At 43.6% G+C, this 72,089-nt stretch overlaps 1 protein-coding gene across 1 annotated transcript; it reads left to right on the forward strand.

The window, feature by feature from the left end:
• The first annotated feature begins 19,497 nt into the window (after positions 1-19,497).
• LOC105695926 (putative glycerol kinase 5) lies at positions 19,498-55,351 on the forward strand. Its single transcript, XM_023432617.1, has 11 exons — positions 19,498-19,590; positions 39,730-39,829; positions 39,914-40,073; positions 43,645-43,759; positions 43,841-44,034; positions 44,194-44,320; positions 44,433-44,537; positions 54,425-54,519; positions 54,622-54,785; positions 54,930-55,063; positions 55,142-55,351. The coding sequence occupies exons 2-11, from the start codon at positions 39,747-39,749 to the stop codon at positions 55,282-55,284; spliced, it is 1,320 nt and encodes a 439-aa protein (XP_023288385.1). The 5' UTR covers positions 19,498-19,590; positions 39,730-39,746; the 3' UTR covers positions 55,285-55,351.
• The last annotated feature ends 16,738 nt before the right edge of the window (positions 55,352-72,089 follow it).

Genomic DNA, 72,089 nt, shown 5'->3' on the forward strand with positions numbered 1-72,089 from the left:
ATTATTTGAAAAGTGTAAAAAACGGGAGACTTGCGCAAATCTCCGCAATGGCATTGTTTTCTGAAAAATGGGAGTCTCGATAATGCTTCTTCTTGACCAATAGGAGTAGACATTCGGCTTTTTTACTTGTGCCATGAAGATGCATAACGCAAAATAAGCATGAATCTCATCTATATTCGTATCCCTCCAATATTTTTCAAATTGTTTTAATTTTCGGGTTACATCTTCTACTGTTTAACTCGTGTAACGATTGCTTTCTGTAACAATGATATTCCAAAAGTCTTTTCATAAAAATTGGTTTAGCATTTGCAAAGCTGTGATGCGTTTTCCCATTTCTATATTCATTCCAGGAACCCGTGAGTACTGCCAAATTTTGTTTTCATTTTCCTTGTTTTTCCATGACCATTCATCAGATGTAAAATTAATTTCACGATCTGCACTGTCACTTTCTTCTTCACTATCAGATATTATAATTCTACGCCGATTCCGAGCAGGACAAACAATTTCCTCGCAGTCGCTATCTGTATCGCTATCAGACGTAATAACTATTCGCTTTCTCTTTGTACTTGTCGAAGCAATATTACTAAGATTCTTGTTATTATTCATTTTATAATATGGGTTGATAAGACTAAAATAAAAAAATCCATTATTCAATTTTTCAGCATTATAATAAGATGTATCGCAAACTACAAGAATTTTTGTGTAAAAAAATCCGTACAACATACCCTATCGATTCTGAGATATTTCCAAGATATCGATGACGCTACGCGATGTCGTGCACTCTGGAACTGTAGCTCGAATAATGAACGATCCAACTGTTAGCCGACGTGCCGGGTATGTCGATTTTGTTTCTGCGACAAATGCCTGTTGACGTGGTATACATGTTGCTGGCAGTTTTGGAACAAAAGCATCTCGACGTGCGTGGCACGTCTTTATAGCGCAAGTGGTTAACTAGGTATACGCAAGATGACAGGGCCCGTCTCGCGGCGCGCTAAGTACAGTCCGACTCCCGAAGACCACCAAATTCGCGATAGACAAACGCCCCACCTTGAAAATCCTCCTCGACGCGGCCTTACGTAACATTACTTATAATTAGTGTTACATAATCTAAACGCTACTTACAATTAGTGATGGTTCCTGGACACCCCGAGCGTCGCCATCCGATACTGAAAGTAATTTAATAATGGTCTCGGTACTTACCGTTCGCGCTCCGCACCGACTTGTGACGGCCTCGTTACACTGCATATATTCTTTCATCGGCCAACAAATTTGGAAATATATTTACAATTTCTTAGAATTAATTTTTCCAACGCGCTGCTCTGCACAGTCGATGTCAGAGAATGCGAGCCGGGCGAATCGATTTCTGAAAAAATTAATGAAAAATAGAGTTCATCAGGATCCCATCGTGGAAAAAATGGTAAAAGTTACAGAATTGCAGGAACAATTTAATGCAGTTTGAAAAAACAATTAAAAATATCAAAATTTGCAAAAAAAAACTGTTTAAATTTTCAATTGTTTATAACAAGAGTAGTTTGCTATTTCACAACTATTAAAATAATATGAAAGCGTGTTCTTTTAGCTTCAAAAACGCACTCTGGTTTATCGCTGTACGACAGATTGAATCAGAGATATTCATTTCTGAACGTGAATTCGTGTCTATTTTCCGAAAAATTTTCCCATAATTTTTTAAACAAAAAAATGTCGCCGGACAAAAAATACGGGTCTCCTCTTTTCATGTATAGATAACGTAACAAATGTTTCATCCGATTAAGAAAATACGCGGTCAAAAAACATCCAAATCTAGCCTATTTGAAGAAGAATGTCCCATATTTAACGAGAGGATACGCATTTATAATCATTATTCTACCACGATAGAAATTCGGCGTAGAAACCCCCAACAGTTGATTTCCATTTTTTATAACGAAAAAATAATTTGAACTATTATTATAATTGAGAAGAGAAACAAAGACTTATTTAGTAAACTTTTCTACACTTTAAGTATATTTGAGCAGATTTCTTTTCCTATTGTATAAATCTGTGTACTAATTTCTTTATACTTTATAATAAATTTGTTAAACGTATCAAAACTTTCCTTATTTTCTTAGTAAGTTATTAATTTCTTCTAAAGCAAAAGGTAAAAATTTGCTTCGATATTATTAATTCTTCATAAAAAGTATATTTGTTACACATGAAACATAAATTCAAAGTACCATATCAAACAACGATGGAACTGAAAAATTGGAAGATTACGGACGCAACAATACTCCAATACATCCAAACTAATAGTTTATGGTTTACGGTATATACTGTACATTTGCGCGTGCAAAACTTGCAAGTAACGATAATATATTTGGATTATCATCATGCAGAGAATATTTGAAACAATATAATTGGTGAGGAAACGTTGAATATAACATTAAATTTGTCCGTTTTATGATCTAGTCATTCCCTGCATCGTATTATATTGCCATTTATACAAAATGTAGCTAAAAAAGATATTCTTAACCCGTTAACCGTGTTTGACGAGTATACTCGTCATGAAAACACACGTTTCAAATAGGTCGACACGGTTAACAGGTTAATACGTAGCAATCGATGGCATTTTAATTATATGTATTCAGAAACTTTTTATTTAAGTTGACATTTGAAGCAAAAAGGTTCATTACAAAAATTTCTACTGATATATATACCTTTCAGAACATGTAGCATCATACCATTAGATTTGTACCTCTTGTATCATATTGTAAGTGCTCGTAATTTAAATGTAACGAACACCGAAAGGTGGGACAAGGTGCTATGTATGGGGAGCCGCGATATTCTTCGATTGCCGAAAGAGAGGATAGACAGTTCGTATAGAACCCAAACAGGGGAGAGATCATTTGTACCGACAGATTGGGAATAAAGTGTTGAAATTCCCTTCGCACAATTGTGTCACGTTCCTAAATGCATTCCCATATGTATGCGTCCGGGTTTAGATCGGACAACTTACAATTTGCATTGTACATTGTGACGATGCACACTGTGTACAATCGTCACCGGGCTCCCAATATTAACACTTTGCCGTCCACACGTCTCGTAATAATTTCTTCGCTTGGCGCCGGCAGCACTAATTCAGATTACTTCGCTTGTCGCTGGCCGTTCTTGAGGTTTTCGGGAGATTATAAATTGTCAAGTTTTATTAATCTCATCGTTAGTTCTCATGAGTTTTCAATCCTGTCCCCCTATTTTCATGAAATTTCGAAGATATACATGTGTAAATAAATGTAAGATTTGTTTGTTTTATATATTTCTTTATTTACATTTTCTTTGGTGCTTACTTAGTATTTCTCTTTTAGATGATATGAAGCAAAACAATCTCCAAGATGTAACGCAACTCCACAAGACTTGCACATTAAATTTGTTGTCCTTCTTTTTTGTTTTTGGAACATACATGGCAGTTTCTTCGTTTTCGTTTGTTAGTTTCAGGAATGAATATTAGCTGGTGATGCGTTAGCTGACCGGAAAGTCTGTCGATCGCATCATAATGGGACGCACGCGATGTAGTAGCGACCTCTGAGTTTTGCTCAGGAGCAGGTACATGATCTTTTATCCACGATTCAGACACTTTCAATAAAAAATCATGAAATCGGAGACTCTTGTGTTCTGTATTGAAATGTTTACATGTCCTGAATGCATTAAATAATGCGCAATTAAAAAGGTATATGGAAACCTTTTTGACCATTTTATAGTTTTCCTGTATATAGGGTAGTAACTCAGAAATTGGTCTGCCCGATCCACTCCCTTCATGTATTTATTATAGTCCAATACACTTTCAGGTTTTTTGATTGTGCAATTGGTTTTTCTGCATTTTTTTAGTGTCAATCAAAGTGGCATTATGTATCGTAGAGATCATTCGTATCATTTTGGTTTTCGAAGCTCTCCATAATTGTGCGAGCACTTCATCTTTTTGTTGATGGCAAGCTTCAAACACATTGAGTTTTGCGCGCTTGAATTTTTCTGGAAATCCTCTACATTGCCTTATCGTTCCACAAACTCGAATTTTCGTTGTAAGTAAATTCTCCGCAAGTTCTACACTGTTGTAGTAATTGTCCATGTATAGGTGATGCCACTTTCCATTAGAATGTGTTAATAGTTCCATCACTTTTTTTGCTAAAGGCTGTCCAGCGCCGGAATATATTTTGAATGAGGAAATATATCCCGTATTGGAATCACATAGTATCCGAATGAGTATGCCATATTTTGTAATTTTCGACGGATTGTAGACTTTAAATTTCAATCGTTCACGCCATGGTATCATTCCTTCATCGATTGAGATGTTTTGACCAAGATACAAATTTTCTTCAAACTTTTTGGAAAAATAATCAATTATGGGTTGCACTTTAAAAAGTCGATCGGCAATATCCGGTTTATTATTGTTGTCGGAAAAATGTAAAAATGATAATATTTGTCTGAATCTGTTACGGGACATCGATTTGCGAAATATTGAAGTTTCTATCAATGTATTCGTTGACCAATAATCATCCATCCTTGCTTTTTTTACAATTGCCATAAGGATAACAAGCCCAAACCATTTTCTAAGTTCGGCTGCTGTAATGCCGACAAATTTGGCCCTTTTTTTATCTAGTTTCCTTCTATTGCAATTTTGATTGTAGTACTTGTTCGTTTCGCTGCTAATATATTCAAATAAATCGTTCCCAATAAATAATTCTACGATATCCTCGACGCCCTGTGTATCTTCGGGAAATACCTTTGGACCCGGAGACCCTTCAAATTCATTATTGGTCCTCGGTAAATCAAAGTGTGACCACGGTACACTGTCTTCTTCGTCTGATTCATCCGAATCAGTTGGCAGCCGTCGCATTCGCCAAATTCCTCTTGTAAGTATTTCACTATCGTCCGAAGATTCTGCTTCACTTTCAGTTTTTGGATATGCAAAGTCTTCTTCCCAATCGGCAAAGTCTAGTGGAATGTCAGAAAAGTTGTCCGCGCATTTATCGTGAATAATCGTATCTTCTGTTTCGTCTGCCACGATGAAAAGGCACAACTACTTATAAAAACAAAAAACTTGCTGACGTGTGTAACTTATTGTTACTTAAACAAAACACCAACAGAACACCACAGATCACCAATAGAATGCAAACGATACTAAAGTTCTGTCGCCGGCCGTTGAATGATACTTTACGCACGACACCAATGTGGTGTTGCCGACCGTTGAGCGACACTTTGCGCACGACACCAATGTGGTGTCGCCAGACGGCATGTCAGTGTTAATCTTTAATCCTGGAAATCATTAAATCCTTTCCAAAGGCAGAGGAATTACATTTCCTTTAAATTCCTCTCATGAATATTTCGTTTCAGCACGCTCGACGCTCGACGCTTGAGGCCGAGGAGCCGAGGAGGCTGAATATCCGTTACGCTACCTTTAATTTTTCTTATCACATAAGTTGCGTATAGTTTTGACGTTAGGACGTCCTTGCGGTGAGGCGAATGCGAACCACACGAAGACGGCAACATTCATCGCGGGACAAGGGCGCCTTCGAGAGACTCCGGAAGACGACGAGCAACGGTGGCAACGGAGCCTCGCCCCGCCGCCGTCCATGGATGCCGGAGCCGCGCGGGGTAAGGTCGAGCCGAGCCACCTGCAACCCCTCGGTAGACGGCAAGGGCCGACCCATGGCGGCGTCGCTGGGTCACCGCGTCCGCACCCGGATTTCCGGCCCCTCACCGATGGCGGAAAGAGGGCGCATTGCCGGAGACTGTGAACCCCACCGTTGTGACCTTTGGTTCTAGTGAGTCCCTAGAAGGGCGATGAGGGTGGTCCCATTTACGTCACCCTCCTGCGCCGACCCCAGGGCGGAAAGGCCCACTGGTCCCCTCACCCGGGTGCCGTCGCATGAGAGGATGCCGGCACCCCCGGGCTACACCTCGAGGAACTTTGACTCAAGAGAACCCAGGATTGGCGACACCGTGTCTCGAGAAATTACGCCCCTGGATAGTACCCGCCGCCAGTCCGATGACGTCACGCTCTAGTCGCCCGCCCGATTGGACCGCGGGCGCGACTTCAAATCCAGCGTGCAGATACGCACACCGGGCTGACTCACATCGTAGCTGACAGTGTTCGGAATGTAGGAAAATTCCGAGCTTGACCGCTGTCAATAGGCCGGCGTAACTTGCTAGCCGACGGCGACCAATCATCAGGAACTTTGAGCCGCTACCGAGAAGCCGCCGAACATATTCGGAGGACCACGGCAAGGATTCGGCCTTCTTGCTCTCCGAGCGTCAAGCGGTACAGACAGGTCCGAATCTCTCACCGCTGCCTTCGAGCCCTCGCCGATTCCATCACGGCCCTCCTGATCACCCACAGCTACTTGGGAAGGATCGCCTCATCCAGTGACCTTAGCACCGAGGGAGCGTCGCCGCACTCACCGAACCCGAGGTTTAAGCGTATCCGCCTTTTTGTAGGGTTTTTTGAGTAGGGTTTTAGTAGATTTGTCATTTCGCGATTCCCCCGGGTAACCCATCGCTGGGTCACACGCCACGCGGTCGGCCTTTCCGGGTTCTAGTCGGCCATTATCCCGCGTGATCGGCCTATTCTGTTTCTCTCGGCCTAGTCTCGTGTGAGCGGCCATTTTCCAACTTTTGCGGCCTAGTCTCGTGTGAGCGGCCATTTTCCAATTGTTGCGGCCGTGTCTCGTGTGTGCGGCCCTTTTGTTTTAAAGAATCGCGTTGCTGTCTCTCTCCTCGGTCGGACCAAGAAGCCGTGTCGACCCGAAATCAAGAATGTTGTCTTGAAAGATCGGCACATAAAGTTCCGTTTTCGCAAAGTGCGAATTTCATGCAAATTAATTCATTTTTCGCAAAGTGCGAACCCCTTTTGTATCTCACTATTTTCGGGCTGTGTCGAGCGCGTATCGAGTACGGAATTGCGCTGTAGAAAGGCTGCCTTAAGCGGCACTATCTAAAAATCTTTTTTTTTGGTGATACTTAACCTGTCTACTTGCTGTAAAAATTCTTATGGAATCGTGCCTGCCTTCGATTTGACAGTTCCAATTATATGAATCGTAGAAACTGAATATTCTCGATTCAACCGCTTGTCGAGTTTGAGCTGTCTCAATCCGACCACAATAATCGGATTCTAGTTATTTCCGAGCGAATATAAAGTATGGAAAGTTAATGTGTCTGAAATCTTGCATATTTCGCGGAACTTAATTGAGCCGATCCTTTAGGAATTGCTGCCTTTTCTTGCGTTTTCCATTCTTTTTTTTTGCTGTCTCGACTGAGCCGAATCCTTACTTCGTTTTGCATGCGTATTTAATAGACTCCTCGTCCATTCACCCTTGAATATTTTCTCCGCGAATTTAGTTCGTCTTTCCTGATCTGATTGAGTTCCGCGTCGAGATTTGTGTGCGTGCGATCCTTACTTTTCGCATTATCTTTAATTTAATTAATATTCTTGTCCCTTAATTGAGTCCAACCTTCTAGATGAAAATATAGTCTCGTTTAGAGTTTTTGGACTTTGGGCTGCCAAAGGGTTTCTCCTCCTTGCGCCTCTCCGCACGCACCGTCCCTTCGAGCGCGAACGCGCGCTTCGTCGCCCGGGCCGGCACCGAACTATGGGCCCACCCGTGGCCATTTTTAAACTCTTGATAGAATCCTTTGAATTTTTAACAAATAGGTTATTAATTTAGTTCCGCCACTGGTTTTCTTTCTCGAAAGGGCCCCGCCCTCTCCGCGGTCTCTTGGGCGTACTGATTTGGCCCGGTTAATTTTCGTCGTCCACGAAGGGTAGCTACCTTTTTCATACGTTCCACCCACGTTTCAGGTAGATGAGGTAGTAGTTCGCGATCACCAGGTGCATCGTCACAATGTATTATGTGGAACAAACTGTACAATAATTTGGCAATAATATATGATTCCACTAATATACTGACGAGAAGTCCAATGAGTATACTTCGAGAGCTCCCCAAATAAAATATGTTTTTCAAATTGAGTTTCTAATTTATTTTTATTTGGTCAGATTTAGTTTTACGTTTTATTTGGTTAGATGAAAATAAAAAACTATAGATTTTCACAAACGTATTATTTTGAGTGATAATATAATTTTTGGAACAAATATACTTGTATTATGTGGAACAAAGTATTCTTCATTTTGCAATAATATCTGGCTTGAGTATTTCATAAAACAAAAGTATTAACTTATTTGACCAAAATAGTTAATTTGTATTTTCTATTAAAACAAACGTTTTGACTTATTTTTGCAATTCAAGAAAGAAACTAGAATGTATTTGGCAACATTTTTTTTACACGTAAGGTGTTTTTTGAGGGGATTTCCGATTTCCTTTAATTTATTTCGTTTTGCTACTCTACTACATAAAACATAACTTTTACACTTCTTTATGTTAGAAGTGCCCTGTTGTATCTCATTCACTATTTATTTGTCCACAGTTCGCACTGTTGTTTACTCGCTACTCCAAAAGTGACACCTAAATTTCAGCTAATCAGGATTTTGGATGACTAATATGGCTATTTTCCTATTGTTCCTATGTATTCCCCCTTACTTACTCTGGCACTCACGCCTCTGGCTTGGGCTCCGGCCATATATTCTTACGTCCATGGTCGTTATGTACAGATAACACCCCACCAAACACACTATGTTACAATTACATAACACTGGAATAACATGATATATAACAAATGTTATCCAAAAGATCTGTTACGTCAAGACGTCCCAACCTGTTATGTGAGTCAGTCAGGTAGACTCGACTCTAATTTTCCCTCCCTTTTAAGCCACGAACTGAATCGTATAACCAGGGACTGGAGGTGCACGCGGGAACGTACTGAGTAGGGAATGAAACGAAAGGAGTCAAAGAAATCTCTCTGTTTTCATAGGGATAACTCGTTTATTTATTCTACAAGATAAATTTGGGCTTAACTTGAACAAACTCCCGAATAAAACTATTTCCAGTCAGAACTCTAAAATAAAGGGGAATCTTAGATAAAAATCTCTATGTTACATTTAGGTTTGTTTATTTAGCGACATACATCGAATCTATTTCCTTTGGTATTTATTCACAGGCGGGTAATACATTTTAGGTTAGGACGGGAAGGGAGAACGCATGAAGAGTATTAAACATGGAGAATTTCAGAAAGCGTAATCTGACCAATAATACAATTTCTTAACCTAAATAAATCGAGTTTCAGAATTAAATCTTAAACTCTAAACGTAGAAATATTGAAAGTATTAAAAATTAAGAATTGATAAATCATACAGGTTCTTATCTTTGGTAGCTCAATTTTCGGATCTTAATATTAAGTTCAAAAAATGAAAACATTCAAAATGTTTGAAATGAAGTTTGGAAAATGACAATAAAAAAATCTTATAAGTTCTTATAGTTCAAATTTCAGATCTTGATATTAAATTCTAAAATGAAAACATTGAAAATATTTAAATTGAAGAAGTTTAGGGAATGTGAGGACAAATAATTTGTATAACTTCTAATCTCTAATACAATCGAACTTCAAAACTTAAATTTGGGGTCTAGACGTAGAAACCATATGAAAGTGTTGAAGTCAGGTGTTTCGGAAACGACCACAAACAATTAACGTAAATATAACCTTTACAAAACAGATTCACGCAGAGATATAATAAAACTTCAAAATCGGAATTCGGAAACATGAAGCAAAATTGTAATTAAAAGTCTAACCTTCGATGTTCGACACTGCCGAACCGCAACGCCCTTTCGTCGTTCGAACAGGTCGAAACCCAGTAGTCCCCTTTGAATATCTTCTGGGACTGTCTTTGGAACGCTTCTAAATCCTAAGGCACTGTCTTTGGAACACTTCTAAATCCTAAGGCACTGTCTTTGGAACACTTCTAAATCTCACGCTCTTAGACCTTTCCTTCGCTCTGGTCCGTATGGTTCGGAGATCGACTTCGAAGTGTCCGATTGTTTTCAACTTAATTTTTGCGCTTTCGTTAGGTAAGGAAGGGAGCAATATGACTCCCAGGGAGGAGCATTGATTTTTCTGATTTTCATGGTCAATTTATTGTGAACCATCCACACGTGGTGCTGACCCGTGGTCCTGAATCCGACATCTTGCTCCGCGGCTCGAACTTGGCGCGTGATTTTCCGCGGTATATTAAGTTACCTGGACGCTTATTCGCGTCCAGGTGTTCGCTTCTCCCGTTTCGTTTCAATTTCCTATGGATGAAATTTTCTAGGATGTAACAAATCCATTAATATTATATAACGTCGAATTATTACCGTTCGGTAACATTGTTACAAACTTGTAAGCATTGCAGTTATATAATATTAACATAACATGTTATTGATATGTTATATATACGTTACATTATTCGTTTTGTAACACTGTTATATAGTTGCGGAGGAAATAGTAATACAAATCATACTTATATGTTATATGTATATATGTTACATTATATGTTATGAATGTTATGTAACGGTTACATTATTGTTACGTAACTGTGGTTTGTGGGACTTAATTGGTTTTAATATCTGCCGTTGAAAACCTAATGCGTAACATCTATAAAGTATTCAACAGGTTACGAATAAATGCGTTAGTAGCATGGACATATGAATAGACAGGACTGGGCATAAAACGGTAACTTAAACGTGGGGGATAATTCCACGAGACGAGGGGGGAGCTATATCACCATATCAAAACGTGGCGTCAGATTTGAATAGGTCTTTCTACTTTTTATATTGAGAAAAAAATGAAACAAGAATCAACGAAATTTAAACCCAAAGCTATAGTTTAGGTTAGTTGTATAATCGTTTTCTCTATAATTAATAGTAATAGATAAATGCTCATAGATATTCTAACATTGATCATCGTTCTTTTATCATTAATTTTTCATAATAAAAAATAACGTTACTAAATTTAAAAAGAACCAATTTTTTAAGTTACACAAAGCGAAACGACGGGTTCATCTAGTTTCCGTTTATTCACCTTCCTAGGTTTTTCCTTACAACTACAAACCACACAGAACATTAATCGTTTTAAGAGGACAACAAAATTGAAAATTTTTAATTAATCACTTTTAAATTAGTACCTTGTTTGACCTTGTGGTGTTTGGCACTTGAATATGTCAATATGGCTGACTACTCCCTCTTCGGCTTTAACCCCGCGAACAAATGCCCAGTCTCTCTATTCCTATGTTTATGGTTGGAAGTATTACAATTTTTTCAATATCAAAAGGAACAATATGTATTCGAAAGTTCACGAACAATTCCCAATTTATTTATTATTTGTCGAATGCCTAATAAGTGTTCAGCTATTTGATGATTTCATATTCAACGCCGTTACAAACTAAATAATGGTGCGTTCTGAAATAAAACTATTAATTTTTAAGCTTAGTGCAACTATTACTTTTCAGAATACACCTGTTACGTCAGAGTGGTAACAAATTTTGATCCGAACGCAGATCAACTATTTGTAGTACGGATCAAACCTCTTTTTTGGCCACGTATTCAACCGTAGAGCCAGGGACTAGAGTGCACTGAGGGTCAAAGACGGAAATAAAGAAGACTAGTGGTATTAACAATTAATAAAATTGTATTATTAAGCAACAATTTTGAAATTAACTTTTGGAATACAATTCAGGGTGTTTCCCAAAATATACGGGGTCAATATATCAACAATTTCAATCGGAGCAATGCGCGAACATGAGAATCACAATTACAAGGATACGCTATACAATGAAAGTTGCAAGTACCGGAGTTTCGAGATCACGAATCTACCTTCAAAATTATAAATTAAAATTAATCAGGAAATAGACCATTCGAATTAAACCTCAATAAAGTATTACAAGGAACAATTTCGGGATCGCTTAAAATTAGGAGGGAACCACTTACACAGTAACATTCAGCGAAATATTCAAAATTCAATGGTTGACATCAAATACAAATTCGGGCGACATTCAATTTGCACTATCAAATTTCATCATAAATCGCAGGGACAAATATAATACTTCAGAAATTTCAATTACTTTACATAACTGAATGTATCAAAACTAAAACTAGATCCAAAATTATAAATTCAACATTATACGAGACTCGATTAAGTCGGATATAACAATCTAATTCTACAAAAATCCACAAATGAAAATCGTACAAATCTTAATTAATCCGAATTGATATTTAGTATAAATCTCAAAATTTAAAACCTAGACCATGGATTCAGCATCGAAAGTACTACCGATAATTCAGAGAGAATAAATTTTAATCACAAAATAATACTCGAAAACTGAAGGACCAAATATAAGAAACAGAGGTGATTTTCCTTTAATTCGGGGTGACTCAATAATAATCGCAAAGGGAAAATTTACACAACGGCCGACACAATAATATTTGCAATTAGGAAAATCAAACAACGGGTGACACAATAAATTTCCAAATAGGATAATTAAACCATAGGTGACACAATAATAATTGTCAATAGAAAATTTTAAACAGATGACACAATAATAATTGCAAATAGAAAACCTTAAACAGATGACACAATAAGATAATTGGGGCAATACATGATTAGGTGAAATTTACCAAACGGATTCACATATATAATGGTAATTCAACCAACGCACTGATTTAATAGACTTCACTTTACTCGAGAACTGAGAAACAATTTTTAATTTATTATGCTATTACATTCACGTAGAGTAATATTGCGAAGATTCGCAATTAGAAAAGGTTAATAAACAAAGAACCTGAATCACATCGACTGAAAATGGAATCTAATAGAGTTGATAGTAAATAAAATTTTATCTCAATCAATCAAGAATAAAATTTACTTATTTAAAAGAATGTAATTTTACTCAAGATGTAAAATTCATAGATAAAGTTCGATAAACAAGATATCATCAGAAGGGTTCACACACTCCAAACGTCGTTCGGTAAGATTCACAGACAATATAATCAAACTATACAATTTCGATAACGAATAACAGAAATTAATAATTAAATAGGCGCCGTTCACATGAAATAAAATATCATAGAATAAAAGTTATGACCGATTAAATTTCAAACTTTCTTTAGTGTTTCACAAGTAACTAACTATGGCAGACAACTAAGTATTGAATATTATTCATATATTCCAACCGCCGGTTAAAGACAATTATCGGTAATTTGTAACTTCGATTTCAAACTTGAACTTCAACAAACTTGACTCCAGAAAAATAAATCAACCCGTGAAGCTACGATTTAAGAAAGGGAAATGTGACAGTTAAGAAATCAGAAGATTTAAATTGAGGAATATACCAATGCTAACCTTGGATCACTAACAGGGATATCTGGCTGGGGCGAGTCAGTCCTTTCGTCTCAACTTTCCTAGATCCTCAACAGCTAGGCTGGATGGTACTCGTACAACTGCTGCTTCCTTAATATTCCTCGTCACCTTCTTAACCTCCCGATACTACTTGTTCAAATTTTCAAAACGGAGTGCGCCCCCGGCCGAGCTCCAGGTTTTCCGCAGCCTCCTGGACTAGGAGTAGGGGCTAGAGGCCCTCCAAGGTGGGGCCCACCTTTTGCTGCGTCTTCGGAGTCCTAGAGCTCGGCAGCGCCACCAGGATTTTGAATCTGGTGCTGACGCGGGGTTTTGTGCGCAGGGACTTTCCGACGTTGCGGGGACTTCGACCTCCGCGAGCCCGTGCGCACCTCTGGAATGCCAGCTCTGCACCATACTTCCTCCCGGTGCAGGGCTCGCTTACTCTGAACACGATTTTATTTTATTTAAATTTAAAATTTCTAATTAAACTACGTCGGGACGTAACACACCTCTCTCTGCCGTTTTCTCTCCTAGATTAGCCATACGATGAAAACGCGGCAGGTGAGATATACAGGCTTTAAATGTGCACATGCATAGGTGATGGGTTTGCTCCTGTGTAGGTTCTTACGCGAAGAAAACACAGTAATCTGACGTTTCTGAAAATTTAAAATCGACATATGTCTTGTTACGTAGGTACCTTCCGTACCCTAAAATAGGGAAAAATCCACTTTTTTTTATTAACCGGAGTCAGCCATGGAAATCCGAGTACAGAAATCTTGCGAAAGAATTCAACGAGTTCACCGGCCAAACGGCTCCAAAAGTCACCAACCAACCCGGGGCAAACAACCTGATGACTCCGCAACGCATCAGCACGACTCCGAAGTCCACCCTCACCTGCGCCCTAGGAAACCCCCACCAATTGGAATATCCTGCTAATAAAACCAGCAGTCAGATCAGAAGTCGAGCTAGTCAGTCTTTTAGTCAATTTGTGATAAGTCAACGTCAGTCGTCATCGAAACCTCGAGTGGAGCTCCTGGCCCCGGTACTCCGTTCCTAGCGAGTCAGAGACCGAGACCGCCGGACTCCCTGCCAAGGACCACTATCCTGCGAGCTGCAGTAGCGCCATCCGGTACTCCAGCGATCCAGCCACCGAGTCAGGACTAGACGGCGGCACTGCGACTTCCATTGGACGGGAGGCTTCTAGGAGACCTCCAACCCTAGGGCACGCCACGGGACGAAGGTGTTCACGCACTGTCATCCGACCGGGTCGATCAAAAGAGACTGTCACCGATTACGGCCGCTAAACAAGCCAGGTAGAGGATCCTTCGCAAGCTCGATTCATCCTCATTTTCATTCTAGTTTACTTATTAACCCTTCATCGTCGACCAAAACCAAATACTAACCATTATCGCGATTTCCATGCCTTGCTCCGGTTAACCGGATAGATTAAGAACCCATCAATTTTCCTTTGACAGCTGAGCTCGAATCTCAGCATCGCGAGATAGAATCACGCGCAGACCACCATTAAAATATCAAGAATTCCCGCGTCAGCACCCCGGCGTCCAGTAACCTGCCACCGCTAAAGCGCGCTATCGCGACACCCGAACCTCCGCGACGCGGAAGTATACTAATCCAGAGAAATTAGGTCAAGACACCTCGTGTGCTCCTCACAGCTGACTGTAGTTCAAACCTCGCGTACGAATAAATATAGCTCTTATCGCCACATAGCCTTTTGTTCGCACCCCTTTTTATCCCTCACTCTCCTAGATCCCACCAGAGGAATTGATCTAGCCGCTCGGATCAATCTCCTCACAAACTCAAAATAAACGTTACGCGCAAGATTTGGGTAATCTCCATCCGAATTACCCCGGCCTCGCATCCGCTCGGCCGCCCCGTAACACTCTTGAATACCTTCATGGATTACAAGTATTTAGGTCTCTAATGAAAGAGAAGAAATGAACAACGAGATCCATGTATGCTAAGAACTTCGTAAAGTATGATGAAGGGCGCACTAGGTGTTTGAAGAAAAATGAAGGGGATGTGAAAGTCAATTAAAGGGCATCTGAAAAGTTAATCGTTCATGAAACTTTTTTCCGAGTTAGGTGTGCTGAATCGTTTCAAACTTTACAACCTGAACGTGGAGGCTATAAAAAAGGTCCTAACACTAATGAAATTTTATTTTTATAACAAATTTAAAAAGTATCTAAATAAATTTTTAAAATTGAAATTTCATGAGTTTCAGGACCTTCCTTATACCCTTCATATCTGTATTATAAAGTTTGAATCGATTCAGTACACCCAGTTTGGAGAAAAGTTTCATGAACGAGAACTCCTTGACACGATTCTCTTAAATACCCGATTAAACGATGTTTAGAGGAAAAGAGAGTCAGTCAACGTCCATGTACAGTCGGCGTCTTGTATAATTGATGCCAATAAACTTGTCTGACGCTACTACGTCTCTTGATAAAAGAGAGTAGCGCTCAGTTAACGTCCATATATAGTCGGAGCCAATAAACTTGTCTGAGACACTACCGCGTTTGTTGATGACAATTTCTATTTAATTTTGAAAAAGAGTACCCAACACAAATTTCAATCCGGATTATAGTTTAAAAACTGTAGTGTTTTAAAATTGACTGATCACGAAGTACGATTATTTGTCGAATTTGTTTAATTTGTCCAGTTCAAACATCCCATTATCTGTGCCACTGTTCAGATTCAGTACTCGTGGTTAACAAAAGTCGGGCATTATCTGTTTGCGAGATTCTTGAATTTTAGTATGTTAGAGACAATCTGAATGCGAACTCACTGAATCGGTAAAGTAACAAGGACAAAAAGTGTCTTCCTTTCAGGTACCTTAAAAAAGAAAAAAAATTATTTAAAATTGATATTTAACTCCCCCTTCGAGAGGTATCGGGATGTTTCTACTGGCACTGTTTAGTAATTAATCCTGCTTCGTGAATGGTCAATTTTAAGCCACTGAAGTTCTGAAACTGTATTCAGGACTGTTGTTTGCGTTAGTTCTTTTGCAGAATTAGATAGAGATTATCATTATATATTTCTTGTTCGCGAGGTTTGGGATACCCCGTTACCCAGTGAACACTGTATAGCTGTTGGATAAATTTTACGTTTTCGAAATTAACATGTTATGGAGCATAAAAGTAACATGGTAGTTAGATGTTAGTTATTATTTCCTACTGAGTAAGGTAACATGTTATGTAACATGTTATATTAATGTTATATTAATGTTATATTTTCAGTTACCTTAAAATTTTTCATACATTTAAAAAAAAGATCACGCAATTTTATCCAAAATTAGATAATTTTTTATTTTTAGTTATTGTTTGGTACTTGACAATAGTTAGATATTAAATGACAAATCAGACTTTCAATAAAATTATGTAATGATAAACTATCTGATTTTACTTAAAGACTATTATGATTTCATTCGACTAGCAAACAATGACTGATAATGTATATGCGCGTACAAATTAAAATCACATTTTTTCATACGAATAGTAAACAAAATATGACATATATTAATCTTATGACATTTGACGATGAATTATGACAATGACGATGACGATGATGTAATAAAATAAATGACAGCATCAATGTGGTTCTGTTTTGTTACAAATATGTGTTGCATATACACAGTAATATAAGGATAGTAACATAATCTAGAATGAGAGTAACAGTTATGTTACATTTATATAGAGATGATAGTAACAAATATTATGTAACCTGTTAGCTCCATGTTACATAACTGTTAAGTTACTGCACTGTAGCAAATGTCATGTAACTAGTTAGCTCTATGTTACGTAAGGTTATTACATTGTAACAAACGTTATGTTATTTGTTAGTTTTAAGTTACGTAACTGTTAGGTTTGGTGTTCAGTGGGTATATATTGTATTATTACCAGTGTAATTTTTCAATATCTCATTATATAATGTTATTTTAGTATTTTGACATAATGTCCTTAATGGGAATAATTCAGGTGTTACCTGAATGAGTTTAAGGTGACATGAAAGGATCAACCTATATTAGATTTTAGATTTTATATTAGCTATTTAGGACCCATAGGAATTTGATCTTTAAACGGTGGTTGAAGAGTTGCAATAAGGACTCAGGAGTTCTTAAGGATTCTCGAGAATTAAATCGCTATATTATATTTAATTTGAACAGTCACATTTATAATGAAATTAGAAGGGGTACAGTGTCAATACAGGGTGAAGTGCACCTAGAATATTCCGTGAGAAGGGAATGTCGCGAGACGAGACAAGGACGTTGAAGGCCGCGCGTTACCGGCCTGCGGAATATTCGTCCGAGTATCAATTGCAGAATATTAACTCGGGATTCTTTACTTGCAAGGTGCCATTTACTTTACTCAGAAAGAGCAGGTAAAGAGTTAAAATTTTGGTATTCTGTTGCGAGTTATTCATTTGGAATAGATTTCAAAAGAGTGATGAAGAATGAAGGAGTGGATGAGTGGAGCTCTGTGAAGGGGAGCTGTACCTTGGCTTCGCAAAGGTCTTTACTTCCGGTGGCGTCTTTCCTACGTCCAGCCGGTTGCGATGAACTGCACGTGAACGCCTTCAAATCGGGGCGTGCCCTAGGACTGGAGCATTCTATAATCCTCCCGGTAGTCTGGAATTCGCTGCGCCGTCATTCTTCTCACTGTTGGTTCGTGGATGTCGGAGTACCGAAACACACAACTGTTACGAACGATACGGTCGTCTCTTCACAGAACCCTTGCCACACAGAGTGTGGACTATCTGACTGAGAGGAGCTTCGACCAGAAGAGTAGTTGACAAACAGCCTCAGAAAAATGCTGTGCTATTTTTCGGATCAGTATTTATATGGGATCTTATCCTTGAGATGTCCGTGGGGAGAGGATCCAAGTTCCTTGTTTTTGGATTTTTGTTGCTAGGGACTTCATCGGACGTGATTAGGAAGTCACTATGTTGACGGATGAGTAGGCCCATGTTTTGGTTTAGAGTGCAGTTCGATGCGGAAGGCGCTGGGTAAAGCCAAAACGTTCCTCGATGATCGCTCCACCCATTGTTATTTTTCCCAGTTAGTCAGATGACATTATCGTTGCTTTAAATTCGATATTCATCTTCCGGTACCTGACTCATACTTAATGTAATGCGTGCATCTATATTTTGAGGAAATAAAGGTAACCTCGGAACAATATTGAGAGATCCAGTTGTCCGTGAAAGTATTCTCCGAAATGGATGTACCGATTCGTACCAAATCTTACCACGTAAATATGGAGGCCCTAAGGCAGGTCCTGACACTCATGAAATTTCATTTTTAATACAAAAATTATTTACTTATCATGGACTAGAAGCAATTAGACGTTAAGCTTGCATGTTTTTGATGTTTTATGCTTTTCGAAGGCTTAGAATCGAAAATAAAGAGTTTCAGGGCTTAGTTCGAATAATTTAGAATACTAGAGAAATGGAATATTACAAAGTCAGATGGGAAAATATGGAAATTACATTCACAAACGATTTCGAAAGAATGTTGGCATGTCCTGTGGATTACACGTATTTTTGAGCAAAAAATTAATTGCAGCTAGCGGCACAGATGGTGCCATTAGTCCATTAGAGTATCAGAAATCATGAATCCATGGAATTTCGGTAGTTTTATTTCGATCTTTTTATAATATTTCTACCGAAATAACATAAGGAACACTTCATTTCGACTAATTCGTAACGTAGAGTGTAACAAGCGTCAACATAAAGGCAAATATCGGTGACGTTGCGTGTCAGCTTATGTTACCATTTGAGTATTAAAAATACCGTTACCACCAAAAAGGGTACAGATAAGTTTTAGTTTATCGACATCAATTAAATTTCTCAGCGCCTTTCATATCATCCTAATAGAATGAAAGTAAAGTGAATCATTAATGGAATCTGCAAAATCAAACCACCGATATTTTTGTTTTCTTTAGTATTACGGCTTGGTGTAAATGCGAAAGAAAGAAGCTAAAATGCAGTTTTGGACTTTTATAACAGCTTTTTTCAGATGCTATGCGTATAAATACATGAAATCGCTCGGAATTGTAAATACTTTATTTTCTCCCAAAAAGAAAAAGGATATTTATTTCAGTTTCAAAAGTATCACTGTTCAAAAACCGATAATGCACCGTTGCCTCCTGACTGCTGGGCAGAAGTTTCACCGACATTCTTTTCTCTGATTACAACAGGTAGAACTTCTCTATCCTAAGCCTGGGTACGTGGAAATCGATCCGGATCAACTATGGTCTGCTATAATCACTGTCATCAAAAATGCAATCCAAGGTAAGAAAGTTAGAAGCTTAAGTACCCTAGCGGATATGAATGTCATTCCCGAAGAGCTATTCAATTGGAAATCGATAAAAATTATTTCATTTCATAAGAAGTGATTGCATTTGACCATGCGGTAGACGCTAATGTTATATAGTAGTAAGTGATTTCCAGCATTAAAATTTTCGGTATTAAAGTTTCGGCGATTTCCAGTAATTTCCAACAATGTTTTAGAGATTTTAAACGATTTTCTATGATTTTCAATAATTTCTGAAATATCTATTACGCACTTTCATGTTTCTCTCTGGTTTTTAAACATTCTAAACATGACCTTTATTACTGATTTTTAATAATATCTGCCCAATTTCTTTAAATTATGTTAGCCGTGTATATAATCAATTTCTTTAACGGTTTGCCGATTTATGTACGTAAGTTAACTGAATATTTTAAGCTGTCTCCAGTACATTACTAAAATACACAACTTTATATGTACTGTGCCGTGGCAAAATATCTGTCAGTTACAAGGGGGGTTTGAAACCGGAGCGGGGAGGAGTCCCTCCGGCAATCATTAGGGTTAAGATATGTTTGTTATTTAATAATTGTGTAAAAATAGGGATAAACCTAGAGGTGCTAAGTTGCGGCATGCATCGCCGCATATCGACGCGCGCATTCTAAGTTTACAGGATCGCGCAAAACACGCGGGGCTCAAAAATCGGAGGTTCTGCTACCATCGGCCGGCGGTCGCCCTAATTAGACGGCCTAGTGACCTACTTTGATTAGACGAAGATGGCAGATCGGAGCCCAGAAAGGAGTTTTGCGGAGCCCACCAGGGGGGCAATGCCGCTGGAACGGAAGATTTTCCGGCGGAACCGGCATTGCATAAAAGGCCAGGAGGAGGCAAACCGGTGTGGTAGTCCCTCCGACTACCACACCGGTTGTATTACATCTGATTACCGTCCCGTTCAGCGACAGCGTTTCCCGTCGAGATCAGAGTACCGAAGGGCGCCGTGCCGTTCCACTTCCTAAAGGGTGCTGTACCGTCCCGTATTCCGAGGGATGTCTCAGTGCTGTCGCCTCCCAAAAGGAGTTTCCGTCCCCACCATGCGAGCGCCGTACCGATGAGCTCGAGCTTACCCAGGGGGTCTCTCTACCGCCTTGTTCGTTTTCCGTTTGCTGCTTCTGTAGATGCCGTTTTCCGATTCCCGCCTGTGCCACCGTAGAGTGCGGGAAGATTCCTACGCCGTTCGGAGGATGCCGGCCTGTCGTAACTCTCGTGTGTCAGTCGGTCCGGGGGCCGCATATCGTTTTGGCGGATAGTCGCCATTTTTTTTTTTTTTCGTGCTTAGGCGGCACCTTCCGACCCGCATATGCCGTAGTGAATTTCCGTCTAGTGGCGTCCCCCTTTGAACCTAATATTGTCGGGTGGAAACTCTCGCTCGCCTCCTTACATAGTGCCCCTTACTGTTACCGTATTATTGTGTCTCAGAAATTATCGTGGCTGCGTGCGCGCAGGTCTGGGTGAGCGAGAGGAGTAGTACCATACCGCGGGCCGGCGCCATTATCGTTATACGCGCTAATTGGGCTCCGGGCCTTTATCGAGGCACCTAGGGGCCCTAAAAGGTCCTCCCGACAGGGCGTTGTGCCCCGTTTGGACCCCTACCGAGGGGTATCAAGTTTGATCGCGACACGTAATATTTTGCACTGTTAATCCCCACCAAGCGTCCATCCCGTTCGACGAGCGCCCTTCTGTCTTCGTTATATTTTGTACCGCGGGCGCAACCATTATTGAAGAAAGCGAAGCAGGAATAAAGATCCCGTCAGGATGGTTCATCGCAAGGCACCCTTTTATTTTCATTTGCGAACCTTTCAATTTCGAAGGTTTCGAGGACGACTCCTCTTTACTCGTTTCGTACCGTACTGAACCACCAAACTCTACCGTGCCGGGAAGGGCATAAGGTCCTCCCGGGGCTAAGTGGCCGGTGGTATACGCTCGACCGGTCCCGGCTACCGGACGCAGGGTCGTAGTACTTTGGCTACCTGAAACCGGAATTCCGAGGTGTGCGCGTGCGCACCTGGCGCTCTGATATAAATCGGTTTTCCGGAAGGCCAAAAGATCGGGCTTGACCCGATTCATTACGTAAGGTTCGAATGAATAAGGGGATAGGTTTTCCCGTCGCAGTACATGAACAAATAGTTACACACATAACACCAGGTGTATAAGCTGAAATCCGCTGGTTGCTCATAGATTGCGTTAGTGAGCATATTAACTTACTATGGACACGCCATACTTTTGTTTTGCATGAGTTTGATATCTGTCAACAATAATCAGTGCACATTATCCGCAATTTCATACAACAACATGCATTTTTCCTTTAGTAATCATGTCTAGTTTTTGCCAGAAAAAGAATATATACGAGAAGCTCTGCGTTTCTGCTTCAATTTGAAGAAATCGGCTGCCGAATCGCATCGAATGCTTGTGGAGACCTATGGTGACAGTGCTTTATTGGAAACAACGTGCAGAGATTGGTTTCGTCGGTTCAAAAACGGCAATTTTGACCTGAGCGACAAGAAGCCTGAAAATCGGCCTAGGAAGGTTGATGACCATCAATTGCAGGCTCTCTTGGACGAGGACGATACCCAATTGCAAAAAATTCTTGCCGAGCAATTGGATGTTACTCAACCAGCCATTTCCATGCGCCTACGTGCTATGAGGGAGGTTCACAATATCGGAAAATGGGTGCCGCATGAATTGACCGATAGGCAGATGGAGAAACGCCAAAACACATGCGAAATCTTGCTTGCCAAACAAAAAAGAAAGTCATTCCTGCGTCGGATTGTGTCTGGCGATGAAAAGTGGATATTTTTCGAGAATTCTAAACGCAAGAAATCATGGGTTGATCCCGGCCAACCATCAAAATCGTTCGCATGACCAAATCGCTTCGGACGAAAGACGATGCTGTGCGTTTGATGGGATCAGCAGGGTATGGTCTACTATGAGCTGTTGAAAACTGGTGAAACTGTCAATGCCCACCGCTACCACCAACAACTGATCAAATTGCCCCATGCTCTGCGTGAAAAAAGGCCCGATTATCCTCAAAAACATGACAAATTGATTTTCCTCCACGACAACGCACCATCGCACACGTCAAAAATGGTCCGACTCTACTTGGAGGCACTCAACTGGGAAGTGCTACCCCATGCTGCTTGTTCACTAGACTTGGTCCCTTCCGACTACAACCTGTTTTCGTCGATGGGCCACGCGCTCACTGAGCAACACTTCGATTCTTACGAAGACGTCCGACAGTGGCTTGATGAGTGGTTTGCCTCGAAAGAGAAGGAAGTTTTTTGGCGTGGTATCCACAAATTGCCCGAGAGGTGGGACGAATGTGTAGCTACCGAGGGCCAGGACTTTGACTAAATTATTTTTTTGCTTTGTATGAAAAAAATATGTTTTTCTGACTAAAAAACAGTGGGTTTAACCTTATATACCTGGTAAATTGTAATGGGATTCGGGAGGAGAAAACTGGCGGTGAGAGAATGTGACGGCGAAGTTTCACTAGAACTGGAAACCGCTTTTTTCTAAATTATCCTTAAATTCTAACTTACTCTACCTTAGGAGTTTACGCGGGTTCGGTGTCGGTCGGCGGAATGGCTGTGACACACGTGGCGCGGCAAAATGGCTGCCCCATAGTCGTGCCTCGGCGGACGTCGACGGGGTGCTTTGGGCTCATCGATTTAAGTAATCGGTCGGCCGGCAGATCTATACTTAAATAATACGCCGCTACTTACACTTACTGATTGTTCCTGGAGGCCCCAAACGTCGTTGACCCACGCTAGAAAGACTAAATGAATGAATGATTTAATACTTACCGTTCCCGCTCCGCTCCGGCTTGTGACGACAAAATCCTGCCGCGTCACAACATATAATACTAAAACAAGTACCATGTTAAAAATTAATGACTGAGGTAATACTTAAGTTAGCAAAAATTGTAGGGTTTAATAAGTTTGAAAAATATCTCAGGACACCGCAATTCGTTTACATACTTTGTGACGTATATCCGGTCCGTCGGATACCTAGGTTCACAAAAAGGGCACTTGCCTGGGAGGCTCAAACCTTGGGTCTCCTAGGGTCCCTAAACTCTACCTCCGCCCTGGCTCGAATCCACCCTTGAGCACCGATTTGTAGACCGGTTGGGCGCCAGATGTCCCAGGACCCCAAATCTTGAAGTTCCTTCGGCCGCCCTTCCCTGAGGGCCTTGACTCTCCCCGCGAGAGTGAAGACGAAAGGCGAGGGCGAAGGGTTATCCTCGACTTTCTTGAGGCCCGCCCTCGGGGAAAACTCCTGAAATTTCTCCTCTGCTCAAAAATGGCTCCGCGGGCCGGGACGAAGGGCCATATAACTCAAATAGTTTGCCACCGAGATGACGTGGAGATGGGCGAAATAAGGGTACTTAACCCGGCGATTTTAATTTGTCCAGAAGGGACCTGATTCCCTTCCGGTAAGGGAGAGGAAAGGTATGCCTCTGCTAGTAAAATAAAATCTAACTCCGAATTAAAGGGTTAATCACAACGGCGATTTATTCATCGGAGGTAGTGAGCCGAATCTCAAAAGTAGTAGACAAAAATAAATTTAACAGAGAGCTGAATGGATATTACCCGACACTAATTCGGACAAGGAACGCGCGCGATGCAGGCGCACTGGCGAGGAGTTAAATAATTATAGAATATAGCACAAGGAACAGTAACTATAAAAGTAAAGAATAAAAGGTACGAGATCTGAGGTATAAGGGACGCTCGCCAACTAAAACTAAACAAAATTCAAAAGCGATCGCACCGCCGAGGGCGCGCGGGACGATTATTATAAATTTTGTTGGCCTGGAAAGTATAATCAGTTGACCAGTCGGATGCGATGATCTGAAATAGGGAAAATAATACGCGTTCGGAATGGTATATTGCAGCAGGAAGACTATCGCAAAGCGCGCGAGGAATTCTAGTCAAACGAGACGTATCAAGAACGTTAAATTTGGGAACTTGCAATCATAAAAGAAATTGTCCGCATGAGGGACCTAGGTCATACTCAAGAAAGAAAATACTATGTGAACTCTTCGAAGGAACTCTGATAATGAAAAGCGTGATTTGGCGGCTTTAATATTAAAATATCAGAGGGATAAGGAATAGAAGAATTTATAATACGGGATATGCGAACCGAATTTATTCTAAACGGATCGCCAGAGAAATAGAATTTACGTACAAGAGATCGCTCGGAAATATTCGTGAGAGGGACGATTTTATTTAATACGCGAAACTATCGACCCTAAGTCCCTCGCAAAGGAAATCGAACATATTATAAATGCCTGTGGACTATCTAAGGAAAGCGTGTCGAATGCTCTATCGGACTTTAAGATCTGCGACGCAATGATTTGAATTAAAGGATTTGACATTCGAATTTCGCACTTTTTAAAATTAATCTTCGACGCAGAGGGAAATTGAATCTCGTAAATCTATTCGAAAACACGGTCGAAAGTGGGAATTCGTCCCGATTTTCATATGTCGAGGAAATATAAAAGATTAGATTAATATAATCGCGGAGTCTCGGGAAAACATAGATTTTTCGCACTGCGGCGCTCGCTCCATGTTACGTGGTGCGGACTGGGCCGTTTGGCCCCGAGGAAGAAGGAAGCGAAGTGCGCGCACGCATCGGTTGACGCGAACGGCCCTATAGCAGCCTCGCGGCTTCCTCGCCTGTTGGTCCGCGAAATCGAGATTTTCGGGAGATACTGGTCAGGAAGGCTAACTACTATCTAAAGCTACTCTTGCAATTCACTTTTAGGAGGGCCTAGGATACGCGGGTCCCGGATTACTCAATCCGGGCCGCCGAAGGAGACGCTAACTATTGGGAAACCTTTATTTTCGAAGCCATCCTGAAAATGAAAGTTACGTTCTCGCCGCGCAATCACACGAAACCCGGCCAAATTTTGGGATAAGGTCCCGGTTTCTCCGGGTCCCACACCTGTCCTGCTTCTTCTCAAGCTTCAGGTTCCGGCGGTCGGCCCTACGGTGCCTTTGACGGAATATCATATATAAGTATCTCCTACGTCCTGCCGGTTGCGACGAACTGCTCGTGACCGCCTTCAAACCGGGGCGTGTCCTAGGGTTGAAGCTTTCTAAGTTTCTCGCGCTTGTCCGGAATTCGCAGAGCCGTCGTCCTTCTTACTGTTGGCTCGTGGATGTCGGAGTACCGAAACGCATAATTGTTACTAGCAGTTGTTATGTGGCGGCCGAGGGGATGCGAGGCTGGGTGAAATATTCGGGTTTCGCCTAAAGGGTTCTTACCTCGTACGTTTACGTAACGATGTAGATATTATTGTGAGTAGATGGTCTGAGCGGCTAGACCAGATCCTCTGGTGGGATTTATAGGAATGAGGAGCAGATGAGGGCTAATAAATGGAGGTTATTGATAAGTTGACAAGGATGATTATATTTGTCTCTTGTCAGGTGGTATTTCTCCTAGTCGTAAAGGTCCGTCAGGGTTCGCGAGTCTAATTCTTGCGGTTCGGTTTCGTTCCACGTTGCGGAGCTTCGGGTGACGCGATAAGGCGGTCAGTGGCAGTAGGTCACTGGGCGCTTTAGACTTAACACTTAGCCGACCGATTGGGGAGATCTCCCCACTTTAAAGTAAGTTGTTGTCCGACCGGTCGGAGAGATCTCCCCACTTTAAAGTAAGTCGGTGTACGACCGATCGGGGAGATCTCCCACTTTGACCTTAGCAACGCGTTTCTCGTTTTCTGGTATTATTAACTACCTTGATCTGAAGTTGCTCGCAATTATTGACGAACTGTTTCTATGAAGAACAACATATAATAAAATCCACCAATTTTTAAGGCCCCTTATTGCCCGTTATTACGGCTCTTTAGGTTCGGGATTTCCGAAGGTCCCGAAACACCGTTAACCAGCCTTCCAACCCCTAAAAACCGTTAACGCTCAATTTCTACCAGTCATAAAATATGACTCGTCAATTATTTTACGACCGCCACATGCACACAGTGTCCGACACCTGGGAAATAGTCAACCCTCGCGGTCATTTTTGTAATTTACTAACTGGCCTAAAAACGAGCGCGGTGGAAATCGTATAGTTCGCTATGGCGGGCGCGGTCGGCTAAGTGGTAAGAACTATTGGGGATTTTGTAATGAGATAAACGTCATATTATTCGCCATGTATAGACGATATTATAGGCTACCATTTTACCCCAAAGTATTACATCCGTCAAATTTTATAAAACAAAGTAGCCATTTTTCGATAATTTTTTCGACGTAAAAAATCCAAAATTGTGCCGATTTGTATCTAACCGATTCTGTTAGACAGAGCACAAAGAAACAAAATTGACGGGTCTCGGGATTTCTGCAAAAACACTACAGGGGTTAATTATTACTTAATATTTCTTATCGCCTTTTAGTGATTGTGATGACTCCATCTCCATATAGTCTTCGCATCTCCATTTTAGAATGATTCTTAATGATTCATAATGATTTTTAACAGTTTAGTTATCCACCGTCAACAAGAGTATCATTTAAATTTGGGTAAAAAGTCTTTTTATTCGAATAAACGTGTTTACGTTCAGTTTCTAAAAGCGGCTCAACATTTCCTCTATACACAGGTATCGTCAAATCAGTGGAGGAAAATCTACTTTCAATGCAATATTTTTTCCTACAAAAATAATCTTTATATTTCGTTGACAAGTAATTCTAAAAAAATATACGATATCCTATTCGTTAAGTGCCAGACCAGGTCACCGCTAGGTTATGGTGCTATGCGATCCCTAAGTGGCCAGGCACATCATGACACGCCCCCCCCCCCCATCCTCGGGGTTTGGGTTCGGGTTCCCTTCCTGGGCTCCGCGTCCGACAATCTATTGTGGGGTCATGCAAAAAAATTACCTCATAATTAGTAGTTTCATTTCGGTCCCGCGTTACGCAGCAACGCGTCGCGTTAATGCGAGTCCTTCACTATTTTGACGCCCTTGCCATCAAGCTACAGTTATGGCACATGGAATGCTCTTGCCATTGAGTTGTCTTACGGCACCATAAGAATGCTCTTGCCACCGAGCCAGTTATGGCGCAAGGACCATGTCGCTATCCGACCGAGAGAGAGACCCCACGGCGCGGCCCCGCATCTCTCAATCTCGTGCGTGGACAAATGAGAGCGACGGGCTCAGCCCGACGCAAGTCACGCGATATACCGTCGAGACTGAGTACATACGCACTCCTACTGCCTCCCGGTCCGCCGGCTAGTCCGCAGGGGACAGACGGCAATCAAGACGGTTTCGAGCGCAAATGACTAAAACTAGACAAGAGATTCGCTGCAATAGAAATTGTTTGTCACTTAAATCAAAATCGCACACAAACAAAAATTACAAGTTTCAATTATTCGAAAATTTGCGCTCGCGTTCATGGATGGATTGCTTCGGACCTTAGGCTTGTTACGTGGCGGCCGAGTGGCTAGCGAGGCCGGGGGAATTTTGTAGATTCCTCGGAGCGGTATACTGTTTGTAGAGATATTAACTCGTACGCACACGTAACCAGTTTATTACGTGAGAGATATGGAGAGGATAACCCGAGCGGCAAGGTCAACCTCTTTGGTGGGATCGATAGGTTTTTTGGTCCTCAAAGGGTGTTGGAAAGTTGCAATGAGGACACAGGAGGATTTTAAGGTTTCGTGAGAATCAAGTCGTGTTGTATTGAATGAGATAGTTCTATTTATGATATGAGGGGTACAATGTCCATGGGGGTAAGGTGTGCAAATATGTGCTGCGCTAAGCAGATCGTCGTGAGTCGAGACAAGGACATTGTAGACGGCGCGCTAGCGCCTCGCGGAAGTGTAATTGAGATACGTCCGCGTATCAGTTGCGGAATGCTGACGCGGGATTCTTTGCTTGCAAGGGGCGCTTTGCCTTACTCAGCAAGGGCGGCTAATGAGTCGCGATTCATACTTGAAGAGTTAGAATTTGATAGTTGTTACCAGAAGGTAGATACCGAATTCTATTGCAGGTTAGTAATTTGGAATAGGGTTCGAAATAGAGTGATAAAAGAGTGGAAGAGTGGAACTCTCCGAAGAGGACCTGTACCTTGGCTTCGCAGAGGCCTTTACTTCCGGTGACGTCTCTCCTACGTCCTGCCGGTTGCGATGAACTGCACGTGAACGCCTTCAAACCGGGGCGTGCCCTAGGGTTGGAGCTTCCTGAGATTCTCCCGCTGGTCCGGAATTCGCAGCGCCGTCGTTCTTCTCACTATTGGCTCGTGGATGTCGGAGTACCGAAACGCACAACTGTTACTACGGTAGGGTCAGCTCTTCAGAAAGACCCAGCCTCGCTCCAGAGACTGCTCTGTACGCTGTCTTGAACTCTTCTATACTACTGGCGGCTGCTTTTCGGTACCGCTTTTATACGAGATCTTATCCTTGAGATGTCCGTGAGGACAGGGTCCGGTTTCTTTGTTTCTGGATTTTCTTGTTAGAAGTTTGATCGGAAGTGCTGAGGTAGTCACTATGTTGACGGAAGGGTAGGTCCCGTGTTTTGGTCCAGAGTGCAGTTCGATGTGGAAGGCGTGCGAATAAGCCAAAACATTCCTCAATGATTGTTCCACTCATTGTTATTTTTTCGGTTTAATCGGACGATACTGTTGTTGCTTTGGGTTCGATATTTATTTTCCGGTAACTGACTCATACCTAATAGAATGCGCGCCTCTCTATTTTGAGGAAAATCGGGTAGCCTCGTAACAGTACCCATACCGTTTGGCATAGTTAATCGGATGTTACAGGGTTTGACAGATCCGTGAGAGTTAATGTATCAGGCCTTCGAATGGTAAAATGGGCATGATTGTATTCGTCGGAGGAGGCGGTGACACAGTCTGAATGGGGTTCGATATGAACGGGTTGTCAGGGACCGTGCTGGTGATTGTTTGAAGTTTCCGGGGCGGTTCCGGGGCTGTGCGGTGAGGTGACCTCGTGTTGCGGCCTAGTCGGTAGATGAGGTAGGCTCCTCCCGCAAGGACTATGAAGAGCGTAGGAGTTGAGATTCCTACTGGAAGGTAGGTCGTGAGCTGGCGGTGGAGAGTATTTTGTTGTTGATTCTGGATGATGATATTGAATCTTGATTTCCCTCCACGCCTGTGATCTTATTCTGGCAGTGGATTCCCAGGGTTTTTGGTCTAATGGCAGTGTAGAACCAGCTGTTAGGTGCGACCAGGATCTGCCAATAGGTGGCTCCAGGGGTGATGAGTTGAAAATCACAGGTCTTTCAATCCGTTTCCTGTGATCAGACCAGGATTTGGGTTTCATAGGTGTTTGATGATTCTGTTTTGTGGAGGGGTATGGTAAGTTTGCATAAAATCTGTTGGTGATGAGGGAGACATTGTTGAGTGTAAGATTCTTCTGGTGTGATGAAGTTGGTCTGGTCTTCGAAAGGGGCTATGTAAGACGCTTCGGGTAGAACATAGGTTGCTATCGCTCTCGGCGTTCCGTAGAATTGCTGCGTCCGGGTTGGATACGTTTTGTAAAGATGGAACGGTTCCTTGTCGAGAAGAGGGAAGGTTAGGATGAGGATTTTCCTAGTATTGGGTTTGGATATCGGCGATTTGGCTCAGGGAGTCTGGTAAGAGTTCTCTGGTTGATAGGAGGTATTCCAGAGGAGAGGTTTCCTGTATCAGGGTGACGGATTTTATCATCTACTCCACGGATAGGATTGCAGGGTGTAATAATTTTCCTTTTTGAGCAAAGAGAACTGCGCCCGTGACTAACATGATTCGGAAACGATACTCCTGGACCAGACTTTCCAATGCAGATGTCCAACGTCATACGGCTGTTCTGTACGCTTCTCGTTAATTATCGCGATTCCTTGATTCATAGCTTTGATTTATTTCTTTGATTCATTGATTCAGGGCTCCGGCTATTCCTTGTGCAATTTCGAGCGATCTAGTGGTTTCCGAGGATAGTTTATCTAATTGTTGGTGGATACACTGGAATTCAGATATCACGATGTGCGTTTGATTTTCAAGGCTCCGTGGGAGATGGGTTTTGTCCATCTCCTGCTAATCCAATTGCTGGTTCTAATATTCGGCGTCCTTGGAGGTGAGGGTGCCGAATTGAGCTTTACTAAAGGTTCCGATGAAGGAGAGAGGAGCCCTGCGCTTGGAACTTCTGCTCGGGGTTGGTATTTCTGGAATCAGGTTTCGAAGCAATTTTATGTATTTCTGCGTATCGCTCAAAAGTGAGTTGATACGCAGAGTCCATTCGCTGGCTTCACAGAAGGTGACATTGGCCTTGCAGCACTGTCGATTTGACCACCGGGCCGCACGAAAATAGGTTGATTGTTGCGTCGCGAAGTTTTTCCCTTTTAAGTCGATGAGTAGGTTGTAGCGATGCATGAAGTCTGCACCAAGGATGGATTTTGTGACGTCAGCAACGGTGAACGCCCAGGATAATCGTCTCCGTACGTCGAGATTGATGTGCATTACTTTGGTTCCGTAAGTGCGGATGACGGATCCGATTGCTGCGTGAAATTGCGTTGCGTCCGGTTCGGTGTGTGTCGCTCTCAGGCACGCATGTACATGGGCAAACACATCAGCACCCGAGTCGATTAGAAATCGCAACACTGATTGTTTGTCATTGGTTATAAGGCGGTAGCTTTTACTTTCATCGCCACACGCTACCGCGTCCTGTGACGACGATTAGCACTGGGAGTCCCTACACTTCTGTGGGGACTCGTAGCGCTACTTGCGGAACAGTACCGCCGGCCGGCGAATGTGAGCCGAGAAAGGCGACACCAATTAGTGGATAGCTGACGCAACAAACGCGCGGGAAAGTAGCTGCGCAAAACGCAGTAGTCACCGGCCTTCATGGCGATCGCTCGTCTTCGGAACCGCGTCATATCATGCCATTGTTAATCCGCGGCGTAAACAGCGCATCGCAAGCAATCTTTGTACCGGGTAAATCGAACTAATTAAATTGTAGAACGTGTGAGTGAAAAAAGTGCTTATTTTCTGTTACTGACACAGTAAATTCCCTACACTTCTCCCTCGGAAAACTGTCGCACGATGAGAACGAGCCTTGAGGGACAACCCGACATTAAGGTGTTACGAAAGTGTCATATATATATATACCAAAGAGTCAAAATATTTATAAATCTTTTCACCAAACTGGATGCACTAAATCATTTTAAACTTTAGCACGTGATTATGGAGGTCCTAAGGGAGAACGCAAAACACGTGAAATTTCATTTTTTAAAGAAAAATTTTCTTTATTTATCCCAGGCTAGAACCAAGGGCACATATTGTTGTTGAAAAATGAAACTTTATGAGCATCGTGTTCTTCCTTAGAGCCTCCATAATCTCGTGATGAAGTTTCAAATGATTCGGTGCTCTCAATTTGGAGCAATTGGATCTGTTCCTTTGGGGCGCAGCGACGACCGCGCTGACGGTGTTGGCTGTCCCCAAGACACCGCAGAAGGACTCCTGCCCGCCGGTCCGGCACCTGGCCAGAGTGTCGGGGCTGTTTCTACGAGCGGATGTCTTCACGCCACCAAGCCGAACTGACGTCCAACCCCCACGGGTCCATAATCCAGTGGCCTCTGGAGGTCAGGCCACTGCACGTCCCTGCGAATCCCGTTGGGTGAGGTCGTCATCCCTTATATAACTCGTCTAGATAAACGCCCCGATGTTTCGTGTCGTCTCTCAGCGGCCAAGTGCTAATCGATTTGAGCCGGGTAACTGTTCTTATAATCTAGAATTTCTCGGCAAGGTTCCTACAACCTGAAATATTTAAGGCTGTATGAAAGGGTCCTTCTATATATATATATATATATAAAACGTCAAAATATTTATAAAACTTTTCTCCAAACAAGGTGCACCGAATTATTTGAAATTTTAACATGTGAATATGGAGGCCCTAAGAAATAACGCGATGTTGTGATCATGAAATCATGAAATTTCATTTTTCATTAAAAAATGTGGACTTGGTTCTAGTCAACGATAAATAACAAATTTTTTTTGAATGAAATTTCACGAGCATCACGTTCTTCCGTAGGGTCTCCACAATCACGTGTTAAAGTTTCAAATGATTCGATGTACCCTGTTTGGAGAAAAATTTTATAAATATTTTGATGTTTTGAGATGTAGAATGACCCTTTCATATCACCTTAATACTACGCTGAGGGATTTAATGACAAGATATTAAAACAATTATGCGGCCTTCGGCCGAAAGAAACTATTCAAACAATACTAAAATCTCATTGCAGCTACTTAACTAGCGAAGAGACGGGATAATCCAATTCGAGGTACTTTGACAAAGGTCTAAAATTCCATATTTGCGGATATAATTTAAAGACTTGAATTCGATTAACCTTCCCGACTTCGAACCGACAGTGGTTCTTAACCAAGTCGTTGAACGCTTCTCTTTAGTTCGTGCAGTTTAAAAAAAAGCAAGATAATTGAGAAAAAACTATATTATACAATTGGATATAATGCATAAGGTCAGTGGCTCTCAACGGTTTGTTTTTTTTACGAGGAGAAAATCCCTAACGAACACCCTCGCTCCATGAGAGAGGAGCGGGGGTAGTGTCGGGCTTGCACTCACTAAAAACTCCTCGGTGGCCTCCTTCGGCGCAAAAGCGGAGGGGCTACGGGATTGGTTACGCAACCGCGGCCCCGCTCTGCGCCATGCCCGTTTCCAGGCTCATCCTAGGGGGGCAGAGGGTCCCCGCAAAATAACTCGAAAACTGCCGGCAAGTCAGGATCACATCGTCCCACCGGCACCTCCCAGGGTCGCGTGCGATGGAAAGTGACGTCCCCTGCCAACCTCAGCCGCGCGGGCTCCCAGCGGGTCCAGGAACTATATTCCTCGGCCCCTCACCCCCGCCGCTAAAGGGAGAAAAATGGCGACAGAGCAAAGCGACCACCCCAGGGGAGGCGGTGGACTCGCTAACCCCGAATGACCCCCCCCCCCCCCCCCGCCAGACCTCGGTGGAGCGGAATCGGTCAGTAACCAATCACGCTCCGCAGCCCTCATCTATAGCACGAGTGCTTGCAGAAGGAGGCCATGGGGTTCAGAGGACCGCCCGTTAGAAGAGTCCTCACTTCCTGAGCCCCAAAGAGGGTTGAGGCACCCAGCCCACAGAGAAATGAAGAAAGACATAGAGAGAGAGGGAAGAAGAAACATGAGAAAAAGTATGAAGAAAGAAGAAAGGAGAAGGAAGAAAGAAGAAGAAAGGAGAAGAACAAGAAGGAAAAGAAGAGGAAGAAGAAGAGAGAAGAATGGAGGAGAGAGTGAGAGGAAGAAATGAAACAGAGAAGAAAAGGGAGAGATTGTGTGGGCGCTCACTTTTAGTCTGGCTACTCTCCCAGCGTCTGTCCGGCATGGTAGCACTTACCGGAAAGCCAAGGCCCGCCGCCGGTATAGCCGCTGGGATTATCGTAGCACGCAAGCCCCCTCACCACGCCAAGGTAGTGAGCACGAGGGGTTCTCACCAGCCTTGTCCGTCAAGTCATCTAGTCACCTGAGTCAGAGATGCTCCCTCAATTGCACTGTTATTGCGTAACAGTTTTGACGGCATTTCGATTTTGAAATGCTACGTTACAAGACGTATATAAGAAATCCGATATAGACGTATGTACGTATCTACAAAAAACCAAAAAACCGCCTTCGGTTTAAATAATCTTCTCCAAATAAATTTTTATCAAATAACCAACAGCTTCGATCACCTACGGTTTCCCATCATCAGATGACTATATTTCTGCGTACAAAAATGCCGAAATTAGAAATCGACCATCAGCACATTTTCATTTGATCGAAAGAATGGATACTCCTGCATACAACATTTTTCAATTCAATAATATATTGTGCTAAATACCCTGCGATAGTCACTGAACATTAGTCCCCAACACTGATTCTACCACCACCCTGGTTATCGTTTTTATCTGTGTTTTAATTCGTAAGAGCCAAGTATTTGGCAAGTCCCTAAAAAAGAAAATCTTAGTATTTGAAAGTAGAGAAGATTTGAGCTTACGCATGATTACAAGTCACTTAATCCTAGAAACATGAATTCTTCATCATAATCAAGTGAAGATTTTGATACATTTTTCATTTTTTCTTTCATTTTCGTATTATTTGTTAACATACGTGAAACTTAATCGTTTTGTATTCTGTTAAGTGTAACGACAGGGCAAGTTAATGATAGGTTATAAACATGCTTAAATGCGACAAAATACGACAAAAGAGTAGAAAATGTAATTGGAACACATGGTTTACTTAAATATACGGACAAGCTACATAATATTAGTAGGCAGAAAAGTAAGAGTCCCCCCTCCACTTCCTTTGATGAGATCACACGCTCTTGTATAAGTATGAGCCCTGTCATCGGCAAAGTAGACCCCCTTAGTTACTCGTTTGCTAAACTAGATTTCTCGATCGTTCATGTACTTATAATGTCAACTGCAAACCATTTTGGAAACGTTTCGCAACGTTGACATCGGGGAAGGAAGCGACTGATCATCAGGAGGAAACTTTGAATGTCTCTCTCTATGGATAAATATCAAATTGTGGCACCCCTGGATACACGTGTGGTACTGGTTCCACAGGAAGAAGGCTGTTCAGTTTCGCTCTCGTACTCTTGACTCGGTCTCATTCTTACACGTGTAACTCGGTCTCAGTCTCGCTTTCGCACTTGTACTCAAAACTCGGTCTCGCTCTCACACTTGCAACTCGGTCTCACTGCTCCACTCGCGACTCGATCTCACACTCGCTCTCGAAACTCGGTCTCGCTCTAAGCACTCGTTACTCGGTATCGCTCTTATGCGCATAACTCGTATTCGTTTGTACTGAGTCGAGTTATAATAAAAACGACTCGAGTTGTCCGAGTTTAACGAGTTAAAACACTCGACTCGTCACATCACTAGTATATTTCAATTTCAGTCGTCCAATTCATTTCTGTTATATATTACCAGATTTTCATTAGAAACTAAATTGCTAATATACACCGCTAGCCATAAAAAACTGCGCTTTCAGTTGAATATTCGCCACATATACTCGACATCGGTCAACACATACACGTTCAAAATAAGTTAAAATTAGGTCCACAGTATGGCCTTCAAAATTAGCTCTACAGTTTATATTACACTTAATTATTTGTTTAATAACTGTTCATTTTTAAAGAAAACAATAATATCGAATATTGGTAGAAAGGACTGTAGAAAATAAGGCACGAAGAACGTTGTCCCATAATTTCCATTTCATACTGGCCAATAAGTAAATACTTACGAAAATACTAACTTTTCCTCTGGTGTGTAAGTAGTTTTTAATGAAACAATATCGTGTCATTTTAAAATATATATTTCCAAGCAAATCACTTTTTTAGAGCAAACTATCACAGATATGTAGGGTAAACAACATCCGCTATTAAGAGGATATGAAAGGCGCTAAGAAATTTAATCGACGTCGATAAAGTAAAATTCATCCATACCCTTTTTGGTAGTAATGCCGTTTTGATCACCCAAGTGGTAACAAAGGTGGCGCGTCCTATTACCGACATTTATGTTTATGTTGATGTTTTTTACCGTCTACGTTGAGAATGATACGATCTGAAGGGTTCTATATGTCATTTCGGTAAAGTAATGAGAAAAAAAACGGAAGTAAAACTGCCGAAATCCCATGAATTTATGGCTGCTTATATTTTGACGAACCAATGTCGTCATCTGTGACGTTTAACTGCAACTAAATTTTTGCTCTAAAAACACGTGTTAACCGCAGGACAAGCCAGCATTCTCTTGCAATCGTTGGTGAAAGTATTTACCACATTTTCCCATCTGACTCTGTAATTTATTCCATTTCTACGGTATTCTAAATTGTTCGACCTAGATCCCGAAACTCTTCATTTTCGATTCTAAACCGCCAAGAAGTGTAAAACATGTATGGACCACGTTCTAAAACGTGTACGGACCACGCCATGTTGGTTCTAGTTCATGATGACTAAATAAATCTTGGATAAAAAATAAAATTTTATGAGTTTATGGCGTTCTTCAGGGCCTCCATATTCACGTGGTAAAATTTGAAACGAATCGGTACACCCAATTCGGAGAATACTTTCCCCAACGATTTGACTTATCAGATATATATAGGCTGACTCTTTCATATCCTCTTAAAAACACGGTAATATGATCTATGAAGAATATTTTATTGGACACAGATTTAATTCCATTGTTACCAATCTAGCTACTATTAAAAATCTGTGTCATACATCTCACCATCTCACTAACAAGGAAACATTCCCAAGTGTCCGCCTCCGATCTTATTGAGTTTCATATATGTTGAAGAACACAAAAATCTAAGAGATACGTGTTTTATTATATCTGCAATGATCCACATTTAAGGGATGAAACAACACCCCAAAATTTAGCGAAAAATCGGTTTTTTAAATATTTTTCGTAGGAGCAGTGGAGGGATTTCGACGAAACTTTCTATAAACGTATTCTGTATAAGGACGGTGACAACACAATATTGTTCAGCAATGTTGCACCCCCTCAAGGGGGTGAAATACCCTTCAGGTGATATTTTTTTATAATATCCATTAAACAAGCACTCCTACTTAAGTTCCACTTACGCGATGAGATTGCTCGCAAAAAATTAAGAAATACATGTTTTTTGCTTTTTGGCAATAAACATTTACACATCGGTTGTAAACAATGAATACAGGTGGTATTCGGGTATATCCCGACTACCTTTATTGGGTTATATCGTCACCAATTCATCGTACATAGGTCGAGTCAATGGGTTATTCTTCAAAATGTCATTGATTTTCATAACATGCAATTATTTATAAATAAATTAAAAAATAGTTTCAGAGGCTAAAATTGTTTCGCAACGGATTCGGCGATGCAGTTATCACCCGTTTCCAACTAGTAACACAATCTCCGTGGTGAAACGATAAAATTGGATTTACACTGTTTTTACGAAAAAATAGAGTCAGCGATATTCGATACCTTAGGTACGAGAATAGTACATTCAAGAAGATTGTGCGTATAAATATTAATTCTGAAATTAATCAACAGGAAGTTATAAGAGAATATTTTTTACATCTTTCTATAAAGCAGGAGATTATTTAATATTACTGATCATATTTATTACAGTAGTGGTATTCGTGGAAACAGTGCTTTATATAAAATGCTTTTTTGCACCAAGAACACCGTAACATTGCTGTTGCACCACAAACATTACATTTCATAACTGAACATCACAAAGTTTTTTAATCTTTCATCGATATAACCACTTTTATACCATGCATAATGAAACAGGCTTTTATATCTAGGAGAATACAACTGATTATGCCCGAGTGATTGTAATTTTGTGATATTATTCCGTAAATGAAGGTTAACGTCATAATTATGTTAAAGGACAATATCAGAAAAAATGCCTCACAAAATTTTTCCATACTCGAAAAACATAGACATCTAAATGTTAGATTCGACCAGTAGTTCCCTTTGGTATCATCATTGCCACAATGTTTTTGTCGGCAGGTTTCGTTTTTTCAATTGTATCTGTTACGTAGGTACCTTCCGTACCCTAAAATAGGGAAAAATCCATTTTTTTTATTAACCGGAGTCAGCCATGGAAATCCGAGTACAGAAACGCGAAACTCTTGCGAAAGAATTCAACGAGTTCACCGGCCAAACGGCTCCAAAAGTCACGACCGACCCGGGGCAAACAACCTGATGACTCCGCAACGCATCAGCACGACTCCGAAGTCCACCCTCACCTGCGCCCTAGGAAACCCCCACCAATTGGAATATCCTGCTAATAAAACCAGCAGTCCGATCAGAAGTCAGGGCTAGTCAGTCTTTTAGTCAATTTGTGATAAGTCNTTTTGACGATGCTTTAAAACTCATGTCGTTGTTTGTCTGTTCTCTCCATGCTTCTAGAGCCCATTTTTGGATATCTGCGTCATGTACTATAAAACCAGCGTCAACAGCGTTTCGTAATTTGTTCAGCGTGGATGTAGAGACATACAGTAATTTTTCTTTTCGACATCCTCTATCATCTACTTGGTTCGCCCACCTTCTTAATTCACGAGCATCAGAAAGTTTCCTAAATCGTTCTTGAACGGTGGCAAATTTGAGATTGCCGGACTTTCCACTTCTCCAAAATTCTACTGCTCTCTTTTTATAGTCGAAGTTAACCGCTGTGTCTTGGCAAACCAATGAAGACGCTTGTGGCACCGTTTCCTCAGTCCACTCTTCTTCATCTTCGACATACTCAACCTCCGGTGCTTGAAAAGGTTCTTGAAAATCCAATGTTGAATCTTCAGTAATCTCAAACGAATTAAATTGGAATATACTATCCAAAAGAATCGTTTGAATAGAATATAGATATAGATGATATAGAATTGAATATTTTTTCGTAAAAACAGCGAAAATCCAATTTTGTCGTTTCACCACGGAGATTGTGTTACTAGTTGGAAACGGGTGATGACTGCATCGTCGAATCCGTTGCGAAACAATTTTAGCCTCTGAAACTATTTTTTAATTTATTTATAAATAATTGCATGTTATGAAAATCAATGACATTTTGAAGAATAACCCATTGACACGACTTATGTACGATGAATTGGTCACGATATAACCCAATAAAGGTAGTCGGGATATACCCGAATACCACCTGTATTCATTGTTTACAACCGATGTGTAAATGTTTATTGCCAAAAAGCAAAAAACATGTATTTCTTAATTCTTTGCGAGCAATCTCATCGCGTAAGTGGAACTTAAGTAGGAGTGCTTGTTTAATGGATATTACAAAAAAATGTCACTTGAAGGGTAGTTCACCCCCTTGAGGGGGTACAACATTGCTGAACAATATTGTGTTGTCACCGTCCTTATGCAGAATACGTTTATAGAAAGTTTCGTCGAAATCCCTCCACTGCTCCTACGAAAAATATTTAAAAAACCGATTTTCCGCTAAACTTTGGGGGGTTGTTTCACCCCTTAAATGTGGACCATTGCAAATATAAAAAAACACGTGTCTCTTAGATTTTTGTGTTCTTCAACATATATGAAACTCAATAAGATCAGAGGCGGACACTTGGGAATGTTTCCTTGTAAGCAAAACAGTTCTAATTGCAGGAAGTGGAATCGATCCCATGTCCATTGCTTGCTTGGGAATATCGACCCAGCGTGGTAGTTTTACTACTTGGAATCCAGAAACTGGGAAGCACTATCATAGGTAACAAGGAAACAACCTACAGAAAGAAATTTGGTACTGAGGACGGAAAACAATACAGTCAATACTTACTTTAATACCTTTCAGATTTATAACGTGGAAGGATTTACGAGCAGATACCTTGGTTCAAGAATGGAATTCATCCATGATAATGAAAAGTTTACGGGCTGGATCACACCTTCTATACATGATGTCTCGCAGCAAAAGATTTTTAGCTGGTAGCGTCCTCAAGCTCATGAATACGCAGGTAATTTTTTATCCCATCGGATTGTGAACATTTACGCAATTATGATTGTGCACGAAAGCCATAAATAACGGATGCGTAGTCCTTAATCATGGACATATCGTAATCGTGGATGTGTCTGTGGAAAAAATATACTGCTTAAATTGTTTGTACAATGACAGAACGGCTAGTTAAGGGACAATTTTCGTGTAGAATTTAAAAAGAAAGCGTTTTTTTTTATAAATTCAAGATACAACATTTCTGAAATATTCACACAAAATTTTAAGGTCAAAATAACGTTATAAAGTAATGTTACAGCTGATAGTAGCCAGATGCATCATATTATTATTTACGACGTTCATAGTCGTTTGCCTTCATAAATGTTAGAGTATCCGAAACAATTGTACAGAAATACAAAACAAATCACGTCTTAATTCTTAAGTTATGTAATAGATGCTATTGAAATAGCAACATTTTGTTACCTAATGACTCAATTTTCAAATTAAAAATAAAATCTAGAGAAATAGATAAAATATTTAACTGACCCTGAAGCCACTATTAGACGTGTTTTTCATGAGATTAAATTTTTCAAACTGACGTGCAGGATAACTCAAAAACTGATTAGTCGATCATGAGTCGGTCATGAGTACAATTTCTTATACATTTCTTCACGGGTTTACCTATTATCACTTCAATCCTATTATTTATTTATGATATTTTTACCAACAGTTTAAAGCCCATTTATTTGCTGCGAAGTGTTTATTTTTATTTTAAACGCTAGTAGTTTGTCAACTTTAAAGATATTCTTTTCGGAGGAAGGTAGGTAGCTCGAAATAGGTAGAACCCCAACATAAACTAACCAACTTTAAGAAAATAGTTTACTTTTGGCATTCAGATAACTATAATAGGTGCTACAATGCACGCCGACATCTGCTATATTGTCAAAAGTGGCAGAAGATAAACAACCTCTCAAAACAGACCTTCCGTATACAAAAACTTAGCCAAAAACATTTATAATTTCTCATTTAATACAAAAATACGTGAAATTGCTTTCCTTCCATGGAAAGCTCAAATCAATTATATTTGCTAAATACAGTAGAACATCCATGCCATTAAAATATCAGATGAAATCTTTTCGTCAAATATCAGAGTACATTTTGTTTCACTTATATTGCCAGATGATTTTCCACTTTCTCTAGCCAAAAACAAATATTAAAAACTGTATCGAACTGAATACAAAATGTAGAAACTAAATTTGACAATAAAATTTAATTTCTAATTTTTTTGGAAAATTTAGTGGAAAACTTGTACTTGCAACATATGTGAAACAAAATGTACTGTCACATTTGGCAGAAAGAATTCAGTTAAGATTTCAATAGCATGGACTACGTTTAGCAAAAATAGTTGTCTTGAGCTTATCATAGGAAGGAAACAATTTGAACAATTTTTACAATTAATTGAGTTAAGATAAATGTATTTAGCTAAGTTTTTGGTACACCAAAGGTGTATTTTGAGGGGGTTTAACTTCTTTTTGTAAAAAAAAAAGATGTTCATTTCTCTATGATTAATAATAAAGTTGGCAAATATGTCTGATATACTCTTATATTATTAAAAGATAATTACTACAAACGTATCATTTCATATGATGTGACGCGGTATTGGGACCGATGGCTGCATCGACAATATTTCCGGCGACGCTCGGGGGTTGTCGAGGAAGATCCATATGCCGAATCGCGGCACGGCAGGGGCCTCGGTCGATCGGCCGCATGTTTCAGAATGGAGGCCAGTCATTCTTCGAAGGACGCCAATATTCGATTACCGATTCCAGAGCGATTTCTTCAACTCGTCTGGCTTACAGCTTCTGCTGGTGGTGGTGGTGGAGAGGGNATGGGGGGGACCGATAAGGAGGCTCACCCTCCAGGTGCGGTTGGCCGCAAGGCCGATACGAAGTCATGTAAACCCCGGGGATCGACAAACCGGACGACCGAGGTTGGCCAACGCCAGGGTCCTGCGGAGAAGATAAACAAAGATATTCTTTAATCATTTTCACTCGTTATTACTCCACCCTAGACCTAGTCGTGTAACCTTCACCTTCCAACCGGCTACGGCCTCGGGAGGGAAGGTAAAATGCAAGGTGCAGGCGATAGATACTTGGCATTTGCCGAGCTACCGTTACAAATCCTCACCGCAACCAACAATTATTCTCAAAGGATAAATATCTACTGATGCCTCCAAAGGGGTTAACCTTGTCGCTCGGGTTTTACTCTCCTTATTTATTCAATTATAAAGTGGTTATATTATATTATAAAGCAATTATGAAGCGCACATTATCACCGATCGATTTGGAAGAATTTGCAAAATTCCCCGGCCTCGCTAACCGCTCAGTCGCTACGAAATACTGACAACAGTTCTTGGAATCGAATAGGCGACGAGTCGATCTCCAGCTGGGCAGATGAAGCTTTTCGGGCGTTCTCGAAACATTGCCTCAAAGGCTTAGGAAGACGACGCTTTTGCGTCTCAACCTAACGAGAGCTGACGAGTCGGCCTCAACGTCGAGGATGGCGGGAGGTGTCGAAAGAAGTCTTGGAATCCAATAGCGGCCGACAGAATTTCTAGAATTGAAAGGCTGTTGATTGAAGTTCTATTGTTTGAACTAATGTGTTACCGGTGAGGGGTGGAGGTCACGGCATACTCCGTACAGGCACGCATACTCGCACATCCGGGACGAAGACAAAAAGGATGACAAATGAGAAACAGGAGACACAGTACTTTAATCTGATTATTAGAAATGAGCAAATAATCAAATGAAATTTGATCCAGAAATCTCCGTTCGGAGAATTCTAGGCCAATGCAGAATTATCTTGGTTCCAAACGATCTATCAGTCGGCAGAGATTTTGGTGGGGGTGTTGTTGACGCCAGTCCCTTCCGCGAGTGGGGTTGGGGGAAATAATCCCAAAAATGTCCTGAAAGCGATCCGATGTGGACTTCCGTCATGTCCGTGTCCTCGATCTTCTTTGTGGGGTCGTGACGTCCCTAGGGCGGGGTCGGCGCCATAGTTCCTTGAAGCACTTGGATCCACTTGTGTACGGGCCTGACCATCGCCTACACCCGACCGGCACCGTAACGGAGTGGCTGTCGCAACCGCTCAAGGGGTTTCCGAGTCCGTATCGTCGGGTCGACTTGGTTGACAATCTATACGTTGCGATCTGGTTTCGTGTTCGGGTAATGCGTATTGCTCCTGCATACGTGGAGACAATAAGTTCTTACCGTAAAGAACTACATCCCGGCGTATAACAAATGTAAAATTTGATATATCTCAAGGAGAGCCGACAAATTGTCAAAGTACATCGCGAATCTTCCGAGAGAGAATGCTTCAAGATTGCCGACATATTTCTTGGAATCAACCATACATTTTTGGAATCGATAGTGTCACTCCCCGCTCGACGATACTCATCACACGTGCATAAGCTCGCTGCACACGCTTGTGTGTCTGTGTACGTGTGCGCAAACACCAATTGGTCCAGAACCGCCACTGTGTACCTACTCAGAGGTTCGGTTAATATTTAAATTTCACAAATTTATCTTGATTTATAGATGACATTGCGATTGAACTGGATACTGCAACACGTCCCAGGGCTGAAAGAAGCTGCTAGCAGAGGACGAGTAATGTTTGGAGGAGTTGATTGTTGGCTCCTCTATAAATTTACTGGTACTATTAGAAACTACGCTTTTTGTACAATATATCTAGGTTGTACGTTACAGAAATTTCAAAGATTTGTATTTTATTTAGGGAAACATATAACGGACGTTTCCAGTGCTTCAGCCACTGGCCTCTTTGATCCATTCACAATGCGGTGGGCTGGTTGGGCATTAAACCTTTTCCAATTACCACAAAATATATTTCCAGAAGTCGTGGATACCACCACCAACTTTGGTTATGTTTCAAAAGAAGTTTTTGGAGCTGACATTCCAATTCTCTGCTCGGTGAGTTTAATCCATAAAATCATAATATTTGCGTAACAATTTTCAAAATTTCTTAATGCATTCTCAAATTATAATACGATTTTATTAGTTAATTACAGAACAGAATTACAAAATTTTTCTACAAATACTTCAAACTTAAAAGACTGACTTTTATTTCAGATGGCTGATCAGGCCGCTTCCTTATTTGGTTCGTGTTGTTTTCATCCAGGTGATCTTAAAATAACGATGGGTACAGGATCATTTATTAATGTCAATACCGGAAATGAACCCCATGCATCAGTCAGTGGTAACTAGTGATACATTTAGGAATAGTCTGTATACAAACATAAGGTGGCTTCTTTCAAAATCGTCTAAAATGAAAAAATAATGATAATTTTAATAGTGTCATTAATTTACAGGCCTGTATCCCCTTGTTGGGTGGCGTATAGGTTCAGAATTAGTGTACGTTGCTGAAGGTGCCTCAAACGATACTGGGACCTTAATAGAATGGGCGAAATACCTTGGTAAATAAACTGTCCTTTTATTGAACTTAAAATCTTAAAGCTACAATAAAGGTGAGTGAGCTATTTTGAATTCGTGGTGTCAGGAGTAAGGAAATCACGAAACATTTCCAATAACTATTCTGCGAAACGAATTATATTTACTAGTAAAGACTAGGCCTGAAAGAAACTAGATATTCACAAAATGTGTCAGCCCGTCCGTGTTAACACTAAACTTACCACCGGCGAGTCAAATTGTCAGGTTTAAATGGTATTTGTAATGGGGGTATAAATCATCAGTAGGTTTAGTGTTAATGGACTATGTACCAGGGATCAGCAAAAAAGTATCCACTTAAAGATAATTAAATATTGAAGTACCCGAGTAATCACAATTCCAAATTTTTTAATTACTCAAATAATTATTAATCAGAAAAAAGGAGTTTGATTATTTAGTTAATCAGTAATCAAATTAAAAAATGATTTCGTGAAACTAGAGGTTAGGGGATTCAACTCCGATGACCTTCATTTTAACGTATGTTGTCAAGTTTACCTTCCTGAATGACCTTCACTAAGTTTTAGCCGTTGCTCGTTGTCAAATATAAACTTAAAAACTCGTGTATTGTTGCAGTTATCTGCTAATAGACCGTTACGCGACCGCCGGTTCCAAACTATTTTCATGTGCTTGTTGGTTGAATTTCCCAGTTTCCCGGTTTGAGTTCCCCGATTTTCTGTTTGAATTTCTCTTCTCCGCGGTTTGGTCTTGCTCCGCCCTCGCCGAATCTTGTCGCGTGCGCTTTGAGCGAACCGGCCGCGCCGTGATGAACGTCGAGGCGGAGAGATAGTTCGAGCCTAATATTTTGAGTATTATTTTGCCGCTGTCCAGAATTTTCAGATTATTGAGGTTTGTGAATTTTTCTTTTGGCCTTCGGAGAGGCCCGACGCCCAACTTTCGTCTGTTTTCTGGTGGAATATTGGTCGAGTGGAGAGAACAGCTCCGCCGAAATGATTGGGCGAAGGTAACAAGCGATCGTCCGGGCGCTGCAGGTCCGGAATCGTCCCCTTGTATCCTAAATAGGAATCGCTTCATCGGAATATATATGTTCTAAGGTTGTAGTAGTTATTATGATAGCGCAGGGCATTAGGTTGTCGATTTTAGCAGTTATAGTAGTACAAGACCCTATGCTGACGATTTTAGCAGTAACGGTAGCGGTGTTATGCTCCAATTCCCTCGCGCATTGAGCTAAGTTCATTCGCCGATTTTTAACTGAACTCCCTTCGTCGTCAACCCGCATTCCCAAATTTGTATGAATTGTGATGGGGGAGTACAATCTTTCCACTTGGCCAACGACAAAAAGCAACCTTTTCAGAATTTTGAACCCTGAATACCGCACTCAGAAAACGGGGTTTGGGCGGCATCATTTAGCACGAATAGAACAATCAATCGGTGCGGCTTCCTGACTTAGGCGCGGCCAGGAGAGAAGGCCCCGACGACTGTCGTCGTCCTGTCAAAGCCAAGCAGAATGGCTATTGTATCGTCCGAAAACTATAATTATTAAAAGGGGCCTATGCGGGACAAATACTTTAGATGCTTATCGGTCGTGCGTCGGTAAAACCCAATGTGCACGTGCTAAGGATGGCCTGTCATTCTGGGTGTAAACAATTCCCCAGAGAAATTATTTCCTGTACGTTACAGCTAAGCGATATAGGAAGATGGTCTTAACAAGCGGAAGGCGCCGGTGCTGCTGATCTTTGCAGTTATAGTAGCACAAGGCGCTGAGCTGTCAATTTTAGCAGTGTGGTAGCACAAGGCCCCATTCTGCCTAACTACTACTCCCGTAATTTCTCACTTGTGTAATTTCAATCTGCAACATTCGATTTTGATATTCCTCTATCTTTATTTCATTTATCCTAAATCAATCATACCACTGTAACATACCATATTTTTATGCGATTATTGAAATGATAGTAATACAGTTACTTTCCTCTCGGACAATACTAACGATGCGTACGCATTGCTTAAATGAACATGGGTACATCTTAAATTTGTTGGGGCTTTCGGGAGTGACCCGCGTGTATTCTCGTCAGAGGGCCGACATTTCGCAAACGTTGCAGTTCGCTTCATCAGGGCAGACACTGAAAAAATCAATCATAGCCTAAGCCTGCAACATCTTTCCCAGAAAACATCGAGAGGCAATAGAAATCCAAAAGAACCAATAACATAAATTGCGACAGAGGATATCAAGTGAATCCCATTGAAAACACCGTTCTCCCGTTTTTTTTTAAATTTGATTAGCCAATCAAATTTCTCAAAAACGGATTGGTCGACCCCCCCACTTGGCGACCCCGGATTAGGCCCTCCCACCTGGCGACCCCAGATTAGGCTCCCCCCCACCACGCAACCTGAACTGGCCAATTAGAATGCACCTCAACCCTATAAAAGGGGACTCCCCAAGTTCGATCCACATTTCATCAGTGTTTGCTCTGATGAAGCGAACTGCAACGTTTGCGAAACGTCGCCTTGTGGCGATAATGGACGGGGGTCACTCCCGAAAGCCCCAACAAATTTGAGGAACAATTCTGACCGTGGAAGCCTAAAATCTTTAACACGGATATATATTGTCTGTGAGTGGAATAGGGATGGAGAGCCGCCCACCATTCATCCTCATCGCATAAATGCTTATTGAACTCTGTGCAACAAGGATACAGATCTCTCCCATCTTCTCTCTCTTCCCACTCTTTCATCATTTAACCCTTATCACTCCAACCGGCAATAATACTGCCAACTTCTTATAGTCTTTGTTGACGCCAGGCTTCGTTGCCGCTAGGTTACGGCGCTTAGGCGCCCCCTCAGCGGCACGGCGTCGTTATTTCTTGTTTTTCACCCTCGTCGGTGATTGGTCGGCTACCCGGTCTAGATCCTCTTGCAGGTCTTTATGGAATAACCACGGTCTTGTCTTGGTTGCCCAGGCTCGTCAAGGCTATCAGCCCGGGACGGAGACGCCGTCGGGCATTACCGGCGCCACAGCGTGATGCCCGTCTCACTTATGAGACACCTCCAGCCGCGAACCGCGCGCCCCGATCGGTCCACCCCGCGTCGACCCCGCCCAGTCAAGGGGACTTCTAAACCGACCCGTCACGGCCTAGCCGCCGGACCCGGACACGGACACGCGACCCCATGGAGCACAGCGCCAAATGGGGTGCGTCGCAGACCCAGGCCACCAGCAGCGCCGATCTCGAGGCACCAAGGCCCCATGACACCCCCACCCCCACCCCCCCGAGCGGGCCCCAGATGTGTCCCCCAGTCCTCACGTCGACGACCCGGACACGCCCATCGCGACCAGGCGGCGTCCCAGTCACAATCCATTTCGGCCAAACATCTCTTGGCAGAGTATGGTCGGTAATTATGCCAAGTCGTTTATCGCCAATGGCCACACTTCCTCCTGCCTTTTCGGGGAAGCAAGGTCGGTAGGTAATCTCTCACCCATCTATTCCAGAACATATCGGCTAGTCTTTGAGCTGTTCGCCACTGCTTTCTCAAGCATAAATCGCCGTCATTGAACTATCCCGGGACCGGGGCACCCGAAGATGTCCCGATCAAAAAATGATTGGGTGTCAAGCTATCCTGATCTCGGTGGTCCACCGACACATGTGTTAGAGATCGACTATTGACTGTATGTTCCGCCTCCGCCAAGAGGGTAGACAGAGTCTCCTCCTTTGGAGCTCGCTGCTTAAGCGTCACCCGAAGTGGCACCTTGACGCTGCGGTCGAGCCTTTCCCAGCTTCCTCCCATGTGAGGCGCATATGGCGGGATGAAATGCCATCTGATGTCCCGATTCGTTGTTTCTGTTTTATAAGCCTCTTGGTCAATTTCGGCGATGGTTCGTCGAAGTTCAGTGTCGGCACCTCGGAGATTGGTGCCGTTGTCCGAGTACATTTCAGACCGCCACCCCCGCCTTGCAGCCATTCGCCTTAACGCCATAATAGCTGAGTCGGTACTGAGAGACGCCGCCAGCTCCAAGTGTATGGCTCTTGTTATGAGGCAAGTGAACAATGCGCCCCATCTCTTCTCTCGGCGTCGTCCGATCGTCACACGTCCATTGAGCCGAAATAATCTACCCCACAATGGGTGAATGGCCTTGCGTGGTGACCCACGCGTGCGTGCGGTAGATCTCCCATCCTGGGCTGCTGTGGTTTCGCTCTCTGCACCCGACACCACGGGCAATGGCTGGCCACTTGTCGTACCGTAGACCTGAGATTCAGTAGCCAATACCGCTGTCTTAGTTCGTTGACCACTGTCTCGGGGCTTTCGTGGCCAGCCCTCTGATGGTAATGTATAGCGAGAAATCGCGTGTATGGACGTCGACCGTTCAGACTGACCGGAAACTTCATCGCCTCCGAGATATCTACCGTGAGGGACAGCTGGAATAGTCGGCTGCTTCTGTCCACTGCCTGTCCTTGCTTCAATGCCACTAGTTCTGGACCAAAACAATCCTCCTGGGCTTTCTCCATCCAGAGTCGTTCCGCTCTTTCAATGTATTCGCTGTTAATTCCTGAACCTGATGTTTTCCTGCATCGGGCAATGAATATGAGTACCCACGCCGTCGCTCGTACAAGCAACAACCATGAAGAAAATCGGTCCACGCTTGGCAGAGAACCCTGGAGCCTCTCAGTATTGACGGCCACAAATTGTCGTCGTTGCTCGCCCCTGGTGCGGTCCAAACCTCGCAATGGTATCGATGTCGGCCATTCCGACTCATCCCGCGAGAGAAAGGATGGGCCCCGCAACCATCTTGAGTTCGCTGTCAGTGTTGTCTCATTGCCTCTGGTCGCATCGTCTGCGGAGTTCTGCTTCGTAGGAACCCATCTCCATTCGTCGACCTTTGTCATGTCGTCGATCTCTCCTAGACGATGCGCTACAAACGCTTTATAGTTTCGGGGATCAGATTTTCTCCATAATAAGACAGTGCGTGAATCCGTCCAGTATCTACGCATGGATGCTTTCATTTCATGCTCTTCAGTGATGGTTTGAGTTAATCGGACGGCCAATACGGCCGCCTGCAGCTCCATCCGCGGGATAGAGATTAGTTTCAGGGGCGCTACCCTGCTCTTTCCCGCTATAAATGCGACGTCGGTGGTGGTAGCATCATAGCGTAATCGCCAGTATACGACCGCGGCGAACGCTTTCTCGCTTGCATCGTAAAAAACATGGAGCTTGGCGTCCATTGGTTGTTGGGCACGAACAGCGTAACAGCGAGGCACAGTGCAGTCCTGTGATATTTTTTAAATCTTTCATCGAGCGTTGCCATAGCTCATATTCTTCGTCTTTTAGTTGTGTGTCCCATCCAATGCCGCTACGCCACACATTCTGCAGCAATAGTTTGCTACGAATTGTAAAGGGCGCTAGGAAACCTTGGGGATCAAACACGGACATTATTACTCGCAGCATTTCTCGCTTGGTGGGCTTGCGCTTCCCTTCCATGATGTCCGTCGGTATCTTCTTCATACTGAGGTGGAAGGAAAGCGTGTCAGTGGAGGGGTTCCACATGACCCCCAGGGTTCTCTCCACAGGGTGCTCACATAATGCCAAATTGATGGTTCCAGTTGCCGTTCTCTTCCCTGTTAAGCTAATCCGAACTCGTTCACTATTGCTGGACCACCCGCGGACCTCAAATCCTCCCTGTCGGTGAATCTCGGTCACTTCACGAATGAGGCGTATAGCTTCCTCCTCGGTGTCCACGCTATCCAGGTAGTCATCCATGTAGTGTTTTTTAATGATGGCGTTACAGGCTGTTGGAAATTTTTCTTCAAATGCTCGCGCATTTATGTTTTTGACATAAAGGACCGAACACGGTGACGAAGCAGCCCCAAATATCATTGATGTCATATGATACGTGTCCCGTTGTCGTCCCCATTCCTCACGCCACAAAAGTCGTTGCGTACAACGATTTTCGGGCCGAATCTTGATGCGTAGGAACATTTCGTTTATGTTACCGGTGAACGCCACACGGCGCTGCCTAAATCGCACGAGGACTCCCAATAACGAATTTAGCAGGTCTGGTCCACTCAGCAAATCGACATTGAGATACACACCCCGCGTCTTCGCGACTGCATCAAATACTAGCCTTAGTTTCCCCGGCTTATTTTGGGTTTGTCACGCCGAAGTGTGGCAAATACCACACTTGTTCTGTGCAATCCTCTGCTTCGCTAACCTTGGTTGCATAACCGCTTTCAAGGAGGTTATTCATTTCTCTTTAATATGCCGCGCGGAACTCAGGATTGCGGTCCATTTTGCATTCTAACGTGTCAAGCCTATTCAGGGCCGTGTTTCGGCTATCCGGAAACTCTATTGTATCGTTTCTCCACAATAATCCCGTCTCCCACTGTCTTCCGACTTGACGTGTTGTGGCATCCAACAGCTTTTCTGCTCGTTGGATTGCTGCAGGTTTCCTGCTATGCACAGTAATACCCATTCCTACGAACGCAAATTTAGCCTTTATCAAAGCATAGAGGTCTTAATTTCTGTGATCGTCTCCTATGTCAGCATACCCTGCCCCACAGGCCTTCGGATCGTCCAAAGCGAGGGCAAGTTCTCCATTCCCGCGCTTGTTTCTAGATGGTGCGTGTCCATGGATAACCCATCCCAGCCCAGTACGAGAGGCTACCGGCGCGTTCCACCCTGCCTCGCGCACTTCGCGAGAAATTATGAGATCCCAGTTATCTTGCCCGAGCAACACCTTGGGGTTCGCATTCGAGTAGCACTCAGCCAGTCACACTACCCAGATGTCCGAATCGTTTCAAGTCCTTCTTTCGAAGGGACTGACATGGAAGAGCCAATTGTCGCACCGTACGGGCGCCCGACACCGTATAGTTTGGTCCATGGGACGTCCCGCTTATCGCAAAGGCATCCTCCTGCTGTTGGGTTCAGATATTTCCATACCTCGCACTCCGTGTAGGGAAAATCTGATCTGCACTCCGTGCGCTCCGATAGCCTTTGCCACACCTGCGTCCACCAACGTCATGGTGGATCCTTCGTCCAACAGGGCGTACGTGTTAACGTCGCCTCGAGGGCCAGTCAGGCATACTGGAAGGACCTTTAATAAAATACGTCGGCTGCCTTGGGACCAAGTATTGGCCGTGACCACTCTATCAGTATCCTGAGTTTCTGACCGCGACGGCCCGGTCTCGGTCGTCTTCTTGGCCCTTTCAGAGGTACCGTGTAGTAAGGTATGGTGTACTTGATCACACCCTGCGCGGTCACACCGCGCTGCCTCGCACCGGGACCGCTGATGCTTTTTAACAAGGCATAAAAAGCAGATACCTGACCGTTTAGCCCACTTCCAGCGCTCCTGGACACTAATCTTCTTAAGCTGCGGGCACTGGGATATGGCATGCCATGCACCTTTACAATAACCGTACCTCTCACTCCGACGTGTTCCATCGCTCTTCCCTTTTCGTGTAGGGCGATCGTCGGTTGCAGATGCCTGCCTTGGTCACAAGCTCAGCCTCGCAGAATAGGAAATTCGCCAATCTCACCAGTCGAGATTCCTCTGGCTCCTGACTCCCTTGTGCGAAGCGTGTATACTGGTGAATCAGTGCAGGAGGCATTCTGTCAGTGATTTGAGCCCCCAGCTCCGGACTATGTAAGTAGCCCAAGTGGTTGGCTGCCTCCATGGCTGCCACACAATTCCTCACTAGTGTGGCAACGACGACCAGATTGCCCAGACGTGCTTCTATTTTAGACAAGCGTTTTATTTCTTGCAGCACCTTCTGTGTAACCATATCAGGGTTGCCGAAGCGCAATTTCAGGGCGCTTTTATTATTTCAGCAGTCGTCTTCTTCGTGATCACCAGGGACGCCACGGCCTCCCTTGCCTTGCCTCGCAAGCATCCGTACAACCGCGCTAAGTTCTCCTCTTCGGAAAATGCGCCCTTCGCGGTGAATAAGTGAAACGCACGCTTAAACGCGGGCCACTCGAGCACGTCACCGCCAAAGACTGGGCGATCCTTCATCGATGACAATCAGCTAACTGCGTCCAATGTCCGCGTTATAGCCGCGGTCAACTGGCGAATTCCATCGCGACTAGACTCGCCCACGGAACGCGCCGGCTGTTCAGGCTCAACAGTCTTCATGGCTTCATTCATCGGAGGCGACGCAATCCGCTCAGAGTCTTCCATCCATTGGCGGATATTGCGTTCATTTGCACCTCCTGCTGAGTCCCCAATTTACGCCGCCCGGCTGCCCTGGGCCTGATTCTCATCTTCCGCATCCAGCAGGTCCGCTTGTAACCTTTGATCCACAAGCTCCAGATCAATTCTCTCTCATTCCTGAATGGCAGCCTTCCTTATTTTCGCCCGTTCCTCGGCAGCTTGAAGCTCGAGACATCTCTTCCTTGATGTTGTGCTCGCGCTGGTGACCTTTGAGTCTGTCGATGGCGGACTCCCAGTCCGCGAACGGCTCGGGCCACCCTCCTGCTGCGCAAGGGGTTGTCCTCCGCCTGCCCCTTCACCAGTAGATTCACCAGCGGTTTCATGAATCGCATCGAGAGGCCTATGCTCACCCGGCTTCGGGTTAGCTTGTCGATCGCGGCCACGTCCACGCCCTTTTTCTTCCTTGGAAGCACTTCGCAAAGACATTCTTGCTGCTCGTTATGTTCACCACAGATATCGCACAAAGAATGACCTCCCAGTCGAGCATCGCGATCCGTGTACGGGTGATTACTTCCACCCTGCATACCTCGACCAGGTATCCGGCTCGAAGGACCATTTGTTGACGCCAGGCTTCGTTGCCGCTAGGTTACGGCGCTTAGGCGCCCCCTCAGCGGCACGGCGTCGTTTATTTCTTGTTTTTCACCATCGTCGGTGATTGGTCGGCTACCCGGTCTCGATCCTCATGCAGGTCTTTACGGGATAACCACGATCTTGTCTTGGTCGCCCAGGTTCGTTAAGGCTATCAGCCCGGGACGGACACGCCGTCGGACATTACCAGCGCCACAGCGTGATGCCCGTCTCACTTATGAGACACCTCCAACCGCGAACCGCGCACCCCGACCGGTCCACCCCAAGTCGACCCCGCCCAGCCAAGGGGACTTCCAAACCGACCCGTCACGGCCCAGCCGCCGGACCCGGACACGGACACGCGACTCCATGGAGCACAGCCCCAAATGGGGTGCGCCACACACCCGGGTCACCGGCAGCGCCGATCTCGAGGCACCAAGGCCCCATGACAGCCCCCCCCCCCCCGAACAGGCCCCGGAAGCCGACTAGGGAAGAAACCCGGGAGAGCCACGGCCCGGTCCCACCAACCGCTGCGGCCAGCCGAAGTCGTCTTCTTCCCGAACCCTCTGTGCTCAAGTGGCGGTTCCCCCGGGCCCGCCCCGCACGATTACCTGAGCTTCCATCTTTTCTCGATGTCTCCTCAGCGGCCCTCCTAGGACGGCCGCCTCTTCTTTCTTCGTCGACAGCACGCACTTCATATTTTCTTTACATTTTTTCGTTCCGCGCTGCCCGAATGATCACTTACTACTTCCTCTCTCCTTGCCTCTCAATCGACCTAAGTCGACCAGTCATCTCTGTTCATCGCCACACATCCCCTCCTGCTGAAAATCCCGGTCAACCCCTCAGATAACCGAATGCTCTACCTGAGGTGCGGGTTCTCGCGGAATCCCCGGGTCTAGTGGCCCTCCAAGGGACCCAGCAATTATCGGATAATGTCCATCGCGTCGGCAACAGTCTTCTAATATTCTCGGAGTGATAAGGGTTCACATCTACCCCCTCACACCCTCTACCCCTCCCCTCCTCTCTCCTGCCTCAAGTAATCCAATTGACGCAATTTTGCGTTATCTGTTATTAAGATGTTCAATTAGTGTATAGGCCAACTTAATAATCGACCTAATCATCTTAATATTTCTATAGGAATCGTGAATGAACCATCCGAGACTTCCATCATGGCAAATTCGGTTGATGATTCCGATGGGGTCTATTTCATCCCTGCTTTTAGTGGCTTGCAGGTCAGAAAATACCTCAAATGTTTGCTTTCGTACATCTGCAACAAAATTTTGTCGGAACACGGAAAGAAACAGTGGATTAATGCAAGTTTCGTTTTATAACAGGCTCCTATCAACGATCAATCGGCAGCAGCTGGTTTTTTAGGTGTCAAACCAACTTGTAGTAAAGCACATCTTGTACGTTCTTTGTTAGAAAGTATGGTCTTTAGGATTTCATTATTGTACGAATCGCTATGCAAGGAAACTCATTTTACCTACCATACAATTCGGTGAGAAAAATATTACTTCAGGGAGATCTATATGCATGTGTAAAACCTGTCGCAGATCGTGTATCGATTGGTTGTTAAATATACATAACATCGACCCAATTAAATTTTCAACACTCCTAATTCACTGTTGAATGTATGTTTTAGCATTGATGGTGGAGTATCCAAAAATGATTTCATCATGCAACTACTAGCAGATTTATCAGGATTAGAAGTGGAACGTGCTACGAGTAGTGAAATGCCTATTTTGGGAGTAGCATTTTTGGCTGGTTTGCAATACGGTAAATATATTTCTTTAATTTAAGACTAGTCAATTTTTCTAATACCATTTAATTAATGATAATAAGAATTTTTTTCAGGAATATGGAAGAAAAAGGAGGAATTACTTCAATTCCGTCATGTCGAGAAAATTTTTGTACCATGCGAAGAAAGACGGAAAGCATACAGTACTGTATTTTCTGAGTGGAAAAGGGCTTTAAACAGATTCAAGGAATGGTATTGAAGAGGCGTTAAACTTCTCTTGCAGGACTTATAGTTATATAACTTTATACTGAAATGAATATTGGTTGTCTCGGCACTTAAACTTATGCACTTAAAAGACAGCGTTATACAATGTATAGAAACAATGGACATTTTTTATCCTGTATTAAGAAATATAAATCATTGACTTTGGGATGCCTATGTGCCCGGCAAGAAGGCTGGAATTAATTTGAATAAAACATTTTTATTACAGTGAATACCTGAAAGTTACTTTGCCCTTTATTCCACTGGCGATAAATGAAAAACGCAAAATCTGATTTCTATCAATTCATTCCGAAAAACAGAGGGGAACGAGATTGAAAGGAATTCAGAAATACCAGAACAGGAACAAATTTCTTATTTAAACGGAAGAAAGAAAAAAAAAATGGATTTTTATGCCTACATTGGCATTCGTCGATGGTTTCCTCCCGGATCTACTGCCCCTTCCGGCCGCGCGGCGTACTAGCGACGGGAGCAGTGCAGAATTTGAATCACTCGAAGGGCGAAATGGATTTCCTAAAGAAAATAAATGTGCATAAACAATTACAATTGATGAAAATGAATTAAATATTATTGTGAAGCGTCCTTGACTCACATAACGTAGTTTTAGTTAAATAATTACTTACAGAATTTCTTAAAGAATATAATAAAACATGTTTTATTAAATGATAACAAGTTTCTTAGCGATTCAATTGTTCCATCCACTGAACCGAAGTTAGAATATTATCTTAGCTTACAAAATATAGTTTCTAAATATACATACAGTGAAATGCCCTAGGAAAATTTACGATGCATCAACTTTCGGACATAGAAACGAAATCGTGAATTCATGNAGTGAAATGCCGTAGGAAAATATACGATGCATCAACTTTCGGACATAGAAAAGAAATCGTGATTTCATGTCTCTTATGTATTGTGACGTGGTATATTTTGCCACCCCATGGCGACCCCCAAATTTCTGCCGACATGTTTTTTTTGCAGTCTTTGGTTGCAGGGTCCGAGGTCCGACGGTCACCGACCCCCGGGGGAGAGGGAGAGAATGCTTATTTAATAATCCCATTAATATTTTATTACAGCCTAATTTAGCGATCCGCGGGAACTCTTCCCGATTTCCTGTAAGGAATCATTCATTTGTTGTTTTTTTTTTTGAGTTCCCGGGCGTGTTCTCGAGCACTAGCCGATATTCGGAAGGAATATTCGGCGAAGTGATCGAGGGCTCGCGAAATCTTTTGTATCGCGTAGCGCGGCTCCGGTCGCTAGGCCGGAGTGTCAACACCGGCGATCTCTCGGAGGTCGCGCTCGCGCGCGCGCTACCGCTCGTCGCCCCGACTGGGAAGAAAGAAGCCGTCGAGGAAGCCGCGGCGGCCAGGAGCTCCAGGACCGAGCTCATCAGCCGCGGTGCCACGGCCCGTTCGTCGGTTCCACCCGGAGGGCAAGTCGGCCCTGCTACACCCCCTGGTGGCCTTGCCTGCGGGGGCGGGCCGCAGACGGGCCCTGGAGGCTCGGGTGCGGCCGCCCGCAGGGGCAGCAGGACTACCCGGCCAGGAGCCGGACCAGGAGGCAGGAGCTCCAGCGACCCTGGCTGCCACCGACGAGGCGAGCGTGGGTTCTACGCCCTCGCCGGAGTACCCGGGGCTTACCCAAGGGTCCGTCCCCGGGTGAGCCAGGATCCCCCGGAGGGGAAAATATCGGGGGCCCAGAAGACCAGGGCCCATCGGGACCCGATGAACCACCGCTCGGCACGGCCGTGGCATCGCCGGCGGCTCGACGTGCGCCAGGCGCGCAACGCCGTTGCCCAGCAACCGCGCACGAAGATCGCGCCGCCGCAACCCCCTGCCCTAGGAATCGGGCCGGCGCACGTCGATTCCGCCGAAAAGTTGGTGCTAAGGGGCATCTCAACCAATCAACGGCGCCGATTGGAATTCGGACTGGCCAGCCGAAGCCCTATATAGGACAGCGCCTAGAGAGCCCCGATCTTCTCTGCCTACGATCGTCGGACCGAGCGGACCTGTGCTAAACAGTTTTCTTTTACTTTGTCTGATTGTCTCAACTTGTCTCCCGTTGCCACCAAGGGACCCGAAGACCGGCTCAGTGAGGGACTCAGCCGAGGGGTCGGCGAGCGGCAGCGAATTTTCTAACTAAAGTGAGTGCCACGTGTCTATTCGGGGACCCCTTTGAGAATAGAAATTAGAGTCTCCGGGTAATTTCGCGAAGTTGTAGGGTCCGGATCGTGTCGCGCCGGTGAGCGGAAGCGTACCGCGTAGCCGGTCTTCATCAGTCTCACGCGGGCGATCTTCCGGTTTGCCCTGGTGGGGCCTACGACTCGCGAAAATCGGATTTTGAGTTAGCCTCTCGGGAGGCTGTGGGGTTCCTCGAGTGGACACGAGAGCGACTTTTCCTTGTATTCTTCGAGTCGTGTCCTATGATTTTCTAGCCCTTTTCTTTGTAATTTTCTGTCGCGCCCCTTTAAAGTAGAAGCGCGCAGTTCGAGTTATCTTTTCTATTGTCTGGCCGTGAAGTTCGAGTTCCTTTTTAGTTTGATTTTCTTTGTCTGGCGGAAGTTTGTGAACGGTTTTGACTTCCGCCGAGACTAATTTTCGAGTCCAGTAGAGTCATTTTTCTCGCGCCGATTTGTGAATGGTTTGGGCCCGCGGCGGGAAAAGTGCCCTTTTCGAGATATTTTGAAGTGATCGTTCCCCGAAAATTTGCGAATGGTTTGGATTTTTGGTGCAAAGATCTTATGATTGAGTAAATTTAGAGTCCTTTGTCACGGCCAGAAGTCGAGTCCTAGGCGCGGCCAGTATCTTTCCCTCGGGGTCGGAGGCGGAGAAGCCGCGCGGCGACCACGTGGTCGCCCGCGTCCGCGATCCATTTTCTTCCCCGGAAAGCCCGCTTTTTTCCGGTGGAAGTTGCGATCCTTTTGAGTTTAATTTTTGAGTTTAGTTTGCGGAATCCTTTTGAGAGTAGGTTTGCGACTCGTCCGTCGAATGAATTTTGTACAACCTTGCAGAAATTTAGAGTCGTGAACAGGTCGTGTCATTTCGAGTCCCTTAGTCCATGAACGCGAGCGCAAATTTCTTAATTATTGAATGGTATTTTGAGCAGGTCCAATTTCTGAATTATTGCATTGTATTTGGAGCATGTCCGATTTTTGAATCATTGAATTGTATTTTCATTGTGTGCGAGTTAGAATTTAGGTGACCCATACTCTTTATTATAGCGAACCCGTGGTGTATTTTTTTGTAAGGTGAATTATCGAATTGTTTTTGTATGATGGTCGATTGGAGCCCGCGGAAATAGATTTTCCGAGAGTTGACGAACCCTCGAATTTGTGTCGAGCGGAGCCTTTTTGTTGCCTATTTCGCGTTAAATTGTCTATTAACTTTTCTAAGATATCAGATATTCCCTTGATTTTCTATTTCCTGCTTCAACTATCTCTCGCCTACTTGTCTCGCGAGAATTACCTTGCTAATTTAATTATCTTTTGGGCGGCCTTCCGCCGAACCCTATTTTCATGTCGCCTTTCTGTTTCCTCGCTTCACTTTATTAGGGTTAATTGAATTATTTTCTCTTTCTTTTTACTGCTAGAATAAATTTGTTAAAACTTGGTACCAAATCCGAATTCGTTTTTCTTTTGAGTAAGTGTGGCTGAATTCCCCGGTTTCCTCGAGCCTAAGCTTAATTTCCCAAAGTTGTTGAAGTTTTTCCCCTTTGTCCCCGCATCTTGGTCTTACCCATGCCCTCTCCGAACCTTGGCGCGTGCGCGCTCTGAGCTAGTCGGCCGCGCCGCGACGATCGTCGAGGCGGAGATCGTTCGAGCCTAGTCCGTTGAGTCAATTTGGAGTTTGTCGAGATTTGTTCGAGAGTATTGGAATTTTAAGTTGTTGAGATTTTCGAGAGTTTGCCGTCGAGTATTTTTGGCCTCCGGGGAGGCCTGGCGCCCAACTTTGCGTCTCGTTCCCGAAACCGGGAAATAATTTTGAGTGGCTCGAATGGATCCGCCTAGACGATCGGGCGAAGGTGACGAACAATCGTCCGCGCGCTGCGGGCCCGGAATTCCCCCCCCCCCCCGAACAAAGTGTCCGTTGTCGACACCGTTCGGTGTATCATTGCTATCCGTCACAGTATTTATGTTCTACACCATTCTTCGTATTCCTCGAATAAATAGAAATCTGTAAATTATTAAATGAGCATGTAAATGAGCACCCGGAAATACAAGAAAGACAAGTAGTATAGGAACCACTATGGATAGACTAAACAAATGACGTCACTGGCGCCGAGTAAGCCTGTGATGTTACGCTACGTCACGTACCCCCACTCCTCTCATCTACCATAGTGCCGAGAGTGGTGGGGATACGCTAGAGCGCGAAACGCTAAAGAGAGAGAGAGAGAGAGAGTGTCACGTACGCGGTGATGAGAATGGTGAGGGTACGCTAGAACGCGAGACGCGAGAGAGAGGGCATGTACAGGGCCTCGCGTATCGTTGATAGCGAGAACGGCCATTCCAAAAAGGCACGTGCGCTGCCGGTAACGAGGGCGGCCGAAATAGGAGGGTCAGTCGTACACGAGCGTCTTATGCAAGAATGAAATAGTCGGAGGTGATTAAGGGTCCGCATATCACCGCTAGCGAGAGCGGCCGTTACGAAGTACGAGGGCTACGCGAGCATCTTATCATCCGAATGCAAAGATGTCCGACTCGCCGATCTTATGCTGTAGCAGCTGATTATGAGTACGCTGCCCCATAATATGACACGCCCAGGATAGGTTTATTAAGGCGAAATGATGGACATCATCGTAATAATTAAGATAATATTTATTATTTTTTGTTTCAACCAAATGACAAATATTTACATAAGGGTATAGAGTTCCTCGAATACAGTCTCGACAAAAAACCGATGTTCGCATATCTTGTGTTTCTTCAGTTCCTCGGCCCCGATGACGATGTCTCGTTGTTAATCGCGTCCTTGGCTTGAGTTACCTCCTATGACGGTCCAACACGCGTTGACGGCATCGACGAATTGTTAGAGGTAACGGAGTGGAAGATCCACGGCAAACCGAAGGCTCTTTAATCCGTCGAATATGGGTTTCTTCAGAATGACGGTAGATTCGTAGTGTTTGCGTTTTTTCTTCGGTGGTTCACCAGCGTTGCTAGGTCCATGCTCCGCCGATGCATTCTTCGACACTCGTTTATCGAAGATGACAGTCTTACCGCCCATGCAGACGGTCAGCAGCGTCGTATGCTTTTCCGTGAGCATCGGCTGCTCAAGCGATTGGTAGTCGTCGGAATCCAGGTACGCGGTGATTTTCTCAAAGTTCTCCAGTAGTCGTCGCCACTCCTCGACGCCGAAAGTCACTCTGTGTAGACCGCTGGAATTTCCCAGCTGAACCGTCGCCACGAAGACATCCTTTCCATCGTTGTCCAGGGCAGTCCGTGGCAGTCCGACTCGTATGAATTGGGAGTACGAAAAATTCAAGCCCTAAAAGCTCGATAGCACGTACTCGTCTCGAGATGAATGACTCATCGTGCTCGTCGTCGTCGCTTGCTTACTTTCCACCGTTTAACCCGACGTCTAACTGTCGAATGATGAAGAACGCGGGGTGCTTTCTCGGTAGTTATAGTATCCGTAGAATACTGTGTTACGAGGCTACCCGATTTTCCTCAACATAGAGACGCGCGCATTCTATTAAGTATGAGTCAGTTACCGGAAGATAAATATCGAATTCAAAGCAACGACAATATCGTCCGATTAAACTGAAAAAATAACAACGAGTGGAACAATCATCGACGAATGTTTTGGCTTATTCACACGCATTCCGCATCAAACTGCACTCAGGACCATAACACGGACCTACTCTTCCGTCAACATAGTGACTACCTCAGCACTTCCGATCAAACTTCTAACAACAAAATCCAGAAACAAAGAAACCGAACCCTGTCCTCACGGGCATCTCAAGGATACGATATCGTATAAAAGTGATACCGAAAAGCAGCCGTCAGTAGTATAGAAGAGTTTAAGACAGCGTACAGAGCAGTCTCAGGAGCGAGGCTGGAGCTCTCTGAAAAGCTGACCCTACCGTAGTAACAGTTGTGCGTTTCGGTACTCCGACATCCACGAGCCAATAGTGAGAAGAACGACGGCGCTGCGAATTCCGAACCAGCGGGAGAATCTTAGGAAGCTCCAACCCTAGGGAACGCCCCGGTTTGAAGGCGTTCACGTGCAGTTCTTCGCAACCGGCAGGACGTAGGAGTAACGTCACCGGAAGTAAAGGCCTCTGCGAAGCCAAAGTACAGGTCCTCTTCGAAGAGTTCCACTCTTCCACTCTTTTACTCTTTTATCACTCTATTTCGAACCCTATTCCAAATTACTAACCCGCAATATAATTTGGTATCTACCTTCTGGTAACAATTATCAAATTCTAACTCTTCAAATATGAATCGCAACTCATTAGCCGCCCTTGCTGATTAAGGCAAAGCGCACCTTACAAGCAAAGGATTCCCCGTCAGCATTCCGCAATTGAAACGCCGACGTATCTCGATTACACTTCCGCGAGGCGCTAGCGCGCGGCCTACAACGTCCTTGTCTCGACTCGCGACGATCTGCTTAGCGCAGCACATATTTGTACACCTTACCCCCATGGACATTGTACCCCTTATATCATAAATAGAACTGTCTCACTCAATGCAACACAACGACTTGGTTCTCACGAAACATTAAAATCCTCCTGTGTCCTCATTGCAACTTTCCAACACCCGTTGGGGACCAAAAAACCTATCGATCCCACCAAAGAGGTTGACCTAGCCGCTCGGGTTATCCTCCCCATATCTCTCAAATAATAAACTGGTAACGTGTGCGTACGAGTTAATATCTCTACAAACAGTATACCGTTCCGAGGAATCTGCAAAATTCGCCCGGCCTCGCTAGTCACTCGGCCGCCACGTAACAACTGCGTACTCGTCGATTTATGCTATTCGTCCAAAGTCCGTTGCCATGGAGATTGCACACGCGGAATGGATGAATTAAAAAATGACCTTCTCGCGAGGTGTCGGCTTACCCCCAGACGTCTCGAGAACGACGCTGAATTTAAAAGAACTGGCGATTCAGCGGTAGGGTTTCAACGAAATTGCAAAGTTGCGGAGACAAACGTCCAAGGACAAGAGCTCGGTACCCGTCTTTCTTCTTCTTCTTCGGATGATTCGATTCAGCGGCGATTAACCGATACTCTCGGTTGAATTTCATCGGTGACGCGCGCAAACCCAAAAAAAAATCGAGTTGACGGCACGTTCCATGCGCGAGGATAAGCTCGTGGACGTTCCGGCGCAGCTGAGAAATGCATTCGAGAATGACAGAGGTTAGATTCCTTTTTGTTTAAATAAATAACAGCAGATTATGACTATAGATACATTTTCAATTTTATTTAGAATAAACGGAGGTACTTCGGGAATACATTTATTTATTTACTGCCATCGTTTGCGTTTAGAACAGCCGCCCTGACTACATTGATAATAACTAACGCGATTGACAAAACCGCTATTTCGTTCCTTTCGACTAGCTACGTACGCGGCGTAATATTCGCGAGCTATCTTATCGTTATTTACAGTATCCCGCGTGAATAAACGAATGAACGGGAACGGTAAGTACCGAAACCATTAGTAAATTATTCCCAATATCGGGTGGCGACGCTCGGGGTGTCCAGGAACAATCACTAATCGTACGTAGCGTGTCTATAATGTAACCCTAATTATAAGTAATGTTAAGTAGGCCGCGTCGAGGAGGATTTTCAAGGGGGGCGTTTGTCTATCGCGAAATTGGCGGTCTTCGAGAGTCGGGACTGTACGTAGCGCGCCGAGAGACGGGCCCTGACATCTTGCGTAGGCCTAGTTAATCATCTAGCGCCGAACGGTCTCGCGTACGCGGGAAGAATCTAGTAGGGAGTTTCCGAATTTCGGGCGGTCCAGCTGGCGCTCGGGCCCTCATTGTCCTGGATGCGCCGAGTGTCGCCGGTACCCACGGACCGAGTTGTCGAGCCGCTACCGCCTACCGTACCGCCACCACCAAAAGGGGAGGAGATTACCGCCTGCCGCTGGCAATATTTAAGGGTGAGCAAACACCCAAGGGATTTCTACAGAATCCGTTTTCGTTTCGCCTGAATTTGGAGTTCGTGTGACCCTCCTCGGCGCGTACCTCCTGGCCATCCTGTAATGGCGCCTGACCGCGTGCGCCGGATGCGCTGATAGGCGATTTCCCGCGGTGCGTATCGGCGAGCTCCCGTGTGTCGCATTGTGTGTAAAATTATCCCGTGAAAGTGATCCTGCGGCATTGAAAATAGGCGATTCCGCGACGTATAGGAAAGTAATTCCGCGGATGATCCCGTAATTTTTGCTGCTCCCGGAGTCGAGTTGACAGGCCGCGGACCGAGTGAAGTCCAATAGGGCGTTGTGCCCTGGGAGGTAGGCATCGCCGCCCGTCCCGTGGAGCCAGGTGGCTCCCGTTGTTTCGAATTAGGCCGGCGGGATCCCGAAGTCGCCGTCTGATTGTGTTAGAGTCATTCCGCCCTTGTGAGATATACGGGGAATAAAATTACTACCGCCTTGCGTATCCGGAACTTCCGTTGTTTTATTTTGTTTTAACCCCTTTTCTTTCGGCCTGTTACACGGCCACTTTTAAAATTCCGTGGACCTCGAACCCCCCGCCTCTACCGTGCCGCGGAAAGTCGCAAGGACTTCCGCGGGGCTGAGTAGACATATCGATTGCGCAGCTTCCGGGCGCCGGGCCCTTATCGAGGCACCAAGGGGGCCCAAAAGGTCTTCCCGGCCGGGCGTCGTGCCCGTAGGTTCCCCCTACCGAGGGGGATACCTTGTCCCACCGCGATTCATCTTTATTGTGTCTCATTGCGTCCCGCCAAGCGCCCGTCCCGTTCGACGTGCGCCCCCTTTCCCTTTGTAACGATCATTTAATGTTATCGGGCGCGACCCGGGTGAAACGGCCCGCCAATAACATTCGATCCCGTAGGGATCCTCTAATGCCACAATTTAAGTTATCCTTCTTTTGCCTTGTTCGTGATTCCCGCTGCGAGCCGCAGGGACTAAAGAGACACCTTCGCACTCAACGAGTATTGCGGCGAACCCGCCACCTCTGTCGTGCCGCGAAGGGCGTAAGGTCCTCGCGGTGCTGAGTGGCCGGTTGGGTATGCCCGGGGGCCGGGACCAGCAGACGGGGTCATCGTGCTCCAGGCTACCGGGTCCCGACAGCCCGAGGTGCGCGCGCACACCTGGCGTCCTAAACAAATCGGGCCTGTCGGAAGGGCCGAAGACCGGGCTCGACCTCTGTAGGCCTATTCTCTAACTCGTAACGACAGCTATCGTTATCGTTAGTCTACCGAAGCGACACCGTAATGACAAAACCTTCTATAACTTTCTTGAAGCGACAAACGTCGATAATGTAGCGACAAATGTCGTTATGGGTATCGGTATTTTATCGAGCCCTACAAGACCCCTCGCTGAGAACGTAACGAGTACCGTCGAAGCGTTAACCAATGGGAATTCAAGAAAACCTCTTCTCTAATTGGTTCTATCGTGACATTTAAAACATATACGGAGACTCCCAACCAACAAGCTTTAATTAAACGCAATTTATGAATTTAACCAAACAGCAAATTCAGCTTTTGTAATTATTGATGCGGGTATTAATTTTGCGTAAATTAAGAAATATAGAAGCAGTAAATTCTAAGGTATGTATAACCTTTGTGTGCATGCAAATGTTTAAGAGTGAAGTTATGTTTATTCAATATATCTTAACATAATTTGTGTAACATGTACGGTGTATGTATGCACTTCCAATAACTGTGCTGTTTTTCTATTATTTTATAGAAACAATGGCAGAATATTTTCTCGAGTGGGAACTTCTAGTACTAGAAAATCGAGTACGCCAATTAGAAAGACGAATAGAGATGAAACGTTAAAGAGATGCACAAAATCCATTTGACCTTTCTTACAATGAATTTTTAAAACATTTCCGATTAAATCCAGAACTTGTTATGGATATTGTCAATATACTGCGTCCACGATTGGAAAGAGAAAGAATTCATGGCTTATCACCAGAAGTAAAAGTATTAGTAGCAATTAATTTAGCTACCAAAATCCAGTTGGTGCAAATATGAACGTGATAGTTAGTCAACCATCTGCTAGTCGTTGCATTCGTAAGGTAACGGATCTGATAAATCAACATTTCTTGCTGCGATGGATTCGATTTCCCATGACACCAGAGGAAAGGCAGCAAGCACGGACAGCATTTACAAATGCAGCCCAACCTTTCAAAGGAGCTATTGGAGCAATTGATTGTACACACATTAATATTCTAGCGCCAAGAGAACATGAGGAAACGTACGTGAGTCATCATGGAAACCATTCTGTAAACGTTCAAGTGGTATGTAACTTGTTTACTATATATTTGATTTATAAATGATTAGATAAATACTTTAAATTTTATTTGTTGGTTTACAGATAGTTGACCAACGATTAAACATTTTAAATATAAATGCTCGGTATCCACGAGCTAGGAATGATGCTTCAATTTGGTAAGCTTCTCCAATTCAACGTGCAATGGAATTCCATTACAATCGTGGAGAAAGACGAACATGGCTTATTGGTATTACTTTACATTTTTATGTAAAAAATTAATGTTTTACCTCTGCATTCTGTTTTTAAATTGTGTATTTTCTAGGTGACGCAGAATATCCATGTTTGTCCGGTTGCTCTCTGTTGGACCGAACGCGTTATCTCGTGGGTGAAGGTGAAGATCCGGAAGAATCAGCACACCTTGTATCGAATTTTCTTCTTTATTCACACAAACTGGTCTAAATTTGGAATGATCGTCGGTTGAAGATGGAGAATGAATGCTCGAGTTCGACGCTCGGATCTCGCTCGTCACCTCGATTTTCGCCAAATTCAAGGAAGGGATGAAAATTTACCTTTGATTGGCGGAAAAAGTCGTGGGTTGGTAGCTTGGTCAGACATTTGGGTGTCACGGATTGGTTAATAAGAATAAGGAGGTGGAATGATTAGGAAAGGTGGGAGAACACATAGTTTTAGGTTTTCCGCGATGCTTGGGTTTTTCGGGTAGGTCAAGGTAGGGAGCAATAAAGGGGATGATTGGCCAGGTGGTCTAACGGGACACTCGAAATATCGGCTACTTGGGTTTAGCCCAAATTTTATGGTCGGTGACTGTTGGACCGGGTGACCCGCATGGGTTCGAGCTGTATTCTATAGTTATTGAAATAACTGTGCCGTCATTACTTTAAGTCCTGAACATGCTGCCCGCCTTGAAAGCTCGTGCTTTCAACGAATGTGTGTTATTTAGCGTCGTACATTGTAATGCACGAATAGATGATTTCGAGTTGAGGATGTTATGGACCGCATTTAAATATTATGGTGGTCTTAATGGCTAATTTCCTTATGGTTGGGCGCATTATCGGTATCACGGGGCTATTATAATCTACTCGATGGGTAAGATACAAATTCTTGACAATTACCGTTGTGTAATGCCTTGTTTAGTTTTACTATTAGCGACACGAATGAGCCCGTCTTTCCCTGGATGGGTTTCGATTTTCTCCCTAATCGCCATTGCATGGATGGCAAGTTATCGTCCTTAAGAATTACCATAGTACCCGGTTTTAGATCCTGGGGCTGTAATTGGGTCCATTTAACGCGTTGCTGAAGTTGAGTTAAATATTCGCGGCTCCATCTCGACCAAAAATGTTGCCGTATTTGTGTAAGTAATTGATATCGTGTGAGACGATTGGTTGGTTCGTCAGTGAGATCGGGTTGTGGCAAAGATGTGAGTGCTCACCTATTAAAAAATGTCCCGGTGTCAAAGGCACCAGATCATTGGGATCGTTTGAGATGGGAGACAGTGGTCGCGAATTTAAACATGCTTCAATTAGTACAATTATGGTGTATAGCTTGTCATAGGTAAACAATGACGGACCGATTATCTTCCGGAAATGAGTTTTAACGGACTTTACGGCTGCTTCCCATAAACCTCCGAAATGAGGTGAATATGGTGGTATAAAGTGCCATTTTATTGAATATTTGGTCGAAACTTCATGCATTGTAGTTTGATGCTCTTCAGTCGACAATAAGTCATTCAGAGACCATAATTCATTATTCGCGCCGACAAAATTTATTCCATTGTCGGAGTACATGTCGGATGGCCGACCTCGGCATGAGATAAATCTTTTAAATACGTTTAAGAAAGCAACGGTAGACAAACTATTAACGAGTTCTAAATGAACAGCTTTAGTAGCTGGACAAATAAATAGGCATAAATACGCCTTATCTGATTTGTTTCGGGATATTTTTATGTTGAATGGCCCGGCATAATCAACGCCGCATTTAAGAAAAGGGCGTGCAGGAGTTACGCAGGATTTGGGCAAATTGCCCATCAACTGATGGTTAATTATTGGACGTGCTCTGAAGCATACGATGCACTACCGTAGAACGCGGCGTATAGCATTTTTAGCGGATAACGGCCAGTACCTTTCTCTGATGCCGGCTAGTAATGCTTGTGTACTGGCGTGAAAATGTTTATAATGTTCGTCGCGTATGATGAGTTCGGTGAGTCGATGTTTTGTGGGCAAAACAATTAAATGATTTTGCGAATAATTTAAATTGGCATTATGTAATCGTCCACCTACGCGAATTATCTCGTCATGATCGAGGAAAATATTTAATGCGCGTAATCGACTGTTGCGTGGAATGCTCAGACGTGATTTAAGTGCGTGCAATTCCTGAACAAATTCCTGCGATTGCATGAGTTTTATTAAGACCTTTATAGATTTGTAAAGTTCAGCAACGGTTAAATGTCCCGAGGTAACGGTGTTTCGATCCTTAACTATAGTCTTCCATCGCAGGCAGTAGGCAAGTACACGTTGAAGCCGATTAAGTGACGAAAATCTGTCGAATAGTTGGCACGATTGATTGACATGAGCGAATATTACATATGGTTGTCTCAACTCTGGTATCACTTCAGAATGTTGCTGAGTTTGTTGCGGCCAATGCGACGAATCTCTGGAGAGCCACGTTGGTCCCGTCCACCAGAGTTCTGAATCTCTCAAACCGATTGGATCGCAACCACGTGAAATGATATCAGCTGGATTATCCTCTGAGATTACGTGATTCCAGTTGGATTGTTGACTGAGTTACTGAATCTTGGTTACTCAATTGGCGACGAAGGTTTTCCATCGATGTGGTCCGCTCTTGATCCAGGCCGAGGTGATAGTTGAATCGGACCAACAGAAAACTTCCTTGAATGATATAGCCAGTGCCTGACGTACCTGGTGGATTAATTTTGAAAGCAGCAGTGCGCCGCACAATTCGAGTCGTGGTAATGAAATTTTCTTTAATGGTGCAACTCGTGATTTGGCGCATAATAAATGAGTCGCGTGAGCACCCTCCTGAGTGGACGTCCGGATGTACAGGCATGCTCCGTACGCTAATTCCGATGCATCACAGAAGCCATGCAGTTTAGTTTGTATGGCATCCATCGTGCGTACCAATCGCGGTATCCTTATGTTGCCGAGATGAGGAAGTTGACCTTCGTAATGATTCCATATCGTGTATATGTCCAGTGGTACCGATTCATCCCACTTCAGGTTCAGTTGCCACAAACGTTATAGCATGATATTAACCTTAATGATGGCTGGACCAACTAGACCTAGTGGGTCAAAGATCCGTGATATGGTGGATAGAATTGTTCTTTTTGTGATCTTTTGCGAAGATTGTGAACGGCATACAGCATATTCGAGTTGATCCTCTCGAGGTCGCCAACACAAGCCAAGCGTTTTTACGGATTTGCCGATTTCGTACGTCGCTTTGCAGGCTGAGGATTCGCTTGCGGTGACGATTGAAGATGAATTTGACGTCCATTTACGTAATTCAAAACCTGCTGATTGTAGAATGAACGTGACCTCTGATTTGATGGCTTGCGTTTCTTCGAGGGTGTCGGCTCCGGTCAATAAATCGTCGACATAGAAATCTCGAAGAATGATTTGACTTGCTATGGGAGATTCGGTTTTGTGATCTAGTGCTACTTGGTGTAATCTTCGGATCGCTAGAAATGGTGACGAGGCCAGGCCATACGTAACTGTGTTCAGCCGAATCCTGATTGGTTCGTCGGAATTGAATCGCCATACGATGCATTGTAAATTCCTATGCTTGTCACTCATGTTGATTTGACGGTACATCTTGGCTTCATCGGCGGTGATAACATAAGGATGCAGCCTGAATCGTAGTATAATTGAAAATAAATCCTGCTGAATGGTCGGGCCACTCATGAGTATGTCATTTAGTGAATGATTTGAGGTAGTTTTACAGGAGCCGTCGAATACGACGCGTAATTTGGTCGTACTACTGGATTCTTTCATGACCGCGTGATGCGGAAGGAAATGAATAGGTTTCTCAAGTTCGTCTTCCGTCACGAGGGACATGTGATTTAATGCTATATATTCCCGCATAAACTCGACGTATTGATTTTTCAACTCGACATCCCTGCGGAATGTTAGTTCCATTGAATAGAGGTGGTTCACGACCGCTGTTCGAGAATCTCCTAATTGCGCGAGATCACCACGCATTGGCAACTCCACGGCAAATCTTCCATTCGCCTCGCGACGGTATGTACGAACGAAATGATTTTCACACGAGGATTCTTCGGGACTAAGTGAATTGGGTATTGAGCACTCTTCCGGATTCCAAAAACTTTCGAGTTGTCGACTTAAGGCGACGTTATCGAAGTTGACTCTGCAGAATGGTTCGTCACGATTCCTTGATCCGCCCGGACTGACCTGACCTGAGATTATCCATCCAAAATGCGTTTTTTGCATAACGGGTTGATTCCTGGCCAGCTTGATTTGTCCGGCGCAAAGCAATTCCCAAAATGCGCTGGCGCCTAGTAGCAAATCTACCTTACCGGCTGTGTTGTAGGTTGGGTCTGCCAGGGTGAGATTTCGGGGAATGTTTAAACTGGATGTATCGATGTTTGTATACGGTAATTGGTCGATGATTTTCTCGACAACGAATGCGGATAACCGTATTTCATACGCGTTAAATTTGGATTTTATGGTTACATGCCTCTGTTCGAGAACTCTAGAAGTTGCCCCGTTGATTCCGGTGATTGGTAAATTAACGGGATCTGCATGAATCTGGAGCCGTTTCCGAAGTTCCTTGGTGATTAAATTTGACTGTGAACCAGAGTCGAGAAGAGCGCGACATTCGTGTGCCTTGCCGTACTTGTCCTTGATGAGAACTAGCGCGGTTGACAATATAACGTGACATTCGCGTTTGTTTGAGGATTGCATGATCGTGGACGCAGAGCTATCTTCGCGTGAATTACTACTGAATGCGGATACGGTGCCGCTTGCAGCAGCCAACGGCAGATTGTCCCTGCGCGAAGTGTTAGCCGCATTTGAATTTTCCAGGTGTAGCAATGTGTTATGACGCTGATTGCATTTCTTACACCCGCCTAATGTGCAATCGCTAATTCCGTCATTTCTCAGACAATTGAAACATAGATTATGTTGTTTCGCAATTTGAATACGAGAGTCTACTGGTAAATTACGGAACGCAGTGCATCCATATATTCGATGTGAACCCTTGCAGAGAGGACAAGTAATTTGTGAATTGTAATATTGCCTGTGCAGGGTAAAGTGTGATTCGGTCCCTTAGGCGGGGGTCGTTTATGTGACTGAGTATGACTCGAAGCCGACCGAAATTTGTCGTGATTTATTCCCTTCGCGGTTTCGGTATCGACGATTGAACAACAATCTTCTAGAAATTCGATAAACTACTGTACCTTTGGCGCGTCCTGTTTTTTTATTTCGACCCTCCATTCTCGTTTGGAAGTAGTGTCGAGTTTTGCTGACATTAAATGAATCATGACCGTGCCCCAGGTATCAGCTCCTAAGGTTTTTAATGCGCGCACGTGTCTTTGCGTCGCGTCCAAAAACTGTCGAAGCACGGTTCCTGTGCTTCGTGAATTCTCTCTGCATGGGTGCCAAATCGAGTAACGCCTGTACATGATGGTTAATAATGAGTCGTTTATTTTCGAATCGCTTCTTTAACAGATCCCAGGCGATTTGATAATTCTCCGCGGATGATTCTAACGAGTGTATCACCTCGGCGGCGATACCTGTTAATGATGACCTAAGATAATGTAATTTTTGAATGCTTGACAATTTATCATTACTGTCGATCATCGCCTGGAAACTGTCATGATAATTTAGCCACTGATCATAACTACCGTCGAACGTAGGGAGATTCATGGTTGGTAATTTAATGTTTAATTTCGCATTGTTCGTACTGGGTCCTTCGTTCGAATAATTAGGACTGTTCGCTGACTTGAGATTGTTTCCTGTGACGTTATTGATTCTACGAATTGAGGCCTTCGCTTGAGCTATGGCATCGAAGTAATTAGTTTCAAAATCCAGCCTCTCGTTTGACTGGATAGCACTGTCATCAATGTCTTCTATCTGATTTTGAATATTTTCGAATTCTGCCAGTAATTGTTGTGATACTTCTAATCGCGTCTCTAATTGCTCTATCGAATTAGTCGATACATGGAAATCACTTACAAAGATTTGAAAACGGGTCAATTTAACCTTAAGTCTCCCATGAAGTTTTGCCAAGGACGATAACTCAATGTTTGCCATGCTTTTGTGAATGAAATATAAACGCTTAACTCACGTAAATATGATATAGTAATCGAATAGGGCGACCTGACTTAGGGATCTACGCTG

The sequence above is a fragment of the Orussus abietinus genome, unplaced genomic scaffold (genome assembly GCF_000612105.2).
Source record: "Orussus abietinus isolate OABI.00-Male unplaced genomic scaffold, Oabi_2.0 scaffold360, whole genome shotgun sequence".
NCBI classification, from domain to species: Eukaryota; Metazoa; Arthropoda; class Insecta; order Hymenoptera; family Orussidae; genus Orussus; species Orussus abietinus.

Bases quoted from the DNA above. Each gene is read 5' to 3' on its own strand.
- LOC105695926 (XM_023432617.1), top strand. From the start codon at position 39,747: ATGTCCATTGCTTGCTTGGGAATATCGACCCAGCGTGGTAGTTTTACT. The intron at 40,074-43,644 runs GTAATTTTTTAT...CTTGATTTATAG, and splicing joins TCAAGCTCATGAATACGCAG to ATGACATTGCGATTGAACTG. The intron at 54,786-54,929 runs GTGAGAAAAATA...TGTATGTTTTAG, and splicing joins TTTACCTACCATACAATTCG to CATTGATGGTGGAGTATCCA.